Here is a 72089-nt window from a genome sequence, read left to right on the forward strand (position 1 = left end):
TAATGAACATACCCAATTAAATATTTCAAAATAAAAACACCCTTATCAAGATTTGAAATATTTATACATCCATTAATGGTTTTTAACCCAAAAAAACAAAGAACCCTAATCATGATACTATCATGTTATCAACAACTTTCAAGCACACAAAGCATGTTATTTCAAGCACGAAAACGCAGCAAACCAATAGCTCTGATACCAACATCAGAGTTTATATGCTTAAAGCGGAAGCGGGTACTGTTTCGTACCTTGAACTTGAGCTCCGATTAGCAAGAACAAGCAGTAGCTGTAGCAACAATAACGTTTCAACACGATGATCAGCATGTACTACAATCTCCAATGATGAGCACAAACTTGATTCACAGGATAATAACTTAAAACTTTTCTTCTTATTGTAACTCTCTTTGGGGTTAGAGTTACCATTTTTCTAATGGTAAAACTATGGTGTGATATCAGTGGGAATCACTTACTTTCTACACACATGTTAGAGATGTTTATATAGGTTCCAAACCCTAAGGAATATGGAATCCTAACGGACTTGCCACATACAATATGGGCGACCATATTTGGATCCAACCCGATATCTAACAACCTGATTATATTCAAGCTAATATCTTTCAACAGTTAGATCGAACTTAGCTTGTTATACACAAATGAAATGTAACTTCATTTAGGTTTGAGTAACCGTACCTAAACGTGTACACTTATTTGGTTCAACAATAGTTTACCAATTGTTAGCCATATGAGCACTTTCATATCAACCATATTCATCTTCACCATAACTAGTTCAAATGAACTAGTTAGAGAGTTGTTCATTGCTTAGATCTCATAGAAGTATACAAGACACAATCGAAGCAAAATCGATTTTGATTCACTCGAATCGATTCATGAACATTACAGCCACGGTTTGCAAAGACTACATTCCTTATTATATAAATGTTTTAGTTCATGAAAAACCGATTTTAGAAAGTAACCTACCTAAGTATGCGAACAGGTATGCGTACTTAAGTAACCGGATTGAGTTTGTTTTAACTTCCAAACTACATTAGAAATTAAAGGACGTGAACTCCCGGCAGTACGCGTACGGCTACAGATACTGTCCCGGATTTCCAACAACCGGCAGTACGCGTACGGGTATGCATACTTTGGGTTCCCGGTTTTGGACTTTTACACAAATGTGAGAACACACTATGTTTATATCCAAAGACTGTTACTTGTTCTAAACTCTCATTTCAATCATTGAAACTTTCTTAGAGGATGTTATATAGTTGTTATTCACAAACTATTTTTCATCAAAGCGATTTTCAAGTTATTGAAATAACAACATGACTTTCGTCACGAGTAAAGATGAACTTAGCCAAAGCGAAAGCTTACCAACACATATTTCGAGAAATAGATAAGCGAGATAAACTCGGCTCGAAATAGCAAATGTGCATAATCGAAGTCTATATAGAAATACGAATTTTGTCTCAAGATAGGAGATAAAATAGATAGACTTTTGAGTGATAGATAAGTTCAAGTCTCCACATAAATTTTTGTCGATGAAGTTCCACCAGTTGAGTAGTTCTTCGTCTTTGCATGAACGCCGTAGAGTCTAGAGCTCAACTACACTTACTATCCTAGTCCGAGACTTAGCTATAAGTAGACTAGAAATCAAGACTTATAGTTTTGGCAACTAAACTTGACAAACAAGCTTTAGATAGCAACGCTTGCGAGTTCGACCGAGCAGTGCTCTAACACTATATATTTCATTTAGGGTGCTTTAGATAATAATAATCTTAGGATAAAGGAATGGGAATTTATTTCTAACTTTAGCAACCTAAATAGTCCATAGGCTTTGATAGGTGACATGAATTTTATCTTACATAAAGATGAAAAAGAAGGAGGAAATGATACTACTTCTAGTAGTTTAGCTTTCGTTTATAGTTGTATTCAGAACTTAGGTCTAGTTGACTTAAATTTCACAGGTCTTCCTTTCACTTGGACAAATAAGAGGGTAGGTGATAAAAACATCCAGGAAAGAGTAGACAGAGTTCTAGTGATTCATAAATGTTTAGAAATGATGCCTAAGTCTAATACAAACCATCTTACTATAGTTTTGTCAGACCATGATCCTATGATGTTGGAAAATATTCCAAATAAAGAGAAAGGTAATAGACCTTACATGTACGTGAGATGTTAAAAATAATATTAGTCTTATAATAACCTAATTGATAACTTAATCGAAAAGAGTAAGAATACATAAATTAACTATATTCTTAAAAAATTTATAAAATGACCTTAGAATCTGGAATAAGAAAGATTTTGGTAACATGTTCTCCAACATATCCAATATCCTTAAGAAAATTGATCTGAAAACAAGAAACCTTATAGTACTGAAACAACATATAATCTAGAGATATTGCATGATGACCCAAGCTCGTGGTATTAATGAAAAAGATATATTGGGGTTAGCACGTCAAATAAAAATAGATAAATGAAAATGGTCATAACATTAAATGGTTTCACCAGAATGCTTCTGAGAGGAAATGAATTAATAACATTTACTCCCTTAGAGATGATAAAGGTCTCTGGATAGAAGGCCAGAAATATCTAAATAATCTAATTACTAAATAATTTAATAATCTATTTCTGTCTAATAATAACAGTAGAGATCCTATATTTAGTAATATCATCAAACCAAATGTTAATATAACTGGAAACAATAATATATAACATAGCCGAGGAAAAAGAAATCAAAGATGCTCTCTTTTTGATGATTTCTCCTGATGGATTTCCCCGGGGTTTTTATGAACAACACTGGGAAAAATTAAGCGCAGATATCATCTTACGGGTTCAATTTTTTTTTAAATAAAAGTTTTGACCAAAACATAAATCATACATTTATTTTTTTAATTCCAAAAATTCATAATCCTAAAACTCCTATTGACTTCAGACAACTTAAGTAATTCTCTTTATGAAATAGTGGCTAATATAGTAGCAAATAGAATTAAACCTTTTTTAAATAGTCTCATATCTCAAAATTGGTCATATTTCATTCTTAAAAGACAAATAACGGACAACATAGTTGTGGGATCCTTCATACAATGAAAACTTGTAAAAAAAATGGCTATATGGCCTTGAAACTGGACTTATCCAAACCTTTCGATAGGTTAGAGTGGAAATTCATTATCAAGGATTTTAAACAATTAGGATTCCCAACCGATTCCTGTGATCTAATATATGCTTGCATTTCTTCAGTTTCGTATGTTGTTCTCGTAAATGGCATTCCAAGTGACACTTTTTATCCCTCTGGAGGAATTAGGCAGGGTGATCCTTTATCACCAATTATTTTTATAATTTGTATGGAGGCTTTATCTAGGCTTATTTTTCATGATGAAAGTGTAGGTGATATTTCGGCTAGTGTAACTCAGGCTTGTAATTTGATTAATATACTTAAATTTTTTAGTGACTCGTCTGGACAACTCATAAATTATCAAAAATCTGGAATATACTTCAGTAAAAAAGTTTATAATAAGCACTGTAAACTCTTAGCTAGGATTATTAACGTGAACAAAATAACAAAAGATGATATCTATCTAGGTACCCCTTTATTTCTTAATAGAAACATAAGTTTTAATTATCAAAATATACTAGAGAAAGTCTACAATAGAGTGCAAGGTTGAAACAAATTTTTATCTCAAGCATGTAGAACAGTTCTTATTAGATCAGTTACTAGCGCCATGCCTATGTTCCAAATAGTGTGATTTTCTTTGCCTAAGAAAACGTTCAATAGATTAGATGCTTTACAAAGAGACTTTTGGTGGGGAAAAAAACAGAGAGTTGTTTTCTTAAAATTTTGGGATTCTGTTGGTACTAGTAAAGCAAGTGGTACGATCTAGGAATTAAAAATCCTCACAAGCTTAATTTAGCTCTTCTGACTAGGTTAGCCTGGAGATTGATTGAAAATCCAGATAAATTATGGTGCATTATACTTAAATATAAGTAGCTTCCCTAAATGTGACCCTTTAATGTATAATAAAAAGTCTCTCAGATCTTGGGCCTGTAACAATATTTACAAAGGTATTGACATTATAAAACAAAATCATGGTTAGGAAACTGGAAATGGTGAAAATATTAGTGTTTGGGAGGATAGATGGCTCCCATATGGTGAAACCCAAAAGCCAAAAAACAACTCTTCTTACACAGGAATTCAAAAAGTTTCTGATCTAATAAACCCCAGCGAAAAATGGGATTAAAACTTAATAATTGACTTATTGGATAATCAAATAATCAGAAAATCAAGTTTATTGAACCCTATAGTAACATTGAGAGAAAGGACTGTATAAAATGGTTAGGGACTATAGATGGTAGAATCTCAATCAAATCGGATTATAATTATTTATGTAATAGAAACTTTAAAACTAATAATGTTGATTGGTCTGATACCTGGAATCTTAAAATGATGCCTAGAGCCAAGATTTTTCTTTGGAGAACTCTAACCAACTGTCTACCAGTTAGAGAGAGGTTAATAAGATTCATACCAATTGATATTCAATTCTCTTTGCAAAAATGTGGTTAGTGAAGATTCAGATCATTTATTCACTAAGTGCCCCTTCTTAGAAACTGTTTGGAAGGGCATGTTTTTGACCATAATGTTCTATAATGCTTCGTCTCTTAATTTCAAAGACTGATGTGTTTTATGGTTGAAAGATAAAACCTAAGAGAAACATATGCTTATATTATTTGGTACATCTGGAAATACAAATGTGGATTAGTTTTCCATAAAACTAGGCCTAGTTCTGAGGACCTTATAAAAAAATTGAGAAAAAGATCTGCCACAGTTTCAAGTAAATCAAATCAAGGATAAGGAAAAGATTATGAAACCCACTGTGATTGTTATCATCTTAGTTGTATTTTTAAAAACAACTCTGTTAGAATTAATCATTATTAGTCTTACCGGAGCAAATATGAAAACTGGATACCACGTATCGGAAGTTTTTTAACAACCATGAAACTGGATGCAGCATATCAGAAGTTTTTTTTAACAATTATGAAATTGTATGCAGCAGATCAAAAGATACGAAACTACTATGAAAGTCTATCAAAAAAATCTGGAACCCTATCCAATTGGAAGTTCGATTGGGTGGATAAGGAGGTTGCAGTTCAACCCATTTGGATCAAATAAGGTTTTTTTTTTTTTTTTGTATTTATAAATCTCTACCCCTCAAATCTCAATCATCTTTTTTCTCTTTACAAACTCTGCAGTTGAGGTATTTTTAGGGTTTTAGGAAAAAAAAGATCTTCGTTGTTGGTAGGTTTTGTTTCTTATGGAAATGATGATCTTCAGAGCTACTAGAAGATTAGGCAACAAGTTCATTCCTATCTTACCCAAAAATGCACGTGCTTCCTTTTTAAAATCCTGGACATAAATTTTATACTTCAACAATGTTTTTGGTAGTTCTTCTTACTTCTATGCTAAATACATAAAAAAGTCTAAGTTAGCTCTAAGTTATGGAGTAGAATTAGGAAATTTACTTTTCTTAAAAATGTCTGTAATGTTATCTTTGTAAATCTTTCTCCTTAGTTTTAATGCATTGTTCTTTTATCAAAAAAAAAAAAAACTGAGAACAAGTAAGAGTTACTCCTGATAAACATCAGGATTATTACACCCAAAGGAAATAACACAAAATAAACACCCAAGAGAATAAGACTGATTAATATATCTAGGCATCATAATTTGTTAAAATGTCTTGATGTACTAAAGTTACTAATTGTGCAAGCTAGGATGTGAAGTGTAATTGGGTATTTGAAGATAATATATTAACCGATGTTTACATAAATATGAATATGTAATATCATTAATAATAAGAGGTTCAACTTGGTAGAAGAAGTACATGTTATGCATTTGGTTTCATCATGATGTAATATGGATTAGTATGGTGGAATACAAATATACTTCTTATAAATCAGTGGGTGTTATGAGGAAGTAATTTTCTAAAAATGGAGATTTGAGAACAACTAAAGACATTTAAGCTGAAGCTTAAAGAAGCAACTTGTTAAAAATTTGGTTCAATTGGTCGATGAGAAGAGTAAGGATCTGGAAGAAGTTAAGCTTCAATACAATGAGACTAGCTACTCTCTAAAGAACTTGGCGGCTCAACATGATACGCTAAATACTACACACTAACTATGCAAAATTTGAAGAAAAGATGAGATCATGAGGTCAAATGTGGAAGTAGTTCCATCAACACTTCAAAGTTAAGCACAAACATGCTATATTTATGTTTTTAATTAAAATTATGCCAAATTGGTGATGGCTTTGAGAATTATTAAAATGATTAAACATGTTAATCACAATAGAGATTTCTGAAGATTTACACGGTAGTCGTGACATGTGTTGGAGTATGATGTTGAAGCTAATTATTGCTTTATGGATTATAATTTAATATAATCTTCTCAAACTGGTTAGGTGGAGATATCAGTTATTCTACTGGATAGTTCTCTTAGTGACTCCTTAAAGATTCATTGCTGGTGTTTAAAGGTTTTTTTTCTCTCTTCTTTTGACACGAAAAATAGCAAAATTAGAGTAAAAGACAAATCCATCAAAATATGTGGTTTCTTTGGGAAATTGGGAAAAAACTATAAAGTAGTAGATGATCAAAATCTAAACATGATATCAGCAAACCAAAACATAAAAGAGAAAGGAAACTATGACAGAGAGAACTCATTACACCATCATAAGTGTAAAGAATCAAATAAATACAAATATGTCTAAAATATTTGTACTTGCAAAACAGTTTTAAAGTAAAAACTTAACATCGTCTATCAATTGGTTTGATAATTTGCATTTACCTTGAAATATTCTTTGTTTCGCTCTAGGCAAATTGTCCGCCATATATTCAAAGGAACCATGCTCCATAGCATGCTAACCTTGGACTTTCCTTCTTTCTATTCCATTCCGTTATGGACTTCACATCTTCTCCAAACACCCAAACTAGATTGAAGCTATGGAAGGAAAAAATTCTGTAGTTTTCTTGCTTCCTCATAAGGTATGACCACATGAGCACTATTTTCAACAAACTTTATACAACCATTCCCCATAATGGAATTTCTTAGAGAATCTATAAAAAAGAAGCATTATAACATAATTCTAAGTGAAGAAAGTTACTTTCTGCGGAACTCTTGGATTCCAAATGCATTCGTGAGGAAATCTTAAAGAGATTTCATTTGAACATCAAAATAACAAAAAGAAGCTGAGAAATAATTACCATCATTATATCTTAGAAAGTCAGTACTAGAATCAACCACCATTGGATTATTAATGAGATGAAGTAATTCAATTGCTAAACCCACTTTAGGCTCCTTAAGACCTGTAATGAAATTGAAATTTCAACCAGGAACATCATTTTAAATACAATTATTTTTTTTACGTGAAAGACTTATTCCTTGAGACCTCAAAAAAATCAAAAAATAAATAAAAGAAATTTGCCATCCAAAGTAAAACCACCGACCCACATACATTGCATATACACATAGTTCTATTACCACTCTGAACCTGTAGGGTATGATTTTGTTGGATAATCTCCTTAGATTTAAGAATTGTCAGTTGCTGATACATGAAAAATAACTATCCTTTGGTAGGGCCAAGAGGTCCCTGAAATAGATCAAGCCCAAGAAGTAAAATGGGGACTTGGGGACTAAAGCCCAAGCCCTATGGAGGATTCCGTAGATTGAAAAAGCATAAGGAAGGAACTAAAGGGAGGATTAGAGGTTATAATAGGGGAAATGGAAATTATGGTAAATAAAGAGGTGTTGGAGACATGTGGCAGGATGTCATGGAAATGAGAAGTTTTGGGGATATCTATAAATAAGGAAAGGAAATACAACAGAAGGGATCTTTTTCTCTCTCTTCTTCTAGGAAATTAAGTATGTTGTGGTTAGGACTAGGCTCTTGAGACGATTCTTATTTTCACCCCTCAACATCAGTTCATGTACTTTTCCCCACAGATCAATAGGAAGTAAAGTTCTAGTATTTCCACCAAACCTTTGATAAATAACTGTCATCCAAAGGACATTCTTTCCAATACCATATATTTAACTTCATTGTGAATGTAATGCCAATCTCAACTTATTTATACCCACTCATGCTCTTTGCTTTGGTAAACACAGTTTTTCCAGCCTACCCAACTTTTCATAGTTTTAAAATTAGATACATCCCAAAAAAATTATCTGATGATCCTATTTATTTGTTTCTCTACGGAAGCAGGATTGACTGCACAATTTTGATAAGAATGATTCTAGCTACCATCCTTGATCAGATATTTCATTTGCCAAGATCTTAAACTTTTCTGAAATTTCTGCAAAATGACATCCCAGATAGTGATTGACTTAGACTTACTTCCCAAAGGTATGCCAAAATAATTCAAAGAAAAACTAACTTTATAAAAACCAAAAATCCTAGCGCTAGAGTCAGCAAATTGGGTATTCTCGCCAACAACCAATGCACTTTTCTTGAAGTTCAATTTCAAACTAGAAATCATCTCAAAAATAATGGTGATATTATTTGAATTTTTAGTTTTCTCTTCACTGGCATCAATAAGAACTATCAAATCATCTAAAAATTGCAAATGATTGGTTGCATCCTATTAGCAGAAGAAAGAAAACTATAAACTAACTTTATCTCTACATCTCTTGTGATCATGAGGGAAAGAACTTCCGCCACATAATTAATAAAAAAGGTGAGATAATATCGCCTTGTATTTCCCATGTTCCAATTCTAAAAACTTCAGAATAACAGCCATCCAAAGCTATTGCAAACCTTACATTAAACACACGCCAATTTATCTATCTTTTCCACACATTTCCAAAACCAAATCTTGAAATTCTACAGTCCAGAAAACTCCAACTTATATTGTCAAAAACCTTTTGCAAGTCACCTTGACATCTAGGCCTAGAGAATTAAGTTTGTCTCCGAAATCAATGAGCTTAGAAACAATTAATATTCCGTCAACAAAAGTCCCTTAAAAAATTAAAATAATGGAAGGCATCATCTGATAGAAAACTAATATTACAACTCGATCTCCAGTTCAGAACGCCAGTTATTGAAACTCTCCAAAAATACCCATTAGCTCATGCTGGGTAATATCCCAAGTAGCTTCTAAAAATTATATTGTGTATCCATGGATCATGAAACTTATTTTTACTAAAATCATCAATAAACTTTCTTATTTTCTCTTCAATAATTGTTTTTCATCATAATTCTGTGTTGTACCCTTAAAGAAGGAAGAAACAAGTCATCAAATTTTGTTCTAATGAAAGTATCCTCAGTAAGTAAATAACAGTTAAATATCTTAGCTTTTAAATTAATTAGCTAGCTCTTTGGCATGACACATATCTCCATTGATACTCGGAGATCTAATGCAATTAAGCCTATACCTGCGAGAAACATTTTTGTGGAAAAATCTTCCCCACCAACATATCATTGACCTTTCGATCGAACGCATTATTTTCTAGCTAAATTGAGAGGAGCAATTTTATGTTTAATCCTAAATAACTCTCTTTCAACAAACTCATCTTGATATAAAGAGTTTATCTTTTCTAGACTATCCATGACACCAATGAGGTTCTCGAATCTATCTACTTCATCTTGTAAAGAGCCAAAATTTTCTCTACCCGATTTCTTTATGAAGAATTTTACACGATCATATACTATATTGTTTATGTAAAGATAATAAATTGTATTTGATTATTTTTTGCCATTATTATGTTGCTCACATATACTATATTGTGTTTAGTTTAAAACGTTTTTCATAAGCATTTATTCCGCCGTGATCGTGTACCAATTGGCCGACAAACACCAAGGATTATTTTTTAGCAACTTTTGAGATAAAATATCATGAATGTCTCTTATCTTCGCATCTAAAAGATTTGATACATTATGTAAAAGAGATTCTTTTGACTCATAATTATATGATTTTATTTATGAATTTGGAGTATGTATTGTGTTTCCTTAGTAACACTAAGAACATCCACAATAATGCACCAAAATAAGCTACAAAAAGCTAAACTATATCTAATCATGGTTTTGGCATTTTTCCACAAATCACAATGGTAAAATTAACTTATAAGAGAAAGTCTAGTAGGAGCAAGTAAACTTTTTCATTTTTCATGCCACGTGGTTGGGAAAACTTATTTTCTCACAGTGGAAAAAGAGTATATCGATGATGTTTGAGCCAATCGTCCATAGTTGAGATGGTCGTCCCAGGTATAGTCGTGCTCGGTTCAACACGAGCTGAATCTCAGATCATCTAGAGCTGACCGGCCTCTCAACTATGGACGACAATGGCTACATTATACAATTGATATATCTCCACCCTACTTATATAAATTTCCTTTCATCCACTAATATATAACACACACAATTTTTATCTATTTTCACAAATGTTCATTAAATTTCTTCGATATAATACTTGTTTTCAGTCGTTTCAATCAAGATTTATTTTTTCCTTATGAATTCTAATTTGGAAAATGAGGAAGTGCACCCAAATGCACTAATATTTCTCCAACAACAAAAAGCATGGATGCAGCAGTTGAATCAAATAGATGAAGATTTATACGACGAGAGAATGATGACCAACACCATGATACACTACTACATGGGGAAAATACAAGGAGCTCCATAACCAAGAGCAGTATTGACAAGAAGATATACATGGATATTTCGAGAGGAAGAACATCGATGTCTGATTATTTTATCAACAGATGTATATACTCTGATGAAGATTTTCAACATTGCCTTCATATGCCGCAACACTTGGTTATTAGGCTTATTGGAGAGCTTGGTTGGTTAAATCTTAAATTCAACCATCAATATGCTGCAACAATTATACGAGGACATATAACCGAAGAAAAAAATCCAACCATCAATATGCTGCATCCCTAAGGATCCTAGGCTATGGTGTGCCAACGGATGCCTGTAATGTGTACATTTGTATGGGAAAAAAACAACTACTAGTTGAAAATGCGAAGAAGGGATTTCTCCGGATGCTAGGTAGCCTTGATTGCATGTATTGGGCGTGGCATGAATGTCATTGTGCTTAAGGTCGGTAAAAGTGTGACTACTTAAAACAAATTATTATTCTGTAAGCGGAGGATTATTATTATGTTGGATATGACATGTTTTTTTTTGTTCTCTTAGGTTGCAACAACGACATCAGTATTTTGCATGAATCGCCTTTGTCTGAAGATTTGGAGTACCGAAACTTCTCCAACTTCAAATTTCACCGTCAACGGCAATAACTATAACATGGTGTATTTTCTGATAGACCAAATTTATCCATCGTTGTCAACTTTAGTTCAAAATTACACTGAGATACTCGAACACGAGAAGAACCGAGATGGATTGTATGTTAAAAATAAGCAGATAAGATGTTGAACGAGCATTTGGAATTTTGAAGAGGAAGTTTTATATAATTTTGTGGACCATCTCGCTCGTTTAAACCAATAGAAATGATTAGGTTTATGCTCACCTGCATCATTTTGCATAAAATGGTAATCGATGAGACCAGAAGGGATACCAGTCGGACAAGGTATCCAGATACGAACTCGAGGAAAGAAGTTCAACCCCTTTTGGTGTGCCTGGAAGAGAGTAAATGGTAAATGTGAAAATTCCAAATATAGGTTTATATCTAAGACTAAGGGAGAATCTCATTGTGCACAATTGGAACAAATTCATAATAAAAAACCATCACATGATTTAGTTTGTTGTTACTTTATAGTTACTATTCCAATCACTATAACTATATTAATGTAATTTTGTTTGTGTTATGCTGATTTGTGTAATTTGAATTAAACAAAAATTGAATTCGAAACTAAGGGTTCATTTAATTTAAAACGAATCATTACATTTAATCTAAAACTAATTATTACAAGTGGAATTTAAAACTAATAATTAAACAAGTGTAATTGAATTATTGTTATCCTCGTCTAAGGTGTCATCCTTGTATCTGAATCAATGTCAAGTGTTGTTTGGCGTACTCGTGCCTTTTGTGCTTGAATTTCTTCAAATTCATCTTATCAGAGTTGTAATTGTGCAGGAATCATCTTTGACGTTTCCACTCCCATGATTCCTCTCATATGCACATTAAATAAATTCTATTCAACCGCCTTACGACATTTCTTCATTTCTACGACCGTTTTCTTACGCTCTACTCCCTCCGTACCACATATATATGCGGATGGTTAAAATCTCTTAGATTAAGAATTGTTTCTTGATTTTATAAATATCCATATCTTTTTCTGTCTTACCCTTTGTTATATTCCCTATGTTAGAGACATAAACTCAATTGTGAGGATAACCAAGCAACATAAATAGAGGTAAAATGGTTAAAATCCATCTTGAAATTGTCACTCCGCCTATCTAATGGTACAAAGGAAATGCAATATTCCGCCTATATAAGAGGTACAGAGGGAGTACTATTTTATCAATATCGGTCTTTCTTGTTTTTCAAAAAATTTCTGGATAATTGAATTTTGTTGTTGATGTTGTGACATCTTAGGCTGCCTTTCTGTTTATTTTTTTCTCTTTTGACACCCGATCCATCATATATTTCTCCACTTATGATAACACTAAGGTTAGTATCACCATGTGGAATCCGCAGTGTTGGTCTGATGGTTCGGTTTTGAACTGGTGAAGAATAAGGAGACCCCTGAGAAGCATTAGTAGTCTCGTAATGTGTCTCCATTGGAACTTGATATCCATCCAACAAATCAAGGTTATATCGGTTCAACTTTCTGAAGATGTGGAAATAGGCTTCGTGCTTGGAGCTCAAAGTTCTTTTTCTTTGTCATTCTTCTCGAGTTTTTCGTTGCTGCGGTTTAAATATTTATAAATTAGTTACTACAACAAACACAAAAAGTTCTAAAAATCAAATAAATTTTTTGAAATGCGACTTATCACTCCAACTTTAGTATCACTACTCGCTCTGTAACGATTCATTTGCATCATCAAAGCTATCCAACTACTGTTCATGTATTTGCTAGTTGTATTAAAACGACCTGACAACACAACAACATCACGTTTTTTAATATTCCCAGTTTCCTGACTAAAATGCTTATGAATATTCCCCCAAAGCGTATTATTTTGTTGTTGAGCACTTGCACCATCGATATTATCAAGCGTAAAATGCTACGTAATTTCTCTGCAAAGAGATTTATCTACACCCAGAGTGCTACATAATCTCTCCACAAAGAGATTTATCTACATCCAGGCTATACTTTGGACTGCAGACTTTTGCTGATGAAATCTTTTCTGTTAAAGTATTTTGTGCTTGTGATGAACCTATCATTTTTTCGGATTGTTTGTTTTTCCTGGTTTTAGAGTTTGAGATTAAAAAATTGAGATTATAAAAAAAATTGGGTGGGGAAAGTGTGATTTCAGAGTTGAAAATGGTTGAGTTTTATAGGGAATCGCTTGATGTACTAGTCGTTATCTGCTCAGACAAGGCCTACTTGCTCAACCTGAGACGATGGTCGTCTCAACCAGAATCGAAGCTCAGCTTTCCCTAGGCCAATCGTCTCTAATTGATTTGGTTCATCTTGAGACAGGATAGGCAAACTCTCTTCATCCATACGTTTTAACCTATTCCACTGTCGGGTGTAAATGGGCAAATTTTCCCATTCGCCTACCCCACTAGAATTGCTCCACGATTAAAATTCACCATGTTGACATTTTTCAGAGGAAATTTAAAAATAAGTCGTCAGATTTATGAAAAATACTATTTTTGTTTCAGGAAAAGTGATACTTTTTTTCTTTCATTTTTACTTAAAATTGGCCAAACTGAAAGTAAATAATAAAAGTATCACTTTCTCTAAGACGGATCAAGGATAAGTAAAACCTGGATTTATGACATGCTCAATCTTAACTCGAGCCCGGTAGAATAATACATGCAAGGACTTCAAAACTCCCCCACCGAAATTTGGCAATTATCAAATCCTACTTGCCAAATCTCATACGTGTCTAACTATAAACAATGATGTTGCAATCCAACAATTAAAAACTGGGATTGCATAACATCATTCATGACAACCTTATCCTTTAAATCTCAGTTTTTGGTTGGCGCCTTCTACTGTCACGTGTAACCCCACATAACCTGTACATCTTTCTCTTGCATTTATATGATGTTTTTCCTTTTACAGTCTTCTTCCATTCTGCATCAATGGCTAAACAGTGACACAATCCCATGTATCAATGGCTAAACAGTGACACAATCCCATAATTTAAGTTCCTTGGTGATAATCAAGTTATTCACCCTCAAAAATTCAATTTTTTGTGATGTGGGTTGGTTGCCATTGTTACTTCTCCCAAATTAAGGGACCCCATTGAGGTACATTACAAACACAAAGTTAGGTGATTTTCTGTAACAGCTTTAAATGATAGTAACTCAATAAGAAGAAAAAAACAGTAACTAAAAAGATCTAAATTTGTACTGTTTTTTTATGTCTACTTATGTTCAGTCACAACAACAACAACTGTAAGTCAGAATAACACAACAACAACTGTAAGTTACTCCAGAAAATAATTGTGGGTACTCTTTGTTTTCTTGCATAGTGTAAGGAATTTATCACTACCAGACAGGGATCTCACTTCTCAAACCAGCATCTCCCATTCTCATTCCTCAACTTGATTGATTAGATTTTTCAAGAACACCCATGTCCTGATCTTGAAGAAGAACTAATGGTTGAACAAATGGCAGAAAGTTTTACAGATAATCAGTTTGAGGTAACCCCTTTTCTTTAATTTTGTTTTTCCATGAAGGGTTTGTGGAATTTCTTTGCTTGAAATTGTTTTTTTATTTTTATTTTTGAGTATGGCAAATTGTGTGTCTTACAAACAGAGAAATGAGAAAGTAATGGCGAGTGAGAATGATGTGTCGGTGTCGTTCGGTAAATTTGAGAATGATTTGTTATCATGGGATAAATGGTCATCATTCTCACAGAATAAGTACTTGGAGGAAGTTGAGAAGTGTGCAACTCCTGGATCAGTAGCAAGTAAAAAAGCCTACTTTGAAGCTCATTACAAGAAAATTGCTGCTCGGAAGGCCGCCGTCGAGCTGCTTGAACAGGAACAACAACTTGAAGGTGATTCCGCAAAATCGAATTGTCGAAGCAACAGTGGAAAACAAACTCAAGATGAGGATGACACTTTTGAGTTCGATTTGGGTCGTGGAAATCGAACCCAAGGTTTTAGAAAATGCAAGCTTAGCTTGATTCATGCCGCTGAACCGGATGCAGATGGTGTGAATTGCCAAGTCTCCGTCAGTCAGGTGGGAAAAGAAGAAATGCACAGCCAACAACATAATTTCACAGCAGAGGACTTAAAGGCATCTGTATCACGCAGTGGTGAAGCGCCTGACGAAAAATCAAAGACCGAAACCGAGGAGTTAGAGACGTCTACTTCGGTTCTAGGTGAAAACCAACAGTGTAGCCAAGAAATTAATGTGAGGAATACAGAAATGCACAGCCAAGAACATTACTTGAAAGCAGAAGGCTTAGAGGCATCTGTATCGCGTCGTGGTGAAACCACTGACGAAAAATCAAAGACTGAAACCAAGGAATTAGAGACGTCTACTTCGGCTCAAGTTGAAAGCCAACAATGCAGCCAAGAACATAATGCGAGGAATGCAGAAACGCTTAGCCAACAACATAATTTGAGAACAAAGGAATTAGAGGCTTCTGTTTCGGTTCCTCTTGAGAACCCTCTGGAAAGATCGAAGGCGCAAACAGTGGAAGAGGTGCAAGAGAACCAATCAGTATGCTCGACGCCTGCTTCGGTTCAAGAAGAGAAAAACATGTCCACCAAATCACAAGAACAAGTGGAAGTAGAGACGCAGTCTGCGAGAGCACAATCCGAGACTACTAGCATTGGTCATGTGGAGGAAATTGAGAGTACTACTAAATTGAAGCCGCGGAAAGAATCCCGAAAGGTGAAATTCTTTACTTCTCTACTAGTTACTGTTTTCATCTAGGAATGATATATAAGTCTAGCATTTGTCTTCAAATTTAGGTCCATCCAAGAATCCCAGCTACCAGGGAGAAGATTCCAGCAAACGCGAAAAAACTAGCAACACCAAAGACCAAAACAGCACAAAATTTGCTCTCAAAAGCATCAAAGCCTTCACCATCTTCACCTGCAATATCTACTATTTCTAGGACTCCTGCAAGGAAGGACGGCAGTCCATCCTTACTAAAGAACAAACAACTTTTTTCCCCGGATAAAAAGCGGTCAACTTCACTTCATATGTCACTGAATGCACCACCTGTAAAATCTGACTCATCTTTTCTAAACACAACAAGAAGATCACTCATAATGGAACAGATGGGAGACAAAGATATTGTCAAGAGAGCATTCAAGGCATTTAGAAATACTTACGGCACACCGTTATCCAATGGTGAGGGAACATCCTCCACCTTTCAACAGGTATAGTCATGTTTTTAAAGCTTAAGCCTATCTGTAATTTCACATTGGCAAGTAGCTTTTGGTGAGTTGGTATGGGTCTAAATTTCGCGGGGTATAATCTTTGTTGTTACAGTTGTCTGAACGTACTTCTTCTTCGACCACTCCACAGAAGGATAAAAAGGGGTAATGCCTGAAGCTTGTTTTTATATGAGTTTATTTAGGTATGTTTCTTATACATGCTGTCATTTTAAAATCTCTCTGGCAAACTAAATGCAGAAACGGAATGTTACTGGGGAAAGATAGTCCTCATACAAAGCAAGTGGCTGCAAGACCTACCACTATTGGCAGTCCTGTAAGACCTGCTGGCGTAAAGCAAACAACCACCAAGGCGTCGACAACATTGAGAAGTGAAGTAAAAGCAGAAAAACATAAAGAGGCATCTTCCTTATCTCCTTTTTATTGCGATTCTTGTCTAGAAATACGGATGCCGTAACTATGTCCTTTGGACTAACTTGTTTCAGGTTCTGAAGACAGGCGATGGGAAATTAAAGGCGACAGAGGTAGACAAGCCTTCACGTCTTCGGTCAAAAACAAAGGTACCATCACTTCTGGTAACCACACTCAATTCCATGAACTTTTACCATTTCTTACAATATAACTGATAAGTTAGCTTACAAGATTATCCCTTTGGGTAATATCGCAGGATGTTGCACATCTCAATATGTCATGGAGGTGAAGCTATATGTTTAGCATGAGTTCGAGAGCGGAAAGGACCATAAAGCAGTAGGAAAAATTAAAATGTAGCATGAAAACTAGTGTTAGTAGATAAAGATGGAGATTGAGATGTATCCTTAAGTTTTAGTTGTTAGTCTGAAGATATTGCGTCGATTAGCTAAACAACAACCAGTATTGATGAGTTGGATAATATGGACGCGCCGTTACAGAGAAACCATTTTGGTTGAAATGTCATGTCTAAGGCGCCTTATGTACTGTAATTTCTATTAAAATCAGAGATCTATCTGAGTTGCATCCAAAATTACAAAATTTTGTTTTTAGTAAAACTATGCTTCTGCATTTCAACTATTAATAACACAATGGCAGGAATAGGATCTGATAAACAAAGAACATTGAATAAACGACTAAAAAGAATTAGTACAAAAACACAGCTTCAGGCTCCAAAGGTGAAAAAGGGTGCCGGGATGCTAAGAGATTTGTCTTTTCAGGAGTACTCTTCTTGGAAAATCGCCTTTTAAAAGTTGAGGATAAATGTGATGCACTCGAGAATGGCTGGAGCTCATTAGAACTTGGACTAGATTCTACGCGTGATTCCTCTAGAAATAAATTGGGGCGTTTTCGGCTCATAAGAACTGGTAATGTGGCCTCTGGAATGTCGCAACACTCAGGATGGTTGCTGAAGAACTTTAACAGCCTCTGGTGGAAAATTTGAATAAGGGACGTAAATGGAGATTGGTCGAGATGAGTTTCAACAGTATCCAATAGCAGTGTTACTTTCATGTCTTGCCTCATACACATGGTTCTCTTTTCAAGAACAAGAATCTTCTCAACATGAATAGCTTCCGGAAGTATGTATTTTATCTGCGCAAGATGGCTGCATGACAACCGTTTTTTGGTAAATACTTCCACCTGTGTGCATATGTTCTGAAAAGTTGGCAGCTTTTTACAAAGACTGAGCAGCCTCACTGAACTTCCGATGCTCTCAAAAATCTCAGCCAAAATTTTGTATTTGTCAGGGAGATCGCATGCTATATCTCCAGCTTTCGTGAAATTCATTGGAGTAGAAACTGCAAGGTTACCTGAGGAATGGCTGCTCTTGACAAGTTCTGCACTTTTACCTTCCATTCTATAGGTTATGCGAGAGAAATCGAGACGAAGACACAGAGGATACCTCTACCAGATTTCGAGAAAGTGGACTGGCAAAATTTAAGCTTATGATAGAACTTGAAAAGCTTCAGGAAAAATTTGATGATTCACTTGTTTACAACAAGCTCTATTTGTACCCAACAGAATTTCCTAAACAGAGTAGAACTTGAAAGGCTCTACTTACACGGACTTGTAAATCAATTCCATTACTGATTTATTATTAAATTAGAACTTGAAAACCTTCCTGATTCAGGATTTGCACTGGTTTCTAATTCTAAACTTGAAATTTGAAAAGGGAACATTAATTAAAATATCTTAAGAGTGGTGCATCACAGTCAATGCGAACTGCACCCCCAGATAATGTTCACACTCTTAACTACTAGTACAGCTGGACTTTTTGCGCCCAAGTTAACCTACAATTCTAAGAGCATAAAAGGACGGACCTTATGCACTATATTGGCACATCCGCTAAAAAGAATTCTTGGCTATAGTGGCATTCAAGTTATTCTAAAAAGTATAAAGAAAATCAAGAACAGTAACCTAGCAACAAATGACCCAGATGGATGACTGTAAGAATATTTTTTCCTACTCGTCCTCTCAATCATTTTGCTATGTCGGTAACCTTCATTCATCAACTGATCGATTGTCATCTTCATAATAAAAAAGGCACACGACGAAATCTTATAACATCAGAACAGGCAGCTAGAGAGAATGCCATGGCCATTCTGTGATCATCATAAGTGTCAATTGCGGTAACATTCAATTTCTTTGTTGGTGTGATCACACAGTAATCTGGGCCTTCCTCCACTGTGGCGCCAAGCTGAAAATCACAACAGTAATGTAGAATATATTCAGAAATATGATCAACTAATCGGAACAAAACATTAATATAGTAGAGTCGGTGAAAGAAAACCAACCTTCCTCAATTCAGTGCAAATAGCAATCGTTCTTTCAGCCTCCTTTACTCTCCAGCTGGCCACTGACAAAAAAGGGATAGTAAATGTAAGATAGTGAAAAAAAAAAAATAAAAAAAAAAAAATCTAATCTCCTTCACTTGAGTGTGACTTAGTTCAAACACGTCCAAGTAAAGTTAGTTTCTACTTTTCAAGTAATTTCTCTAGGCTATCTGAATACCCATAACCTAAGACTTACCGTCTCTTATGGTTGTTGGGCCATCAGCAAAAATTGCAACCACAGCAACAGTCATGGCAACATCAGGCATTTTCTTCGTATTGACATCAACTGGGTGCAAGTGTTTCTTCCCAGAAGGATCTCTGGGTGGTCCTGTGACGCACTGTTTTCTGTCCAAGTAACTTTAGCTCCCATTTTCTCAAGAACCTCGGCAAATCTTACATCACCCTGAGTAGGAAAGAGATGCTAAAACAGTATAGTGAGACGCAGTGGTTTAAGAAAAAATAAATGGGTAGAAGAATCAGGGTTTGAAAACCAGATACGAAGATCACATATGACGTAGAAATGAAACCTGCAAACTGCTTGTTCCACAGCCTTCAACGGTGACAGTTCCACCAGTGACTGCCGCACCTGCAAGGAAGTAACTGGCACTCGATGCATCCCCTTCTACATAAGCCTTTCCTGGAGACATTTTGTTAAATGTATTTCATCAGTCTAAGCAAACTTGGGTTCTGGTGAAGTCTACATAATAGTAATAGTAAGAATTTTTTTGACAGAAAACTGAACAGAGGATTGTGAGTTCTTATTGGACAAACATACTTGTACTTTTGACCAGCTTTCACCAAGAATCTGTCCCAACTATCGTTGTGTTCCACACCAACTCCAAAACGCTCCATCAGTTTCAAGGTCATCTCAACATAGGGAACCGAAATAAGTTTATCAATAATCTCAATTTCCACATCTCCTAAAGCCAAGGGAGCTGCCATGAGCAAGGCAGTCAAGTACTGACTACTAATAGATCCAGAGAGTTTAACCTGAAACAAGAAGCACATATATCTGGAATCAACAGTTATAACACTTCAAGCAGAGCTATAAATGGTACGAAGCAGGTCATAGTCTGGATGAAGGATATCAGGTACCTACCCAGTGAACAATTCAGATCTATCCGACAAATTTAAGTTCTCTCAGATGTAAGCAAGAAAGTACATAAGCAATTATATCTATAAGATCAAAATTTGAAGCAAAACATGATAATTTCCTAATTCCTATGCCGCAAATGGCTCAAAATAAATCCATGTGAATCCAAAGCCTCCGTTGGAACAACACATAGATTGTAAAATTATGGCAAATAGCAGAAGTAACTACTGTTATCAGAAAGTTTTCTCGATCTAATGGAGGACACTTTGGAAGTTAACCCTTTCACTTCAATATCGACGTTCATTACCTTGTGACACAGGTTATTCAGAGTATATTGGTTTATACTTTATAGTTGGCTGAACCCAAGAGTCAAGTGCAAACTAACCCTTTCACTAAAAGATGATCACATCCTCTGGCTAGCTTACGCGTGAAATGAATATAAACATGATAAATTAGCACTTCCCCATCTCTAGTGCTTGATCTATGTTGGAACCAAATTAAATACAAGTACAAGTAAACCTCACTTTTCCTCCAGGAAGCCCTACATTTGCATTAATAAGTATAAGAAAGACTTCAGCTTGAAAAAAATTAAACATAAATTGAAAGTAGCACAAGGAGATTTCTCCTTTGGTTTGAGATGGGAATATCTTTTGCCAGGAATAACCTGTTTCCCAATCAATGTGCCAAGAAGAAACTGTCCCTACATGATTATGTTCACAAGTTATTTAGCAAAGCTAAAAGTAGTACCAGCCATTTCCACCAGCAACGGCAACTGCAGCAGTCAATGGGCGGATAGCAGTCCCAGGTACCAGCATTCCCCAAGAGCAGTTCAACATCCCCTTTTGCTACATTTCCAACAGGAAAATCCCCACCGCATCCTTCCACAGTTGCTCTTTGATGCAGGGGCATAGCCAAACCTCATCACTCTTTTATTCTCTTCGTCTTCTTTGACACCTAACCCAAGGGTTTCCAACGAACGAAGCAGATATCATCACTGTCTAACAAGTTGTCTACCACAGTAGTTCCCTGTTAATAATCACAAAACTAACTTAATATCTCCATATGATTATTTATGCTAAAAGCAAAAACTACATCAACAGAAAGTAACTGTAGAAAACCAGAATACAAGTATTGACCCAAAAACTATGGGAAGACATTGATCTGTAATAAAGGTAATGTACGAATCCACATAACCAAAGGTAATGCAGTATTATTTCGTTTCTCGCAATGGTAATGTACAAATACATATAACCCAAAGGTGGTGTACCAATCCATATGACCCAAAGGTAGTATGATACGATTCAATATACAGTATGATCTGTAATAAAGGTAATGTACGAGTTCATATGACCAGAAGGTAGTAAGATTGTCTTAGGAATCCATATGGATCTTAATTCTCTACATCAACATGGCCAGCCGAGTATTTATTATGAAAGCCAAGGGTTATACACTGCAATAGGACATTAGTCGACTACTTTCTTATTCATTGGCCGACGTAGGAGGCTCTCTTGTGCTGGCTAAAAGTGATTCATGTCAGTCACAAAAAGGTGTCCCTAAGCAAGATGTAACAATTTTATAGAATATCGTTCCATTTCACTGCGTGTCAGTTAGAATTAGGTCAAAACTTACACTTGCACGCACAGTGGCAGCAATTACTAGTTATATAACTTGTCCTTGCGATGCCCATTACTAGGGGGGTGGGGGATGGGCACACGACATTGCTTCATTTCCTATCAAATTCGGCATACCAAAGATATCAAACAGAAGACTCTCTACATAATTTGAATTGATCAACCAAAACTGGTAATCCACAAGATTAACTTACATTATTAGATTAAAACGAACAATATTATAGCCCAAACATTGATCTGCTCATACCAAACTAAACAAAATTCACAATCCTAAACCCAGATCAAGCACAAAATTCAAACCAATTGCCAATTCATCAATACAATTCCAAACAAATCAAATTTGAGAACAGAATTAATAACAATCTATTTACCTCACTAATAAAATCTCACTTGACGAAGATATCTCTTCAGTAGCAGCAGCAACTGCAGATACCTTAAATGGTGATGAAACCTTAATTGAATCAAATACATTTCTTTGATACTCTGATTTGCCAAAACCACCCAGTTTATTTAACTCTGATCCTAACTAAACTGAACATATGGTACTAGGTTTATGGGTTTTGGGAAGATCTCTAGTACAAAAACCTCCCTGTAAACCCCCCTTACTAATGTTGCTAACCTGCACCACTTTTTTGGGATTGGCTATCTTCTTCTTCTTTCAGAATAAAAAGAGGAGGAGAGGGCGCGATTAAACTCCATAGCAGCCATTTTTGTGTCTGCTCATGTCTCACCCAATGTAGTCAATATCGGCCGTATCAGCCGATGTATCAGGGATATTTCGGATATCGGACTCGAACGATACGATAAGAAGGATATCGGGGATACGATATTCTCCCGATAATATCGGCCGTATCGGTCAAATATCGGCCGTTTCGGTCAAATATCGACCGTTTCGGTCAAATATCGGCCGTATCGGTCGATACGAAATTTTCCTACATTTTCCGATATGAGACGGTATTGGTCGTTTTCTATAAAGTTTAAGGGTAATTTTGGCGAAGAAAGTCTTCCAGGTGGTAGTAGAGGTGCATGTAGCTCTCGAAGCAAGTTACTAAAGTTACTCTTTTGTTTTTTTGATAAAATTGATGCTATCTATTATATCTTATCCGAAAATGTGTGGAGAAAATGTTTAATATAAAATTATAGTCTCTAAATCTAGAACCGATATTATACCGATATTTCAACGATAATATCCCCGATATAAAATCGTACCAGTGTATCGGTCCCGGCCGAGATGAACCGATATCCGATATTAACTACACGAGACTCTCACCTTCCCCCGAAATCTTCCTGATTCTGGATATGCACTGGTTTCTAATTGTAACCTTTCCTTCAAGCACTGCAACATTTAACCCCATTTTCAATGTAATTCTTTTATTTACAACCTTGGTATAGGGGCGGCATGGTTTAGTAGAGGGAGACATTCTAATAAGACAAAAATGGTCATTACATGATCATTCAAGGTGTCCCTTATAAAAAATTTTTGGAAATGACAAATTAACCCGCATAATTGATAATCTAGGTTAGTGATGATAATCAAGTTTAATGTTAATGATTAAATTCACTTATATTAACTCAAAATCAAAACAAAATCAAATTTTAGAGTTTAGAAAAAAAAAAAAAGTTTGGAGATGGTAGAGAAGTTTTAACCCAAAGTGAAGGTCAATCTCAATCAATTGAAGAAATTAACCAACAAAGTGAAAACCCAATGCCTAAAAATGACCAGGTATACTTCTAAATTAGTTCCAACTAGCTTTTTGTTGCTCAAATACGTAAAAAAAAAATCAATTTCTTACATTTTCAGAGCTAATTACGGTTGGCATTTCGCTCGTAACCAACCGTAATTCATAGTTAGGGTTCGTAAAAAATGAACTACCAACCGTAACTGGTTAAATTTGGGGAAAAACCCAATTGTAAAACCAGTTACGGTTGGTATCTCGATACCAACCGTAACTGAAGAAAATTTTCAGATATAAGAACATACGGTTGGTAATTGAACTATTATCAACCGTAACAACATCAAATTCTCCAGTTACGGTTCGTAATAGAGTTAAAATCAACCGTAGCTCACATAAACCCAGAAATTTGAATTTCAATTTTCACATAAAACCCTAATTTCTGATAGAAATTAAACTTAAATCGAACAAAATAAACTAAACCCTAACTGGGTTTTTCATAATATACCTCATATAAGTCATTACACTTGATTAATTTTCGAATCGCTGATTAATCGAAGACGATGAAATTTCCAGTTTTAATGGAGGTTACAGTTGATGGAGGAGAAGAGAAGATGAAGAAGAAGATGAAAAAAAAACTGATTTGATTTTTTCTGATTCATTAGGTTTAAAAAAAAATTGATTTGATTTTGATTGATTTAAGGTGAAAAGAGTAATCTAGTCAATCTACATCCCCTTTAATACATCTCCTAAACAACTAAAGGGATGTTACTATCACAGTGCCACCCCTCTATGCCGCCCTATACTATGGTTGTTTATTTATTTTTATCAGAAAAAATTTCCAATATAATTCTACTTTTCCCTGATTATCACTTGCAAAAGTCAAATCAAATTTGACTTCAACTAATTTGTGTTCTCCACTAACGTCCGTTTTCATTGAAAAACCCATTACAAGATGTTAACACCAGTTAAATTTCTATTAAAATTAGGAGCGAACCTCACTAAAATTTGATATTCTGTGGAAAAGCTCACTTTTTGTACAACTCTACAAAAACCTAACAACTATGTGAGAGTTGGACTCAGCTGAACGTGTCTAATGATTTGAGCCGATGTATACCAACACTGCCCTTCCTGGTTCGGTTAGTTTGAGTATTCTGGTTAAGTTAGATTGTAACGGGTTTGGTCGGTACACCCGGATAGGAAATTGTGTTTCCGTCATGGCGTTAAAGCTTGTGTTTTTATGGATGATTATGGTGATACTGAAGAGGAGGAAGAAGAAGAAGAATCAAGTTTGCTTGTGAGGCAGAGTAACAAGGTAATATTATAATTTAGCTCTGCTTATAGTTTGATGCTTGAGTCTTCCATTTTTCTTGGATTTTCATAAGTAATATTATTCCCCTCCATTACTATTTTGATCGTCTCTGCCAAAAGAAAAGGAAACAGTTGCTCACTGCTGTTTGATAAAATGCCTCAATGAAATAATTGTCATGTGCCTTAAATTTGATTTAGTTTTGGATGTTTAGAGGTTTTGATCAAATGGTTTTGTTTATTTAAAGTTTTTGAGTAATGTGTATTCATACTGATAGTCCATACCTGCCCATTTTTATGCATTTTGTTTTATTGATGTATAGTTCAAATGTGCTATCTCTAATTTTATAGTTGTGATTCCTTGTGCCCTACACTCAATTGATAGGTTAAGGATGGTGAGTGAGTCTGCTACTCTATCAAGTTACATCACCTTTTCATAATACTACAAGGCTAGTGTCCAAGCAAGGCATGTTGGCATAACACGCGAAAATCAGCCCTCACAACAAATACAGGGAAAAATTCTGCATGAAGCTCAGAAAAGGAAATAGAGGTAAGAACTCTCAGTGTGGTGGTAAGGTCATGTTTCTTCCTATCATGTAGAAATTCATATTCTAATGCGGTTGTCATGTTGTGAAAGAAATTCCAGCTAAGTTGTTGAAAATACAAGAAGCTGCAGCCAAGCGTGTGAGAGCAATTGCACAGGCCCTATCTCTTCAGGTAATTTATGATGTATAAAAACATATGTCATCGTCATATATGAAGTTGTTTCTTATATAAATTCTCTTGGCCTTAAACCAGCGCATGACAGTGGGGAGTCGTGTTTTTTTCTTTTTTGTCGTACCAGGAAGTAATGTTAAATTAGTTAGGAACAATTGATCGGCATACAAACATGCATGATGGATACAACTGAAGTAACCAAACTATCAAAGTCTTCGATTTAGATTTAAATTCCGCTAGTTCAGCTAAATTTCCTTAGTCATGCAAGATTTGATCAATTTTTAAAGCAAAATGTTGGCTGTCTTCTGTTGGTCTTAAAGGAAGTTGAGCTATTAATGCTTTCGATCTTAGCACCCTTTGTTATATGCATTAACTGCACAAAAACAGTAGCATCATGTTGTTAGGTACCTGTACCTAATAACATATGGATTTTCAATATGTTAATGTGCTTTGTAACCATGCATTGGAAGGCTCCTGGTCTTGAATAAAAAGGCGCATGTGTGAAATTGTAATAGCTATTTTTTCTTCAGTGGCCTGTAAGTATTTTGTTCTTATTACTTAACCGCTGTACATCTTATCTCCCGCTTTTCCAACCATCCTTGGTTTTTTTTTGCTTCTCTGTTACAGCGGGCCGAATCAAATGGGCTGGAACCATCAATTGTAACTTGTACAGAAGTTATACAAGCTTTCTTAGGTTTTTTGCTTATCACCCACTGCCTTTATCAGATATCGATTGTACTTGTTCTGTCATCAGAACCTCATAACCAATTATTTAATGTCCCCGTGTTACTGTTGTACCCAATTTATTATATACGACATTCTGTGTTTCTACCCGGTTTATTTTATACGACATTCTGCGTTCCTCCCCAATTTATTTTATACCACATTCTTAGTTTCGTACCCGATTATTTTATATGGCATTCTTTGATTTGCACCAGATTAATTTTCATACGACTTTCTTTGTTATTTACCCAATCTACTACTGCCCGAAGATCAAATCTTTCATTAAAAATCACATAAGTAGCTTGGCGATTCTCCGGTAATACAAACTTTACCAGCAATCGAGCGTATATTTTCAGGATACCATATCTTATTATTCACTTGCACATGCTTAAATAAGGGGGAAGATTTATTACATATTGTTTCACTTTTATTTGCATGCTAAGAAGAGTATTGAGCTAAAAAGCACCATTTTTACGCAGTCCAAATTAATAGATAGATTTAAGAGGTTGTGAAATTGTGTTTGCGCTACGTGAGCCACAATCAATAGTCCGTATGTAAATAAGGTTCTTAATCAACTCAAAGGCTTCAACAGTGGTAAAACATCCTTAAACATCTTTAACAAATGATTAACTTTTTGCATTTGGACATTCATCTGTCCGGGCAGAAATTGTATTGAAGTGTGATTATATGAAGTGCGACTGCGTATTTAACAATTACCATACCGAAAGTAAAACATTTCTAATATTTACTGCCGACTAACGACCTACACCAGTATTCTAATCCCCATTTCCTGTATCTGTAGACGTTAGTATATATACGACTGACATCATTTAAGCTAACATCTAGTTGAGGTTCCTTTTATAGGTTCTTGAACCGCAACTTTACTCTTTGCCGTTCTGGTTGTACCTTACGCATGATTGAAAAAGATCCTTTCAATCAAAGATCCTTTTGTAGTGTTACTAAATGATGTACATCAATTATAAAAAGTTGAGTTTCGGTGCCCTACCTGTTGTAAGTGCATGTTTTTTTGTTGGCCTTAATCCTTCCACCTCTGAAACGTCCACTTGTTCTGCATCTATGCCTATTAAATAGGGTCAGACTAGTAAGGCACCTATGTAAACCACTTGTTTCTGTAATGTATTTACTTGAGGTTAATATGTACCTGTAGAGGTGCTTTTCCCCCTTTCCTTGATTCTACGCTTTTTTTTTTTTCCAGTTCCACCTTCTGCTCATCCGTAGCATACGAGGCCCGTATTTTGTCCAGTTGCTCTTTAATTTTTTGGTCCACAGCCTTGTCTTTGCCACCTGCGCAATTCACCTTATCAGCAAATGGGTTAAGCAATTAACCAACAAAATAAGGTGCACAATTGAATACACACTTTGCAGCTCCCCAGATTTTTGTTTATGGAAGGCTGTATCTGAACGGAGGTTTAAACGAGTCCCCAGTCCAGACTTCACCGGTAGATGCATTTTCCTCGGGGGGACAGACCGAAGTATCCTTCTTCGGCGCCGTTGGCCCTAAACGATTGATGAATACATTGATGTCGAAATTAATAATAACAATTACAAGTGAAGCCCTAATTAGTATTAAGGGTACACGGTTATATCCATTTGTTGTCAGGACTCACATTAATGTAAAACATCAAAATCCTACAATACTTGTACCTGTTTCTCTAGGACCCTGTTGGGTTACAAAGCCTGCAGTCTCTGGTGTGGTTGCTATGTTTGATTCATCCACCCCTGAAATGATACAACACTAGTAAATCGTAAATACACCCTAAACGAATAATCGTTTTTAAAGAAATTAACACAACTGAAATTTCGATCATTAATATACATTTGACCCTCTTTTCCTTGGCATTTGGTCTAAGTGCTAGATTCTTAAACATCTGCATTTTTTCAACCAAAGTAGTCTCAGTACTGAGGTCGTTATCATCGGCGAGTTGATCTCCTTGGTCTTGGGGTTGTCCAATGGGTATGGATGTGTTTTCCTGAATGCACACCCTATCCTGAATCCCGGCATCTGTTTGTATGCTTGATATGTCTTTGCTTGAGGGCGTACTGGACATGATACTACGGCCAGAGACAATATTTGTTCGGGGTGACTGTTGGGATATTTCAAGATCCGCACTTGTATCATTAAAGATCCCAGTGAACGAAGATCAAATAAACAAAGCATATGAATTAATTTTTATCGCGAGTAGTGTTTATGGTTTGCTGCCGACCCTTACCAGCAGCAGGCGGACCATTCTTTTCAACAATGACCCCCTCTGCTATCTCCATTGTCTGTTTTGGTTGACCTATATTAGGCTCCGGCGACTTCTGTTCATTCTCATGTACATACATAATATCCCACTCTGCCATCTCCATTGTCTGTTCTGGTTGACCCATATTAGGCTCCGGTGACTTCTGTTCATTGTCATCTACATACATAATATCCGCACTTGTATCACTAAAGATCCCTATGAACAAAGATCAAATAAACAAAGCATATGAATTAATTTTTATCGCGAGTGATGTTTATGGTTTGCTGGCGACAATTACCAGCAGCAGGTGTCTCATTTTTGTCAACATTAACCCCCTGTGACGTCTCCGTAGTCTGTTCTGGTTGACCCATATCAGGCTCCGGCGACTCCGTATCATTATCATCTAAAAAATGCCAAATGTGTTAGATGATGCATACCGGGGAACAGTAAATGAGCTGGCACACACTTTTTAAATTTAAGTTACCGTCAAAACAAGATAGTTTTTTGAGTTCGAGGGTATTACTATACCAGTATCGGTGTTGTTTAGGTCGACACTTTCCGCATCCCCTCGCCAAGCAATCTCAAGAACCTCCTCACCAGTAAATAAGTTTCAAATTACTCAGTGAAAGATAAACTGAACCAAATTCGAGTACTACGTGCATTTCTAGTTCACTCTTCATAATGACAAGTTAAAATCTAATTTCTTGTACCTGCTACCCAAGTTATATTATATGTGTAATCCTTAAAATCAAGACTCACTTCTAAATTAATGGTAATACCCCTTGCTTTAAACCCGAATCAGATAACCAACTAAATACAAATCCGATATGATTCCATTCAATTCCTTAACCTTCAACTATTATGAGGATATGAACCTAAAGAAATCTAAAGGAGAAGCTCGAGGATTAGAGATTTACACAGTAACATGTTAGGGTTTCAAAAAGGAAAAAATTCCTATTACAATCACTCTGATGTAATTGAAAAATTAAATAGATCTACATACCCATACCATCTGGATTTGATGAATTCATATCCATCGGTCTCTGACTAAGCAAACTTGCATATGAAGAAGGTGAAGCAGAAGATGAAGATGGTGAAACAGAAATTGAAGACATAATTTGGAGAAGAGATGGGATATATAACCTAACCTAACCCATCTAAACACCCGACCCGTATAACCTAACCTAACCGGGGATAATGAAATAACCCGACTAGGGAGGGTAGGTTAGACAAAAAACGGGATTTGTTAACTCACCTGGTCGAGCGAGTCTAAAACACAAATTGTTGTTAGCTTTTTAAAGAGTTGGACTCTGGCTGCACCTTTCCATAAAATATCCAATTTTCATGAGGTTCGCTCTAAAATTTGTGCATCAGGGCAATCCATATGGCAATGTTTAAACTCAAATTTTTGTTGAGCCAGATGATGGTCAAATGGGGTTTTGCACTGTGGGAAATAAGTGGGGGCTGACCGTCAAGCGCGAGATCGAAGTGCAGACGCCGGCGTTTGAAGGACAAACGCTGGCGCTCGCTGTACAATCGCTGGTATTTGAACCAAGATCGCCAACGACTACTTTTAAATGGTCACTGGAACAACTAGTTTCTACCGGATAGTTTCTACCTCCATAAATACGGCTCGAGTTTGATCTCACAAATTCACAACAATCTTTCATCCGATCAATCTTTTCTTAATTTCAATTGCTTTCGATTTTCAACCATGAATCCTGATTTTGATTCTTTTGAGGAAGAAATGGAGATGGATGAAATGTTTTACGAAGAAGAGAAAGAAATATGTGTGGAGTTTTTGCGTCAAATGGATGAAGATGCAATTCAAGATAGAAGAAGGAAAATTTTTATGTTGCAATTACAAACCGGGATCACACCAAAGCCTTCAGAGCCATATGAAGTTTTTTTTTTTGATGCAAAAGATAACTAATATTACTAAGAAAATATTACAAGATAACTTCATGTGGCAGATATTAGATCCTTCCTGAATTCCTTCAATTTATTAGAAAAGTTACAGTTATAATCAAAAGATATTCTGCCAATTCTAGCATCATTAGCTATTGCATGCGCTACATTGTTTGCTTGCCTTTTAACATATCTTACATCATACCAAGAAAAGAAAGAAAGAAGTTTCCTTATTTCATTTACAATGCCTTCATTCGTCCAGTGAACTGAAGATTTGGCTTGCTTTACCGAGTTGATCATATTCACACAGTCTCCTTCAAAAATTACTTTCTGCAGTCCTTTTTCTCTAGCCCAGTAAACTGCTTGTTGAAAGGCTAGACATTCTGCATTTTCTGGATCTATTCCTCCATAGAAGAATCTGCCTCTGATGCCTTCGCATGTTCCTGTAGAGTTACAAATTATTAAACCAAATCCCATATGAGAATTATTATGATCAAAAGAAGCATCTATGTTTATTTTTATAGCTTCAGATTCAGGTGGAGTCCAATGTACATTTTGTTGTATCGCTATCTGATTATAATTTTGTGTACATTGGCTCCACATATTTTTGATGGAATGAACTATTGTATTGAGATTCTGATTTTTACTCTCAAATTATTTAATACATCTATTCTTCCATATGTACCAAGTAGTAATCATTGCCATGGCCACCCAGTTTGAGGAGTCATAAACATTATCTGACTTGGAATGAGCAAACCAAGAGATTATCCAGTCCTTTATATTAACATGCTGACCTTGCAGGAAAAAACATTAATATTCATACTAAACCACACAGATCTTGAATAATCACAGTCTAACAAAAGATGATTTAGTGATTCCTCAGCTTGTAAACACCTAGCACAGATTGGATTAATATCTTTTTTGTACCTATGTAGTTTTTCCTTAGTGGGAACTATCTCCTTGAGACATTTCCAGATGAACATCTTAACTCTATGAGGTACTTGAATTTTCCACATACTTTTCCATGCAGTTTTAGGGACATTATCATCTCTATGTGGAACAGCAGTATGGGACCGTTTAACCAGTTCATTATAAGTATATTTAACAGTGAATCCCATGTCCTACTCAGCTCCCATATTATTTTGTCACTTCCATATTGTACTAGATGCATACTAAGTATAAGATCTGATGTTTCTTTTGGGAACACAGTTTGAATTAACTGAGTATTCCACCTTTTTGGATTATATAACATAAGGTCAGACACATACACAATTCTAATCCAGTCTAAATAGTTTTCTTTAGGTATTGGAGGAGTATCTAGCCCTTTAACCCACTTATCATCCCATACTAGAACTTTGGTACCACATCTAACATCCTATCTGTGAAACTGTCTAACATAACTGAGTCCTAATTCCAAACCTTTCCAAATCCAAGAGGAATTGTTATGCTCTTCCTGTAGATGTAGAAAATGGCAGTGAGGAGAATAATTAGCTTTCACTAGTTGAGTCCAAGGCTTATCTTCTTTTGTACACAATTTCCAAGCCAATTTGATAACCAGAGCTTTGTTATAGAGCTCTAAATTTCTAAAAGCCAATCCTCCTTCATTCTTGGGAAAGCAAAGTGCATTCCAAGAGATAGGACTGTAACCTTTATTTTTCTTGCGTCCCCACCAGAGTTTTCTCTGAATTAAGTCTAGACTGGTAATCACATTCTTTGGAAGTTTAAAGTTGCTCATATAATGAGCTGGTATAGAATTCAGGATCGACTTTATTAATGTTGTTCTAGCTGCCAAATTCAACGTTTTTGAACACCAATCTTGAAGCATGTGTTCGTAAGAATATTTAATAGCAGAGAAGGAATTATTTTTTGATTTTCCAAGAAGAAGTGGGAGACCCAAGTATTTATCTGAAGATTCTAATTGCTTGACGCCTAACTTGTGTCTAATACTATCCTTTTGATCCGATGAAATCTTACCCATAATGAAAGCCTAAGATTTACTAAAGTTGATCATTTCACCTGAGAGAAGACTGAAATTTTGTTAATATATGTTTGACCTGATTAATACCTGCCTCATCTGCATGAAAAAATAACATACAATCATCTGCAAAAAGCAAATGATTGATAGTTATTGGACTTTTCCTTATGTGAATGCCTTTCAGAAAACCTTCTGCTTCAGCTTGCATTAAGGATATAGTGAGATATTCCATTGACATGATGAAGAGATAGGGAGACAATGGGTCTCCATGTCTAATTCCTCTAGTGAGCTGATATGATTTGCACATGCAGCCATTAAGACGAACTGACACTGTAACTGTTGAAATGCACTGTTGGATAATCCTTCTCCAATCATCACTGAAACCGAAAGATAACATCATTTGGTCTATGAATGACCATTCCAATCTATCTAATGCTTTCAACATATCCAATTTTAGAGCCACCAAAGGCCGATTCTTTTTGGATTTTTCATGGAATGAACCAGTTCATGTGCCACCACAATATTGTCATTTATGTATCTCTTGGGTACATAAGCTGCCTGTGTGGGTGAGATAATCTTCTCCATGAGTAGTTTCAATCTAGTAACAAGTAATTTTGAAATAACTTTATAAATGATGTTACACAACCCTATTGGCCTATAATCACTAGGTGTTGAAGGATGATGAGTTTTTGGGATCAAGCAGGTTGTACTTTGATTTATATTTGGAGGTAACTTCTTTGTAATGAAGAAGTTTTGAACTAATTTGATAATATCTGGACCAACTACTGACCATTGAGTTTGAAAGAAACCTGCTGGAAAGCCATCCGGTCTCGGAGCATTCCAACTAGGAATAGATTTTAAGACTGTATGAATTTCTTCTTCAGTTGGGACAGAGATTAAAGCCTGATTCTATTCCCCAGTGATAGTTGGTTTGATTATTGTAAAAGAGTCTGGCTTAAAATGTGGGTTTGTAGTGGTGGCGATTTCTGAGAAATGAGAAGTGAGAAGATTTTCTAACTCAGATTGGGTATGGCACCACCTTCCATTCTTATCTTTCAAGGCAGATATCTGATTTCTAGCTCTTCTTCTATTAGCTCTAGTATGAAATTAAGCTGTGTTGTTGTCTATATCTTTAATCCAGTGATCACCAGATTTTTGGTTCCAAAAGTCAGCTTCAATTTTTTTTCAGTAATCAAGATTTAGAATAGTGCAAGCTATCTCTTCAGATATATTATCACTATATGGAGAAGATTGTAAGTGAGAAAGATGTTGGTGAAGCTATTTGTTGATGAATACTACCAAAATGTTGTCGATTCCATTTTGATAAATCCTTCCTTATTAATGTCAACTTATTACTAATTTCCATGTTCGACAAAGAAGACTCCCATGTGTTTGAAATTAATTCAGAACATGATGCATCTCTTAGCCAACATCTGTAAAATTTCCACACTTTACCTGTTTTAAAAGGAGTTCTTTACGTACTGAGAAGAATATGACAGTGATCTGATCCTAAAAATGGCAGATGCAAAACTTTCGAATCAGGATAGTCGTTAGCCCAGTTTGAGTTATGTAAAGCAAACTCTATTCTAGCTCTTTTGTATCCCTTCCCATTAGTTCTATATGTCCATGTATGTTTGGATCCAGTATATCCCATATCCATTAAGCCAGCACTGTCTATTATTCTACAAGCCCAACTATCCATAGAAGTGTTGATGGTGGATTTTCATTTGAGGCTAAAATTATAAAAGCCAAAATTATGCACTGACATCCTGCAAAGGTTAAAGCAACTAATAAAATGATGAATACTTCTTCACTTCGCTAATTCATCCAGGTTGGAGCATGTAGCAACAATCTCTTATACCCTGTGAATTTATAGTGTTATCAATTGATACATGACTAGCCTTGTATTTTCTGTTACGCTGAACTCTCATTATTAGTGCGGCATGACGACTGAGTGTTGCTCTCAGCAGAGTAACATGAATCTCCAAACGTTGATAATGAGGCATGCACGATATACTCGTACATGCTACATCTATCGGTGTGTTATACTAACCCGATTAAACATATTTGAATATGGACTGTCCATATCAGTCTCAGAAACAATCACGGACACACAAGACGGCCGCACGATTTAACCAGCCTAGACGATCCTCAGCAGGAGCAGGCTACTACATTAATGACCACCAGCAGGCCCACTTATGCCATGGTCGGTCGAATACCTACCATGCCTCCCAAACTACCACCGAACACCAGCCTGAAGTTGGATGTCCAGACTGGTATGGAGCATCTTGGAGGAATCGTACAAACAAAGGCCGCCTATGGCAGTCTCAAGTTCATCACGTCCGTCCAACTTCACCGGCGTGGTTGGACGGCGTGGATCAGCCCAAAGTCGGTCGAACAAGCGCCGTGGTGTACACCGGTGAACCTTCTTCCTACCTGCATGACCAACTCTTCCTTAACCTGACCAGATTGCAATATACATTTGTCCGAAGTTGTGTCAGCGTGAAGAATTGAGGGTCGCAGGAAATTCCACTAAAGTTCCCAAATTGATCACGACCATCCAATTTCACCGACATGATTGGATGGCTTAGATCGGACACATAGCCACCAGGCAGGTATTGGCGCATTCACCATCGGCCCAACGTGGGCCCCACATGGTCGGCCTCCCCAAAAGAGAAGCGTGGCTTGACAATTCGTCCAGCAAAAGCACCGTGGACGTGAAACCCTAATTAGGGTTTGCGGCACATCACATGTGTCGCAAATCAGTCTCAACCATCCATCTTCGCAGGCATAGATGGAGGGTGTAGATGTAGATTCAAAGGGACCAGAGCATGTCAACACAATCACCATGGTCCCGCCTACATACATGACGAATCGGTCAAGACCAACTATGGTTGGTCGTCTCGATTCGTGCGCCCAAACTAGGCATGGCCACGCGTTTTCAACTGTAAATCGATCTCGACCACTCAACTTTGTCGGACAAATTGAGTGGCCTAGATCACATCTTCACGGGACAGTAAGGTACAGATGTGTACACTGGCTTGCCGACTGCACGCCTGACTGATCGGCCAAGACCGACCATGGTAGGTCGTCTCGAAACGCGCGCCCAAAGTAGGCACGACGTGCGTTCTTCAATTCCTTTGCGGCATGGGATTTCTGTCGCAAATCAATCTCAGCCGCTCCTCTTTGCCAGACAAATTGAGTGGCTTAGATCGCATCTCCATGGGACAGTGAGGTACAAACACCTACACCAGCATGTCGTCTACACGCATGCCCAGTCGTCCCTGTCAAAAACGTGTCCCGTGCTTGGATTCGACCAAGCTAAAGGTTGGTGTTCGAGCACCTCCTAAACCCTAATCCGACGGTCGCAGATGTGGGTCGGAAGCCATCTCGTCCGTCCAACTTCACCAGCTTGGACGGACAGCCTAAGACAGGAGTTAGGCGACCAGTGAGGCATCACCACGATCACCGTCCACCACTCTTCCACATAAAGTGATCGTCCAAGTCAGGAATTACCTGAACAACCTCCAAACGATCACTCGAAGATGGATGGACGTGATGTTATTTTAAGATGCTTAATCCGCGACTTACTCCGTTAAGCCTTAAAACAGCGATGCTTCACACATGCTGAATATATTCGATGCATTACCTGCATAAAATACACACGATACTTCACAAGTATCGACTTCCTAAATAACATATTTATTTAATCTAGCATCACATGCTACTTTTTGTGGGTCCCACGATCCACACATTCGAGACATCAAACATGTCACAAACTGGGGGATACTTACTGGGGTATTGGTCTGGCGGTTTACAACGTGCAGCACACAACGCGCCATCACAAGAACGTGTCATGAAGACATGGACGGTTAGTGATGATGGGATAAATGGGTAAGACTGATCGTGTGACACTAACACACGCAACTCCACTACTCCATCACTCCACTTTCTCCACTTCCCATGAGAGACGTGGGTTAGGCTCAATGACTTGTATAAATAGGTTCTCCTCCCTATTTTGAAGACATAACGAGACAACAGAAACCAAGTGTTGATACAACCGTATCCAAACACCAAAACTGATAGCTTACATTATGCAAGCCAGATCAGCTTTCTGATACAAGTCATACACAGCCAACACCTTCACAATCTCAACACCTTCTTCGCTTCCCTCCCTAAGATCAACCCCATCTCCTTCACTTTGTGACCGAAGCAAGTCTGGAACGACCATTTCTTGGTTTAAGCCAGAGTTGTACAAATTTATTTCTCGAATCAAAAGCACTCCCGTCCAGTGCATTTGTTTAGGGTTTAGATTCGTTTCTCATCCACACACCCACATTTATCAAAAACCGCAGAAACAATTTTCACCCATAAACAAGAAGACATACTTGAAGAAACTTCCTGATTATTAAGGTGTATGTTGAGATCACCGATAATAACCCAAGGATGGAAAACATTGTCACTCAAATCTCCATGGAATTCAGAAAAAAATGATAAGATGAATCATGTTATCATTACTACAAGCCACATCACAAGGAAATCCGCTTTTCCAAGAAATGTTGAATCCTTATCTAAAAGTCATGCCTTTACCAGTGGAGATACAGAGAGAGCGCGCAGCCACAGGGGACTCAAGAAAGACGGACAACATGGTCCAGCTGATGACAGAGACTCGAGACAACTCCATAGAAGAAAAGACTTGTCCGGGATGCCGCAACGTCTGCCGGATAAAGAAAAGGAGCATTTAGCTTACGGATCCTTGCTGGAAGATTTGTATCTCAAGACTCTTGCCGAAGCTCAGAAGACTGCCTAATCCACAGCGACCTTTCAACCAAGTGAAGAAATGCTCGAGGAAGGAGAGATCAATCAAGGAACACGTGAGTACAAAGGATGGGAGTGTTCAATTCATTCACCCAGTAGTGATATTACGATGCCTTCCGCATTCCGTCACCCGGTCAAGCGATCCGCGAATATGATGACACACACTGGTCTTCCAACTCCGTCTCCGAAACGTGCTTCAAATCAAAGCCACATAGAGATGTCACGACGTCCACTAGTGCAAGAACAACTAGACTCAAGGTACCTGCATTTCCCGTTCCCAATGAAAAAGATTTTGGAGATGTTGGAGGCGTGGGTACGAAACGGAGAGGTGGAGCTGCCACCTGTATGGCGTCCACCGACCGATCAAGAAATAATGGATCCGAGATATTGTCATTATCACCGGTTCCTTCACTACCCTACCAGTGAATGCAACGCCTTGAAACGCATTGTTCAGAAGAAGCTTAATTCAGGAGAGTATCTTTCCCTCTCTGAAAATTAGTTCGGACGATTTGCTTGGAGAGGTTGCTCGGGAATATTCAGTTTCGTGCAAATGAGGCTCCAAAGAACAAGTAAGTTCTATCAAACAATTTTACGAAAAATATAGTTTTAGAATTTACTGGGGACTTGACATCCCACACACAGAGAAAGAGATTCGATGATCAAACATCATGTTTGATCCCTTTTCACACGATGTTTACAATTTCATGTGACATGTATAATCATTCGTAACCAAGATGCAAATTCTATTTAGAATAATCTCTTTCAGAAAATCAATTATTCACAAAACTATCTCAAAAACCAATTCAAAATTCAACCACCTATTAGTTCAAAACCTGAAATCAAATTGTGAAAGGAAATCCTCACAATCACTCAAAAGCATCTAAAGAAAGAACACAAGTAGGCGGAACGAATCCTTCAAGGAAAGTCCTTCAGCAGCAACTCATCCTTCTGAGCAAGAGCATATTTCATCCTTTGGAGTGCGGATTGTTTCAGCTTCAACTCCTTAGACAACTTTTCAACCTCTTCTTCCTGGCGAGCAATACAGTCTGCAGAAGGAGCTTCGTCTTGCAATTTCTGAAGCTTCTGGATTTCAGAGAAACCTTTAAAGAACCAAGGAGTGTTGAAGTCGTAATGCACAAACACGTCCTGATAGCACTTCCAGTCTTCAATCACCTCCTCAGAAACACTGCGACCGGTCGTGACGCTCATCCCTTGAATGGAGAATAAAGCTTATTGGACGCGATTGACCAATGCAAGGCGACTTTTGAGCTTCGTAGTGGTAGCAATGTGGTATTGCTTCTTCCATATCACCGTGTATAACTCCTCGAACTGAGCCGGCACACTGAATCCCCCAACCAACACATGACCTGCATGAGGGGTATCAAAGGGAGAATCGAAGATAGCCCCAGGAGTAACAGGTTGCCTTGCCAATACTTCATCAGGAACCTTGTCAGCTGCAAGAGGCCTTTCAGAAGAAGTCACCATGACTGCCTTATCAATGGTAACCTGCTCAGGAAAATCTTTAAGGGGATCCGCCTCAGCATTAGCAGATGTTGCCTCTCCTGCATTCCTCCGGATGTCCACTTCACTCTGAATATTTATTTCCGTCACGACCTCGTCTACAAGCTCACTAAGGTTCCCACTTGGGGAGGCATTCCGTTCAATCGAGCTTGCACCATCTTTATCATTATCTTGAAGAGGATCAATATCACCATACCTCTCCTTAAAAGCATCGCCAGACTTCTCATGAAGACCAGTATTGACAGACCTCTCGTTATGACTACGAGCCAGTCTTGCGAAATCATTTTCTTTCGAGATTCCCTGATCGCCAACAAAGGATTACCTTTAGTGAAAGTTGCCCAGGAAGAACAAAACCAAGGGATCAAACAGAAATAAATTTAAAATACCTGCATATTGGAGAAATTGAGGATCACCGAACCACATGCCTGCTTCTTAGACCTCACTCCTGCTTGGGGACTGCAGTCGTCAGCTCTGGTTCGTTTACTTGGGAGTGGTTTCAACCGAAAATGCTCCTTCAAAACGTCAGAAGATGGTTCGCCGCGGGAATCTGTCACAACCTCCTCCGAGAATTTTTGAAAGGTTAAAAATTGCTCCCTCCAAAGTTCCTTATACCTGTCGGTTATCACTGGGTTTCTTCCGATAGGCCAGAAAGGAAGATTCTACACTCACGAAAATGTATCAGCATTAAGAATGTCCGGGAAAAGTTCTTTTGGAGCCTTTAAAGGACGAAGAAATGGAACACCCTGGTCAAATCCCATTTACCGGGCAGCCCTGTCAATATTGTACGGAGTAACGGTGAATGCTTCGTCAAATAAAGATGGGATATATCCCGGAATGTAGCTTCGCAAGTAAATAAGTTCCCTAAGACTCGCGGTTTCGGCATCAGTACGCAACACAACATCAGGAACAGTAGCAAAAGTCTTTGGTTGAACAATAGAAGGGTGGATCGGTCCCCATGGACGGAAATCTATGGATTGCACATTGTCGAAGACATCCACGAGCTTCACACCGGCCCTGGGACGTCTTTTCTGCCAACGAAGTATTCTCGAACCACCATACAAATTGTTGAGTGAAGTTGCAGCAACAGGAGCATAGCTTTTGAAATGCTCCAACAAACACTCCTGAAGAAAAACGATGTGGATATGCGACTCCACCTACTTATACCCGTTGGAAACATGCATGTCCACTGCTAAGGCGTCCAGATGAGAATACAGTGATCCAAGGAACAAGTCACCTAGAGGAAGGACCTCACCTTTTTCCAACCTGATAGCAAACCTAACAAGCATCTTATGGTCTTCCTTCAAGAGCCGTAATCAAATATGTCCCTGGATAGCCACAAAGACAGAAATGCAATCACGATGAGCTCATCTTCCAACTCCTGATCTGGTTTCGGGTCTGCAAGAGACCACTCCGATACCCACCAAGTGTAAAAGCATTTCGTATCTTTCTTCTCCTTCTCCAGGTCATAAAATTCTCCCGCCTTTCTAAGTATAACATTATAATCGCGACGTTCTGCATCAGAAAGTTTATAAAAGAAGCTTCCGGCAACAGGCAGGTTTATCAATGCAGCAACGCTTTCCAGAGTAATGGTCATCTCTCCCCATCTACATATGGTTGTATGAGTATATGAGGGCCACCGAGAAATGAAAGTGATCAAGCCTGCAGCATCCTTCTTAATCTGAAGAGTGGCGGATGCCATGACCGCATCGAGGAATTGCGCTTTAATCAAATTGGCTTTAATGCTCTTATTATTCAGCATGCGTCTCATCCATCCTTCGTAAGGACCCAGCGGGGTATGACAAATCTTAAAGTCAATAGGTGAAGGTGGATACTCATTTCTCCGAAGACAGAATCTCATCACAAGTGCTGAAGAAGAGGATGGATCAGCTTCCATATTTTCTGAACCAGAGAGCAGGACTATCTTGTGAGAAGGATGCTTTCTAATGTTCGGAAAAGGCACGGTGAACAACTCATCATCTATGTTCGGCATATCTTTGAAGCTGTCAACTCCCTGACTTGGCATCAACATTATCCCCAGAAGACATCTTAGCAGGAGCCCTTTTGTTCATTCTACAATAAAGAAGAAGCAGGGGAGTCAGTACTTATACGAAAACGCGTATCATGAAATGTATAGTCCCGGCCGATCAAGACACACATTCACGTTAAAGTACACCAAGCTGGAAAAAGCAGGCAGGGCTGGTATTGGGTCCAAACAAGGCCGGTATTGGGCCACGTCACCAAACGAGGCAGGTGTTGGTTAAGTCCTCGAAGCTTGTGTTGGTCGAGATCGCAAGGCTAATATCCCATCACGCAAGCTAGACTATCACGTCACGCAAGTAGGCGGGTATTGGGTCACATCAGGCCGGTATTAGTCAAGGCCAATCAAGGTCACAAGGCTGGTATTGGGCCATGTTAACACCCAAGGTTGGTATTAGGCCACGTCAACAAACAAGTTCGGTCGAGGTCACGAAGCCGTGTTGGTCGAGGTCACAAGGATGGTATAGGGTCGACGTTTAACCAAGAATATATGGTGAGGCCCGCATTCATTTGCACGTATCATAACACGGTTTTCTTTATTCATGGGAGTCGTTTCTACGAAATTCAAGCCAAGGGTTTTTCAAGATATAACCTAAAAGCTAGGTTTTGCATGCAATAATGGAAAAATAAGCAAAAAAAACATATTCATGGATTCACGGCTTGTTTACTAAGCAATCCTAGCAATATCGGCAGTTTTGCTATCAACTTCGGTGAGGAACTAATCATGATATGTCTTGCAAAAGGAGTTTCTTAAACAATTAGGGTTTGCAAAAAAAATAAAAAAAATAAAACGACGAAGCACCTACCTGACGGACGAATAGAGGCGGCGGCGATGAAATCCAGCGACGTGCGGAAGCGTCAGCAACACGTCCAGCGGCAACGTCAGCAACACGTCCGACAACGACGAGGATCGTGAATGGGAGGAGCTAGGCGAGCGAAGGAAAAATAAAAAAAAGAGGGGTCGGTCCCCTTTTATACAAGATCAATTAAAGAATCCCAATAGAAGCATGATTCCTTTACCAGCTCGAACACCCAAGGGAGGAAGCCGGTCCCACCAAGACTCCGCGGTCACACCCGGCACGGGCGGTCAAGGATTCTCCAGGTAAAAATTCTTTTGTCTCGACCTCTTATGTTGTATACGTCACCGTCTCATGCCTACCCCACAATAGTGTAACCATTATATGCTAGGCAGGGGACTTAATGTTGATAGTGGATTTTCATTTGAGGCTAAAATTGTAAAAGCCAAAATTACGCGCTGACATCCTGCAAAGTATAAATCCACTAATAAATGATGAACACTTCTTCACTTTGCTAATTCATCCAGGTTGGAGCATGTAGCAACAGTCTCTTATACCCTGTGAATTTATAGCGTTATCAATTAATACATGACTAGCCTTGTATTTCCTGTTCCGCTGAATTCTCATTATTAGTGCGGCATGACGACTGAGTGTTGCTCTCAGCAGAGTAACATGAATCTCCAAGCGTTGATAATGAGGCATGCACGAAATACTCGTACATGCTACATCTCTCGGTGTGTTATACTAGCCCGATTAAACATATTTGAATCTGGACTGTCCATATCAGTCTTAGAAACAATCACGGCCACACAAGACGGCCGCACGATTTAACCAGCCTAGACGATCCTCAGCAGGAGCAGGCTACTAAATTAATGACCACCAGCAGGCCCACTTATGCCTTGGTCGGTCGAATACCTACCATGCCTCCCAAACTACCACCGAACACCAGCCTGAAGTTGGATGTCCAGACTGGTATGGAGCATCTTGGAGGAATCGTACAAACAAAGGCCGCCTATGGCAGTCTCAAGTTCATCACGTCCATCCAACTTCACCGGCGTGGTTGGACGGCGTGGATCAGCCCAAAGTCGGTCGAACAAGCGTCTTGGTGTACACCGGCGGACCTTCTTCCTACCTGCATGACCAACTCTTCCTTAACCTGACCAGATTGCAATATACGTTTGTCCGAAGTTGTGTCAGCGTGAAGAATTGAGGGTCGCAGGAAATTCCACTAAAAGTCCCAAATTGATCACGACCATCCAATTTCACCGGCATGATTGGATGGCTTAGATCGGACCCATAGCCACCAAGCAGGTATTGGCGCGTTCACCACCGGCCCAACGTGGGCCCCACATGGTCGGCCTCCCCAAAAGAGAAGCGTGGCTTGCCAATTTGTCCAGCCAAAGCAGCATGGACGTGAAACCCTAATTAGGGTTTGCGGCACATCACATGTGTTGCAAATCAGTCTCAACCATCCATCTTCGCAGGCATAGATGGAGGGTGTAGATGTAGATTCAAAGGGCCCAGAGCATGTCAACACAATCACCGTGGGCCCGTCTACATACATGACTAATCGGTCAAGACCAACTATGGTTGGTCGTCTCGATTCGTGCGCCCAAACTAGGCATGGCTGGTGGGCCCGGAGATGTGTGAAAATTAAGCGCAATAAAAACGGGCCTACAGTAATACCGCAAGTGCACGGTCGTCAGTTGTAGCTCGTGCAAGTACGGGTCGATCCACAGAGACTGGGAGTGTTTTGGAGTTTTCTAGCTATTCTGGGCTCCTAAATTGTTGTTGGTTAACTATGAAGCCTTTTGGGCTTTGGGCTTAGGGTACCTTTGGATTATAGGTTTGTTTGACAATGAAGTGAACTGAGCTTGGGCTCAGTTGGTCTTGAAGTGCACTAGGCTTGGCCTTTGAAGTGCATTGGGCTTTGAGTGTCAATGGGCTTCTAGATTAACCCAAGACTGAACTGGGCTTTGTAATGAATCTGGGCTTTTAGCCTTTGGTTCTAAGCTAACTGTTTGGAGCAGCAACAGACAAGGTAAAGCAGGCTCTAGGCAGACAGGGCACTAAGTCACACAGGGCCAAGGATGGCATTTACAATGACATGTACAAAGAAAAAGTGACAATGGTATATACATGGAAGCAACACAGGGCAAAAGGATGCAAATTTACAATGGCATAGCAGTGATAAATCAAAGGCAATGGCCAAGGGCCAAAGGCAAAGGAAGAACAGGGCACAAAACAGTTATAAAAACAGCTATAAAAACAGTGATAAGAAGCCACAAAAACAGATAGATAACAAAGAAGAACAGGAAAGATGCTAGGCAGTGGCTGTTTTTGGTTAAATCCTTGTCCCTAATGAAGCTAGGTGGAGGTTCTAGCCTGCCTATGTTCCAGGGCATACATAAATGGAATGGAAGGAGAAGAAGCTTGTCCAACTGTTTTACTCCTAGCATTGACTGTCTTTTAACAGCACAATCAATCACAAGCAACAGTGGACACTAAATTCCTCCATTTCTCAATCAGCTCAATTTACATGAATTCTAACCTAAACTTCCACCACTAACAGTGAACAAACTTAACATTTGAGGAACTAAACATAACAGTAAACTAACAGTGAACTATTGAGAAAACAGCAATGAAGGGAGACAGTAAACAAGAGTGATGAAAGAACACTAGGATGTTGAATCCACCATTAACCTAAGGGATATTCTACTCACAGCTAAGATAATTACCAAAGTGCTAATTGTCTGATTAAAGCACAACTAGTCTAAGGTCTTAGCAACACTGAACATGAGCTGCACATGATGAAGACTATCTCAGCTGGTTCATAATTTCATCTAGTCCTAGCATTTGGGATTCAGAACGTACATAACAGAAACAGTACAGAACATGATACAAATATAACAGAAACATAACATAACAGGAGACATGAAACATAACATGGATAGCAACAGCACATTACATCAAATGGAGAAACTGAACAATACACAGAACATGGAAAAACATGGATAGCAAAACAGTGAAGAACAAAGGATAAAAACAGAGCATAAAATGGAATTTTTTACAGAACTCACAGTTCTGGACACACTGGCTAATCCAGGCATGCCTTACAAACATCACACAACATCTATTTATACATATAAGAAAAATCCCACAAATCAGTGAAATTAGGGTTTACCCAAAAATCCAAAATTCACTCACCTAACACACTGATAACAACCCTAATACGTGACCCATGCTTCTAATTAGACGTATAATCAATTTCCCCCAAAAATCCCCAATTTATGGAATTAGGGTTCTTATAAAAATTTCTATTAAAATTTACCTAATCACTGATGACACTAGTAGATGTCGACCCATGCCTCCAATTCTTCTCCTGATGCTCTAGCTACGTCCAATTGTCCATCTAACTCAACCTAATTTACCAATTTTCACACGTTAGGGTTTTGGAAGAAAAACGTGTATAAAAAATGGGAAATTAGGTGGCTAGATAGGTGGTAATGATGGTAGTGGAGATGGGTTTTGGTGTTTGGTTGATTTGAGAGGAGATGGTGGTGGTTGAGGTGGTGGTTATGGTGATGGCGGACATGGGTTTTCTCTGCAGCGGAGTGGAGGAGAAGATGGATTCGATGGAGAATAGGAGAAGGGGTTGTTTGGTGCGGGGTATAGGTGTTAGGTGCTTGGGTGTGTGGCGGGGATAGCAAGCTTGATGATTCGCGAAGCTCAGCCGTGGGATGCGGAAATGATAGATTGATCTAATGGCTACAAGTGAAGAGGCTGGTATCGACCGTCGGATGCCTGATACAACGAAACTGACGGCTCAAGATGGAGTTAGGTGCTATAGTGTTTGACAGGAGCTTCAGATTTCGATGCACGAAGATGATGCGACCGTTGGATGCTGAGATAATCCAATCTGATGGCTGATGATGAAGGCGGGTATGGATATTGGAAATGAGTTTGGGTGAGGGTTTTGGGTCTTGGGTATGCCAAGCCCATATCTTCTTTAAGAACAATTCTTCCTCTTCAAGCCCACTTCTAGCCTTTTGGTCTTGTGCACAACATTCTTCGCGGCTTCCTTGCGTGATTCCTCCCGGCTTTTTCACCACTTTTCTGCTCTTTTCTCTCCGCGATTCATCCAAGCTTTATTTATTACCTAAAAATGCAAAATTAATTAAGAAAAATATTTATTCTTGAAAACAAAGAAAATACAGAATATGGGATAAAATGTATAATTAATGCACAAAAGATGAGTTAAATGCCAAGAAAAATATATAGAAATATGCACTTTTTAGCACTCATCAAATACCCCCAAACCTGAATTTTACTTGTCCTCAAGTAAAACAAAACTAAGGAAATCCTACCTATACCACTGTCGCTGGTCTCTCGAATGCATTTAGCATATGCACTAAGCCTTTTAAACCACTAAGTGTCCCTAGTGCACGAGTGAAGTCTCGTGAAGGTTTGCTTAGAACGTACCTACAAAGTTCTAGGTCAAAATATAAGCTCAGATTCCATCAAATGTGACATGTGCAAGTCAGTTTAAGCTCACAGCAAAATGGAGATGTCAATCTAGCTATCAAAGGCACAATCCTAGCACTGATAACAAATAAAGACATGTGATAAGAGTGTAAAGTGTATCACACAGTTTCTAGAATGACCTGAAGTTATGACACTAATCACCAAGAGATAGTTTTTAGGCTAAGAACCGAATTCTAAGCCAAACTAGCTGTCCGACTTTACGAGAATTGTGAATGTTCACCCAATGAGTTGGTGATTTTTCAGTTTACCCGTGTTATACATCGATGGTTGCACCCTCCTTGCTTATTACAAGACTATTTACAACAAAAGATGACTCTTTACATGACTCTTATTTACATTGACTACTCTCTTTTATTTTTGGAACAAGAGAGGATGGAATTGATAAATACTTGATTTTTTTTTTTTTTTTTTTTTTCTTTTTTTACATAGGACACTTTTGATACATAACAAAAGAAAAAATTACATGACACTTTGCAAGAGGTAGCCCTTTTTGATGCACCCAGTTAAATTCGATGGTTGTTTTCTTAATGTAACCTCCACCTTCTATCCCAACCAACCAAAGAACAAGCTAGTCAAGTTTCGTTCATTCTAAAGTGATTGGCAATCGTAACTTCCTATCAAACACCTTGAAGATCGAGGCTATACATGTATTGGTAGATCGTGCGCGTGCAAGTTTCTTATCACTATGTGAATTGTGCTAGAATCAGGGTGCCTAAATATCTAGACTAAGAATCCTTATACATATGCACAAAGTCAACATTTCAAGGTAATGAGCTCCATTTTTATGATTTTTTTTTTTTTTATTTTTTTTTTAATTTTTTTTTAATTTTTATTTTTTCAAAAGAAAGAAGGAGTTCTTGTTTTCAATTATGGCATATTATCAAAGTATCATTCTATACCCCCAAACCTAAACTAAACATTGTCCTCAATGTTTCAAAATATGAACAAAATTATAATACAACATATGAAGAGGATCATGTTGAGTAGAGAAAAGGAAAGAGAATACCCGATTTCGGCGAAAGCAAGATTAGAACTCCGTTATTCAAGGAAATCCAACATATTTCAGCCGAGATCATATTGGATTAGCAAAATATATACAAAAGGAACAAAAGTTTTAAAATTTTATCTACTGGATTATATACAAAAATTCACCATACACTAACAATCTAAAGAGTTGAGGATCAACCCAAAAGACAAAGTGTAGAGGTTTCAACAGCTTCACACATAAAGAAAAGCACGTGAAGCTGTGAAACCAAATGAGCTACCCCCAAACCTGGATTTTCAAAGATAAATTTTGAAAACAAAATCGCAGTTTTGGGGGTTCCTCATGCACAAGATCTAACTCAAAGTGTACTTTGCTATGGACGGGCAAACATGCCATTTCCAACTGTGGTTCCTCAAAGATATTATATTTAGATGCAAAATGGTCCAAGAGGACTTGGGAAGCACACAGTTCCAAACCTAGATTAGGCATTCTCAGAAAAATTGGTTTTACAATATTGGTACAAACCAAATCTAGGTTGGGTGGAAGGCCATCAGATTGTGACTCATGTAGGAGAATAGGCACGTCATTATCAATCAAATCAAAATCTCCTAAATCATCTACACATGTCACATCATGCTCACAATCATCAATCAAATTAGCAAGTTCACAATCATCAATCATCAACAGATTTGTCCTCATGCATCGGCAATTCAATGGAAACATCATATGGAATACTAGAAGAGATATCATTCATTAAGGTCTGGGCAGAGAAGCCTAATGTATTTGAACCCAAAGGTTCCATAACATCATCAGTATAGACATGTTCTTCTAATATAACATCATAATTATTATCATCCTCAACAAAAGAGTGTCCTTCCCTAAAAACTATAGTGTTTCTATTCCACTCATTTACCTCTAGATTAGGTTCATGTTCAATATGACTATCATGAGTAGGGTTAAAAACACTATTTTGATAATTAATTTCATTAGGGATAACAATGCTGCTATGATCATTCAATGTATGCATTTCTAAACTAGCAGTGTTTTGTTTGAGGAGATTGATGTTTTCCATTATAGATTGCATACAAGGGCTCATGTGAAATTGTTCGTCCTCCCCTTGTGGTGATTGATACATGGGTGCATGGTCGTTAGGGTCTATAAATGGTTGATCGCAACCTTGAAAAGGTTGATTATGGTCCCAATAACCACCATCATAATAATCTGTAGGTTCTACAAACCTTGGAATTTCTCCAGTCCGCCTAAATTCATGGAAAATATAGCAATTCGCAATAGTGTGGTCTAAGCCATCACATGCGGGACAAGGATAGATTTCAGGTTGCCTAGGAAAGTTAGATGTGACAGATTCCTCATGTGCTTGCTTTTCTAAAGCTGCGACTCGAGCTTCTAATTGATCCATAAGTGATGATTGTGTGAGTGAGGCTCTAGCAGAATGTTCATTTTCACGTTGCGATGAATGATGCATGTATGAATAGTCATTAGGGTTCATGTATTGCGGCTCGGGACTTTGAAAATGTCCATAATAATTCCTATGACTATTGACATCATGGTCCGTGGAAGGTTCATAACGTGAAGTTTGTCCATATGCAAGTTCTCTAAGGGATTTGTTGTACTCCCCAACTGTAGAAAAAGATCTATTCATGATTGGCTCAAAAGCTAAGTAAAGAATGTACAAAGCTCAGAATTTGGTTTTTAAAGGGTTTGGATTTTTGGGAAAAATTTGGTTTTGGTGGGATAAAAGAAAAAAAAAATTTGGTTGTTAATGTGGGAGCAAAATAAAATTTGGTTTTAAAATTTGGGAGCAAGTAAAAATTTTGGTTTTTGAATGGGAGAGAAAATATTTATTTATTTATTTATTTATTTTAAAAGAAAATAAAATTTGGTTTTTGAATGGGAGCAAGCCCACTGTTGGTTTTGTGTTTGCTTTGGCTCAGCTGGTTTGAAAACGTTTGGTGAAACTGAGTCCAAAATCTCGGCCTAGAATTTGGGTACTCGGCCCACTAACGAGTTAACCTAGCGTGATCGGTTACAAGCTCAGCTGGGTTTAAAAACCCAGAATACAAAATACCAGTCCAAATTAAACAAGCTCACAAAAATTAAATACAAGCCCACAAATTAAACAAACAAGCCCACAAAAATTAATTACAAACCCAACAGAAAATAAAAAGCCCAAAAATTGGCTTTAATATTACAAGCCCACAATTAAAAATTGGAAGCCCACAATTCGGGTTCTCTGAATGGTTTACCTTTTTAGCACAGCCCAGCTGCTCTGATATTGTTGCAAAAACCCAGTTGGGCTTTGGTTCTTTTCCTTGGTGGCGTCCCAGCAGAGGAAAAACTGGTTCAGAACAGCAGGTCCAACAGCAAATGAAGTGAAGCAGATGCAGATGCAAATGCTATGCAGTGAAATGCAAAAATAGCTAATAAAACTACTAGAGAAACAAACCCGAGTCCCCGGCAACGGCGCCAAAAACTTGGTGGGCCCGGAGATGTGAAAATTAAGCGCAATAAAAACGGGCCTACAGTAATACCGCAAGTGCACGGTCGTCAGTTGTAGCTCGTGCAAGTACGGGTCGATCCACAGAGACTGGGAGTGTTTTGGAGTTTTCTAGCTATTTTGGGCTCCTAAATTGTTGTTGGTTAACTATGAAGCCTTTTGGGCTTTGGGCTTAGGGTACCTTTGGATTATAGGTTGTTTGACAATGAAGTGAACTGAGCTTGGGCTCAGTTGGTCTTGAAGTGCACTAGGCTTGGCCTTTGAAGTGCATTGGGCTTTGAGTGTCAATGGGCTTCTAGATTAACCCAAGACTGAACTGGGCTTTGTAATGAATCTGGGCTTTTAGCCTTTGGTTCTAAGCTAACTGTTTGGAGCAGCAGCAGACAAGGTAAAGCAGGCTCTAGGCAGACAGGGCACTAAGTCACACAGGGCCAAGGATGGCATTTACAATGACATGTACAAAGAAAAAGTGACAATGGTATATACATGGAAGCAACACAGGGCAAAAGGATGCAAATTTACAATGGCATAGCAGTGATAAATCAAAGGCAATGGCCAAGGGCCAAAGGCAAAGGAAGAACAGGGCACAAAACAGTTATAAAAACAGCTATAAAAACAGTGATAAGAAGCCACAAAAACAGATAGATAACAAAGAAGAACAGGAAAGATGCTAGGCAGTGACTGTTTTTTTTTTGGTTAAATCCTTGTCCCTAATTGAGTTAGGTGGAGGTTCTAGCCTGCCTATGTTCCAGCGCATACATAAATGGAATGGAAGGAGAAGAAGCTTGTCCAACTGTTTTACTCCTAGCATTGACTGTCTTTTAACAGCACAATCAATCACAAGCAACAGTGGACACTAAATTCCTCCATTTCTCAATCAGCTCAATTTACATGAATTCTAACCTAAACTTCCACCACTAACAGTGAACAAACTTAACATTTGAGGAACTAAACATAACAGTAAACTAACAGTGAACTATTGAGAAAACAGCAATGAAGGGAGACAGTAAACAAGAGTGATGAAAGAACACTAGGATGTTGAATCCACCATTAACCTAAGGGATATTCTACTCACAGCTAAGATAATTACCAAAGTGCTAATTGTCTGATTAAAGCACAACTAGTCTAAGGTCTTAGCAACACTGAACATGAGCTGCACATGATGAAGACTATCTCAGCTGGTTCATAATTTCATCTAGTCCTAGCATTTGGGATTCAGAACGTACATAACAGAAACAGTACAGAACATGATACAAATATAACAGAAACATAACATAACAGGAGACATGAAACATAACATGGATAGCAACAGCACATTACATCAAATGGAGAAACTGAACAATACACAGAACATGGAAAAACATGGATAGCAAAACAGTGAAGAACAAAGGATAAAAACAGAGCATAAAATGGAATTTTTTACAGAACTCACAGTTCTGGACACACTGGCTAATCCAGGCATGCCTTACAAACATCACACAACATCTATTTATACATATAAGAAAAATCCCACAAATCAGTGAAATTAGGGTTTACCCAAAAATCCAAAATTCACTCACCTAACACACTGATAACAACCCTAATACGTGACCCATGCTTCTAATTAGACGTATAATCAATTTCCCCCAAAAATCCCCAATTTATGGAATTAGGGTTCTTATAAAAATTTCTATTAAAATTTACCTAATCACTGATGACACTAGTAGATGTCGACCCATGCCTCCAATTCTTCTCCTGATGCTCTAGCTACGTCCAATTGTCCATCTAACTCAACCTAATTTACCAATTTTCACACGTTAGGGTTTTGGAAGAAAAACGTGTATAAAAAATAGGAAATTAGGTGGCTAGATAGGTGGTAATGATGGTAGTGGAGATGGGTTTTGGTGTTTGGTTGATTTGAGAGGAGATGGTGGTTGTTGAGGTGGTGGTTATGGTGATGGCGGACATGGGTTTTCTCTGCAGCGGAGTGGAGGAGAAGATGGATTCGATGGAGAATAGGAGAAGGGGTTGTTTGGTGTGGGGTATAGGTGTTAGGTGCTTGGGTGTGTGGCGGGGATAACAAGCTTGATGATTCGCGAAGCTCATCCGTGGGATGCGGAAATGATAGATTGATCTAATGGCTACAAGTGAAGAGGCTGGTATCGACCGTCGGATGCCTGATACAACAAAACTGACGGCTCAAGATGGAGTTAGGTGCTATAGTGTTTGACAGGAGCTTCAGATTTCGATGCACGAAGATGATGCGACCGTTGGATGCTGAGATGATCCAATCTGATGGCTGAAGATGAAGGCGGGTATGGATATTGGAAATGGGTTTGGGTGAGGGTTTTGGGTCTTGGGTATGCCAAGCACATATCTTCTTTAAGAACAATTCTTCCTCTTCAAGCCCACTTCTAGCCTTTTGGTCTTGTGCACAACATTCTTCGCGGCTTCTTGCGTGATTCCTCCCGGCTTTTTCACCACTTTTCTGCTCTTTTCTCTCCGCGATTCATCCAAGCTTTATTTATTACCTAAAAATGCAAAATTAATTAAGAAAAATATTTATTCTTGAAAACAAAGAAAATACAGAATATGGGATAAAATGTAGAATTAATGCACAAAAGATGAGTTAAATGCCAAGAAAAATATATAGAAATATGCACTTTTTAGCACTCATCAATGGCCACGCGTTTTCAACTGCAAATCGATCTCGACCACTCAATTTTGCCGGAAAAATTGAGTGGCCTAGATCACATCTTCATGGGACAGTAAGGTACGGACATGTACACTGTCCTGCCGACTGCACGCCTGACTGATCGGCCAAGACCGACCATGGTTGGTTGTCTCAAAACGCGCGCCCGAAGTAGGCACGACGTGCGGTCTTCAATTCCTTTGCGGCATAGGATTTCTGTCGCAAATCAATCTCAACCGCTCCTCTTTGCCGGACAAATTGAGTGGCTTAGATCGCATCTCCATGGGAGGTACAAACACCTACACCAGCATGCCGTCTACACGCATGCCCAATCGGCCCATGCTTGGATTCGACCAAGCTAAAGGTTGGTGTTCGAGCACCTCCTAAACCCTAATCCGACGGTCGCAGATGTGGGTCGGAAGCCATCTCATCCGTCCAACTTCACCAGCTTGGACGGACAGCCTAAGACAGGAGTTAGGCGACCAGTGAGGCATCACCACGATCACCGTACACCACTCTTCCACATAAAGTGATCGGCCAAGTCAGGAGTTACCTGTACAACCTCCAAACGATCACTCGAAGATGGCTGGACGTGATGCTATTTTAAGATGCTTAATCCGCGACTTACTCCGTTAATCCTTAAAACAACGATGCTTCACACATGCTGAATATATTCGATGCATTACCTGCATAAAATACACATGATACTTCACAAGTATCGACTTCCTAAATAACTTAGTTATTTAATCTAGCATCACATGCTACTTTTTGTGGGTCCCACGATCCACACATTGGAGACATCAAACATGTCACAAACTGGGGATACTTACTGGGGTATTGGTCTGGCGGTTTACAGCGTGCAGCGCACAACGCGCCATCACAAGAACGTGTCAGGAAGACATGGACGGTTAGTGATGATGGGAGAAGTGGGCAAGACTGATCGTGACACTAACACACGCAACTCCACTACTCCATCACTCCACTTTCTCCACTTCCCATGAGATACGTGGGTTAGGCTCAATGACTTGTATAAATAGGTTCTCCTCCCTATTTCCAAGACAGAACGAGACAACAGAAACCAAGTGTTGATACAACCGTATCCAAATACCAGAACTGATAGCTTACATTCTGCAAGCCAGTTCAGCTTTCTGATACAAGTCATACACAACCAATACCTTCACAATCTCAACACCTTCTTCGCTTCCCTTCCTAAGATCAACCCCATCTCCTTCACTTTGTGACCGAAGCAAGTCTGGAACGACCATTTCTTGGTTTAGGCCAGAGTTGTACAGATTTATTTCTCGAACCAAAAGCACTCTCGTGCAGTGCATTTGTTTAGGGTTTAGATTCGTTTCTCATCCACACACCCACATTTACCAAAAACCGCAGAAACAATTTTCACCCATAAACAAGAAGACATACTTGAAGAAACTTCCTGATTATTAAGGTGTATGTTGAGATCACCGATAATAACCCAAGGATGGAAAACATTGTCACTCAAATCTCCATGGAATTCAGAAAAAAATGATAAGATGAATCATGTTATCATTACAACAAGCCACATCACAAGGAAATCCGCTTTTCCAAAGCAAAACTAGGCCTCCAGAGAGACCAATAGAACTCACAAATAAAGAATTTGGATAACCAAATTGCTCAGTTAAATTTTTTACCTTAGACTCTGAAAATTTAGCTTCCATTAAGAAAACTATATCTGGGTTGTGCTTCTGTATAATAAAAGATAGATGATCTCTAGTATCTTTTGAAGCTAAACCTTGAATATTCCATGATAAGACCTTCATTGTATTATGTACACAGAAGTATGGACTAGGATAACACCAATAATTATATTCAAAAACCAACAAAAATTTAATTATAGAAATAGTAGTATTAGATTGTAGGGTAAATGTAACTAAGATGAAAGCTAAATTATGACTAGAAAAAGGAAAATTATAGAGAATTACCTGGATATCAACGCTTGCAGTGGTTGCTTTGAGTCTCTTGGAGTGGTTTTGCTTAGAAACTGTTCCATGAAATGATGTGTAAGAATTTGTAGAGGGAGAATGTTCATCTAAACTTACCCGCTTATTTCCTGATAGATCTATATTATAATCAGTAGGGTTAAAGCTTGATAAATTATCCTCTACTTGATTAACTAGTTCTCTCAGGGGATCTTTGAGAACTTGGTCAAAATCTGCATTATAATCCTTAACAGATAAATCCAACTCTCCTAAAGCAATGTAAGATCTTAGAAGTGCCATATTTGACTCATAACCACCTTGTTGACCCACAAACATATTAAAAGCCTTCAACTGCTGGTCCACATTTCCCTCTGACATATATCCTACCATATTAGTACATTCCAGATTATTTATTTCTTTGCTACTTATATTTTTGGAATTACTAGGACCACCATCTTCAAAGCGAAGTCTCTTTCCTTGCCTATGGATTATCATATCAGACATTTTGCAACTGAGTTTTCTTCCGATTCAGAGGAGAGAAAAGAGCGTAGAAAACTCTAGAGCTCATGACTTTTTCCAGATCCATATGAAGTTGTGACCAGAAGATGGACGTGGCGATATCGACATTTTTACCATGAAAAGATGATGCATGATTATTTTAATCATGATTGTGTTTATTCCGATGAGGATTTTCAGCGACGATTCCGCATGGGCCGCAACTTGACGCAAAGGATTATTGCCGAGCTATGTCAGGTACAACCTTTATTTAATTATTAGTATGATGCACGACATGTATGAGTTTTAGTCCCGAACAAAAGGTCATTGAGGCCTTTTGTATATTATGTTACGGGGTACCAGCGGATTCCACGGATGATTACAGCTGTATTGGGAAAACAACCACCTTTAGGTATCTCAAATTGTTTTGCGAAACAATAGTCGAGCATTTTGGTCCAACCTTTTTAAGAAAGCCTACTCAAGAAGATGTTCAAAGAATAACTGCAGAAAACACCGAGAGGGGTTTTCCAGGAATGCTAGGTAGTCTTGACTGCATGCACTGGACGTGGAATGCGTGTTCGGTTGAATGGGCAGGCGAATATAAGGGTCATTATCCAAAACCAATTGTAATTTTGGAAGCTTCAGCTACTTATGATTGTTGGTTTTGACATGCTTTTTTTGGACTCTCGGGTTCAAATAACGATCTCAACCTTTTAATACAAGTCACAATTGTTTGAAGATCTTAAGAATGGGATTGCACCGCACTGTAATTTCATCATCAACGGTCATCAGTACACTTAGGGTTATTATCTCGCAGACGGAATCTATCCAGAATGGTCAACTATGGTTCAAGCTTATAGTCAAGTAGGTTTTGGACCGACGACTTCGAAGGATATGAAGTACTTTAACACCCAACAAATGAAATGCTGAAAGGATGTTGAACGCGCTTTTGGTATACTGAAAAGAAAGTTTTCCATAATAAATGGGTCAGCTGATAGGTGTCATAAACACCCTGATATTTATCTATTGTTTATGCTTTCTTTGTGAGTTTTTTTGTAAATTATGTATTTTATGTTTACTTTGGAGTTATTAGGTGCAATGGAGTCATTTGAAGCGGAAGAAGGAAAAATTAGCCATTTGGTGAGAAAAGCGCAGAAAGGATAGTTCACAGGAGATATTTGGAGCAGGTTAAGTCGTGCAATTGGTCAGAAAAGAGAATAGACATGTCAGTTCTATGTAGGGGTGTAAATTGGGCCGGGCCGGGCAGCCCGGCCTATTTATTAAGCGGGACGGGATAGGACGGGAAAGTGCATCTCGTACCCAACAAACTAAAAGGTCGGGCGGGCAGGGTTGTTTGTATACATAAATTACCCGTGGCTTGCCCACGCCTGTTATGTTATTTGGGCTCGGGCGGCTAGGAATGAACAGACCTCGAATATTACAAATACATATATTTTAAAAATAAAAGGAAAGTAATAATACACAAGTCATGAGCAATTCAATGAGGTTTAGTCACCATCAACACGTTCCAATCAAATTAGTTCATTCAAATAACTAATACTTTAAAGGAAAAAAGAACTCCTTTAGTGATTCAAAAAAAGTTACTATGAAACACAAAGAAATACACTGTAGATAGGAAAATGCCTTATACTCCCTCCGTCCCTAATTAGATGACCTATACCATAAATAAGTGGAGTGATAGATTAGTATTATTATAACAAATATGTAAAATTTGATAGCCATATTTATATTCATTAGATATGTGTTTTAAAATGCTTTCCGATGATACAAATTTTACGAAAATCCGTTGTATAGTTTGAGAGATAAATCATTTCTAAATTTACTAGTAAATTTAACTAGGTCATCTAATTAGGGATGGAGGTAGTATTTTTCTAAGAATTTCTCAATATGGTTAGCGTATCTAAATACTATGAAATAAAAGTTGAAAAATGCAGATTAGAACAATGGGGATTGACAATATCAAGTGTCTACACCGAGTGTATTCTAGGATGAGAAAATGAAAACAACCATCTAGGCTAGGTAAATGGGTAATATTGACGGGCTAACACGATGAGTAATAATGACGGGCTAATAGGGAGGGTATTAGGTCGGGCAAGGAAATTTTAATTATGGCATGCGCCCGCCCTCATATTTAAATGGGCTAGGTCGGGCAAGCCCGTAAAGGGCAACGGCTACCCATGGGCTGCCATGGGACAGGGCCCTGGGCTGTCGGGAAAAATTTACACCCCTAATTCTCTGGGACCGACAAGCCATATACGAAGTAGTTAGCCCTTATCCAGGAGTGCAGGGTGTCAATATCATTTTTCATCATTACCACCCGGCACCCCCTAACTTCAAGAGTAGTTCTTCTCTTTACTGATATCTGAAACCGAGAGAGAGAGGCATGGCGGCTCAGAGAGGAGAAGCAGCTGTTGTCGGAGACAGATTGCTGCAGAAGAAATCTAGATGGAGAAATGAATTTGATGTTGCTATTAAGGAAAGTATGATTGTTGCTTCTAGGATTCGGATTGCAGGCAGATGTGATGAATTTCTGAAGCTGAGAATACCCAGAGAAAGGAGGAATTGATGTTGTTGACTGTTAGATCTAGGTTTTACCATGGCTAGATTGAAGATTCATGGTCTAAGGATGAACGGGTTTTCTTTTTAATTGAAGGGTTTGAAGAGAGTGTTTCGAATTGAATATGGAAGATTGGGTTGGATTCAAGTTGAAATCGGCAGGGAGAAGGAATCTGATATGGGTTAGGAGAGAATTAGGCGAAGCTGCTTCCAATTGGAGTAATGGAGGATTTGATGCTGAAATCAAGACAGAGAACGACGAAGATTGATGGTGATTCAGGTGGAATTGCTAAGAGTTTTGAGGAGTATGTCATGGTTGATTCCAGAGAGAAGATTAAATGGGTCTGTTCAAGAAATTGGACAATAAGATGAATGTTCGGTTGAACTGAAGAAAGGAGGAAGCCGAGATGGATGCTGGTATGAATGCGTTTGAGCTGGATTTGTTTTTGAGCTGTAGAAAGTGGCAGTAAGGTTGATGGTTAGAGTTAGAGTTGCAGCTCAACTGGTGTAGGTGGTCACAGCTCAGGTTTGAGCTCATCAAGGAGTTGCAAGGTGATACTGCAATGTAAGGATGGAAGGGTGTTATCTTTCAGGACTGGGTAACAGATGAGAATTGAGAGGATTTTGGTGATCGAGAATGACTGACTTTTAGTTCTGTCATAATATAGTCATGTACAACATAATATTTTAGTGCAGTAAAAAAATCGTTACTCGCACGCAAGTCATCTAGATCACTCTTTCTGATACGGGTAATAAAACCCCAAGGAATGTGCATTCCGGGAAGGAAATCCATGGTCTTGTCTCTTACTAGTTTTAGCTTCTGTAAAAAATAGTAGAAACCCAAGGTCCTTTCAAGAATAAGCATCTTACTTTCCTATAAAGAAAGAGAAAAATATTTTGGGTTAATAGACATTTAAAAGAAAGATTTTTTAATTCAAGGAAAGCTTTTTTACCGAAAAAGAAAGATTTTTTTGCTGGAGATTCTATATAAAAATGAAAACTAGAAGAACATGGAAAAGCTCAAGAGAGAAAGCAATGGCTAGCCGTCAACATCTCACGTTTATGCTCTCCTTGATGTTATTCCTTGTAACTATATCGTTCCCGGAATCTTTTTCAGTTAGTTTTGCTGATGATAAGAAGAGTAATAACAGTATTCATGGTGCTGCTTTGATCGAGAAAACTTGTAAGAACACGGATTTTTATGATATATGCATGTCTTCATTTAAATCTGATCCCGAGAGCTTGAAAGCAGATGTTTTAGGTTTGCTTAAGATTTCTATTGATCTTGCTAATTTGAATGCTACTGGAGTTTTGAATTACATCGATAACTTGATCAAAACCAGTAAAGACGTGAGTGCTAGTGTTAAATGGTGTCTAAAAGATTATCAGAGTTCCATAGATGATGTGATAGGGGTGTCGAAGCACTTAGTCGTGTCGACTACTTTTCAGTCAACGAGTTCGTAGGGGCTGCTTACGGTGACATAGATGATTGCAAACTCGAATTTACAATGGCATTATCATCAATTGGGTTAGAAGAACTTCCACAAGAATTAACACAAATGAACGAAATTATGCTTACATTGGATCATATTTCATTGCAGATTCTTTGTCGTAATTTGATGACGTGCAATGGCCCTTTCCCGCCACCGCCTCCATCAGCGCCAACACCAAGTTTGTGATTGATGGGTTTATAACAGATGAAGAAAACGTAGTTATTTCCCTTTCTAGATATTCGTATGTTTCTGAAGAAAAGCTGATAAAATGTGTTCGAAAAGCAACAACATTTTTTTTTTCTTTTGTTTTGCTTTAAACTTTTAATAGACCATGGTATGATTCTACATCTATCCTTTTCTGTCTGTTGTTAGAAATGGAGATCTCTGATTTTTTAAAAATGTATAGACACCTCCATCCAAATTAAAAATGTATTTGAAGAAACAACGCATCCATAGTTTCACAGTGCTCGCAGTTCCCCAATACTATCATTACTATGGGAAACACTGCAGGAGCCGTCTTATGTTTTTATTTTTTTCTTCACTGTGAACGATTCATTATATTCTCTCATTAAGTAACATTTTTTTTCTATTATACGTACTAGTGTCTTGCCCATGCGTTGCACGGGAATAAATTAATTGAATTATTATTTGTGTTGAAAGTATTAGCAAATCGGAGCTGTCTCTGTACTATTGCGTCAAAATGTAGTATCTACTTGGATAGGAATTGCAGAGTTTTAACAACTCGAATAGTTGCAGCCGTAATGCAAACAACTGGGATGAAATTTAGTCCCAGATAACTGGATTATTATTTTAGTTGAAACTGTAGAGATCTTAGAGTATCAGCACACCAGCCTTCCTTTTTGGGACGATTGACACATAGTTTACAGCGTTGTCCAGAGATTAATCACTAATCTAGTGATCTTAGTAGTTAGTAGGATAAATTTTACATCTATGTACAAAACCCTCATTGTCTAACTGATGTATTAAATATCTTATGGAAACTGATACAATGATACTCATACTTTGCTCTTTTGGTATACATTAACAATGTCTCTCTGTCCGTATGAGTTGTGGTCAAAAAATAGCATCCTTGTTCCTTACATAGTCCTAAGAAATATATGCCCTGCAAAACCAAATTATACTTACAACATCTCTCTCCTTATAAGTCATGATATTAGAAAAGTGTACAAAATAAATAGGTTATTACGAAAGTTACATGTTATCACCCATAGTATCTACAAAAATATCGTAGCTCTACCAAGATGATTTAGGGTACAATTACAATTACTTTAAGTCTTTAATTAACAGTCAAATGAGGACCAAACAAAAAAGATATAATTAATCTTTCTCAACTATACATTATGAAAAATAGCTCAAATGAAATCAGGTGCTTATAGGATACAAACTGTTTACCTACATCAGAACGAAAAAACAGAAAATATGGTGCAATGACAATTGGTTGGAATGAGTACCTACCTGTGAAATCGATAACAAATTGGAGCATACATGACAGTACCATAGGGAAGGGTAATAGAAGAGTTACCATACTATTCATATTGGTAACGTCTTGGTGGTCATAAAATGCAATTTCGATATTCATTCTTCTGTGACCCCTCTTTTACGTCGCTGGAAAACTACGAAAAATGTTAACCACAAAACATACTCAATACTCAATATGAGAGAAGAAAATAAAATCGGACAATGATCTTTTAGTGTAGCACAGATAATAGTAACAGGGATAATAAAATTGATAATAATAATATTGATAAAAGAGATGTATTCTAAACAAAGAGACCTATCCTTTATATAGGTTTTGTAGAACCGACTAAAAGAAACTAAAAAAGAATTCTACCTAAATTAGGAAAGTAAACTGAACAGACGTAAGGGATCAATAATGATTGTTGATACAGATGCAAGGGATCAACAATCGTTGTTGATATAGACGCAGATGTCCTACATCATCTTTAGTATCACCAACTAAGTCCCACACCTCTCTTCTTGTTTCACAATGTAAAGCACTAATAGCACCAGTGTCTCTGAGTACACGCATAGTGAAATGGGTTTTCTGCCCACCATTTGACAGTTCTAGACTTCAGCGAGAAATTGTACCCATTGATGTTCTCATTTGTAGCTGAAAAGCACAACGCACCAATAACATAATCCAGGGTTTCGAAGAGGTTCATTTGCTTTTCATAGAAATTATGCTCGTAACTTTTAAGTTTTTTTTGATCGATAAAAAATTTAGTGCTGGCGAGTTTTGCGTCACCGGTATCTTCACCCAGTAATTTTAGCATTGTACTACAATGACACCGGCCTCGTAACTTTTAGGGCAAAGCGTATTTATATGGTTGTTGCAACAGTTCCTATTAGTAAGCACACGAACCGCCATTATTGTACTTACTTGTACTTGCTCAATAGTCAGCAAATGAGGAAAATATTAAGGAGGAAAATATTTGTTAAAAATATTCAACCATGATACATAGGAATAGATGGTTTTGTAGTTCTTACAATGGCATGTTTGAGAAATTTTGAGAAAATACATGATTATAATCCTTTCGTTGTTTATCAACAGAATATCATGAGCATTCACATGATATAGACATTTACCTGCTCAATCCGCTCCCAACGTATCATTCTTTGGCAATTTTGCTATTTGATAATTTATTCAAAAGTTCATTGATCAAACTCCGGCTGTAAGAATTAAGCAAAACCATAATTAGCACCAAAACAAAAAAACAAAGACATCAATCATTTTCAACTTCTAACCGCTATTGAGAGTCCCGGTTCTTAAAATCTTAAAAAAATAGAACGGCACAACACCAATTTAACCCGGTTCTTATAAGTTATATGGATACAATAATCGGAGACCAATTAGTATATATTTACTACCGATTATTGGATAACTACCGATTGTTGTGTTTGCTACCGATTATATAAGGACATATCGGCCATTTCAAAAAATCGAAGATAAGGGGTAGCTTAGATTTACGCTTGGATGACCATTTTTGTCTTTTTGTGTCGCCCCTAATTCTTTTGGGGTCGCCCCTAAAAATGCCAGGCAATTTAATTCTTCTTCAAATAATAACACCGACATTTTAGTCAAAATCCCGTGTCAACAAACATTGTCCAGACACTGCTGAAAACCTAAGGTCCTAAGCTTATTTTTGAAAGAATTTTTTTTTTCCGATAGAGTTTTAATTTTGTTGCCAATTTTTCATTAATTAACCATACATATATGATCACCAGATGAAGCGTGGGGATTTTGATAGTATAATAAATTGGATGTTGTATCCCAATCCCCCACTTCTAATTTCATACCAATGTCATTTTTTTACTAAAAGAAGACGACGACAGCAAAAAGGGACACTATACATTGAAGGAGAAGAAGAAGACAAACCTCAAATGGTATATGTCCAGGCAGCATTGCTAATCCACAACCCTTAGTCAAATGCTCCACGATGATATGTTCAAACTTCCACAGCTCAAGCCTGCAACTTACAACCATAAGGCTTTTACCATTAGCTAAATCAACTGCATCGAAATTGGGTCTTTTGGCTGCTTGAAAAGAAGTTTGGTTTCCACACCTCGGCGGAGACACATCACATTAGCATAAATGCTGCTCTTTGTTTAAGCGTCTCACAAAAACACATATTTATTTCATCCTTGTAAATTAATAAATTACAAACCTCCAAAAACTCTTGAGCAGGAAAAAATAAAAACATGAAGATTATTACAAAAATTCCGACGACAGCATCTCGAACAAAATAAAAATAGTGCAATTAAATTGAAAAAGATCATTTCAATTTCTTCACATATTAATAATAGAGTAGTAGTTTGGTTTTGGTTTGGTTCAGCACAGTGCAGTGCATCTCATTCTTCAAATACGACCTTACCTTGATTAAGAAATTTTGCCAGCTGCTTGATGCCACCAACCACATATAGTACTGTGATATGTACAATTTCACTGTCTTCAGTTACACAAATATACATAAGCAATTTACCAGGGAAAATATTTGACTGAACTTATAGAAACTTAGCTCAACTGAAGTGTTTGTACTTTGGAGTCAGAATTCCATCTCTAAAAAAAAAAGAGACCGGAATACCTGTATTGTTATGCAGTGTCTTTTTCTTTTGAGCTCTCCTCGACCGGCTTAATGGCGTGTCTCGAAACTGCTGCATCTAAAATATTTGAAAAGCCAAATGAAGAGAGTAAACTAACAACCCATTTACATTCCTGTAAGGCAGTTCCGAAATCATTTATTTTGCACATAAACAGTCCTGTAGTCAGAACTTTTTTCCGCAACAATCTGGTTTTCAGATATGTATGTGCGCCCGACCAATAATATTATGTCAATTACATCTTCTACCAAGATTCTTTGAAATCTTTTATTAATTTTTTTTCAATTTGGTGCTAGCAAAATATGTTATGTATTGTCATTGGTTGGTATATATACCTTCCCCATCAGCGCATTAATTCGCATAAACGTTGAGACCCTTTCATTATCATCGGATAGAACGTCAGTAACCGATCCTATGATAACAAATGTTCCCGTTTGATAGACGCATTTATGTGTCTATTTTGTTCTCAATATTCTGTATTGTTAGACTCGATTAAGTACTTATTGTGTTATTTTGTGTTTTTGTAGATGTTTTTAGAGAAATAAGCCTTTGCGGCGAAATGAGCTCAAAAAAGTGATGATTTACACCCCGGAGAAAAGTACTAAAGGCACCCCAGAAATGCACCGGAAGCGTCCCAGAAATGTACCGGAGGAACCCAGAAAAATTACTATTTCCACCCCAAAATTACTATTTCCACCCCAATTGCTAAAGGGACACCCGTACAGGATTAGGGGGAGGACACTTTTCTTCTCATAATTCAAATTTCATTTTTGGCGGGAAAATATATTCTCTCTCTGGCAGATTTTCAATCAACAAAATGAAGGTGTTGTGGTGCGATTCAATGGCTAAAAATTGGTAGTAAGATGTGATATAGCTTAAGGAATACAGTATGTGTGTCAGAATCGATCGAATTTGGCTAGAATCGGCTAAACAAGTCATCATCAGAGAACATGGCAGTCACGGGTTTGAGAGGATTTTTTGAGGGATTCGGACGTGTTATGATGATGCATGGAGGACTCTAGCACACTTTTGGACCGTGTAGAAGCTAAATAAGGGAGTATCAGAGGTTGTTTACGCGTGGAGAATCATTTCAGGGAAGAAAATATTCGGAAAATATTTTCTTTAAACACCGAGTAATGAAGATTATATGGAGTAATTGAGGGAGATTCAACGAGCTGTAGGTGTATAAATATGTTCCCTGGGAGTACTAGAGAGGCTGTCGAGAGTTTGGGGAGGTTTGGAGGCGAGCAGAGAGGCGCATGAGGAGTTGCAGAGAAGTTACCTGCTGCTGCTGCTGCCATTAACACGCCTGAAGAACACGAAGAACGGACTCTCAGAAGCAGTCGTTCTTCAACAGAAACATCGACTGTCCTTTGTGGGTCGTAGTTCTTCAACGACAACAGCACCTCAGCTCTGTCGTTGATTCTGGACGCCTACTGTGGGTCGCAGAGTTCTGTTTTACATCAATTTCTTGTATTTCTCTTCATTGTAAAACACTTTTGAGCATCAATGAAATATTTTGAGAGCATTTTTACTATGATGAGTTAAACCCCAACACTGGGGCGACGGAGGAGGCCGAGCTTCATAAATGGGTAATTTTATTAATTCTTTTTAAGACTTTTGCATTAAAAATTAAGTGAAATATGATTTGATTAAATTGGGTGTTATTTGATTAGATGGGTCATGCTTAGCTTAGGTGATTTGATGTTCCATGCTTAACATTTACAACCAATGTTTTGAGAATCGACTTTGGCAAAATAAGAGTCCATATATGTTTTGAGCTATTATTGTTGAGAATAAATCATTAAGCCTTATGTTATGAAGATTGGCCGAATCATTAGTCCCAGTACCTCTCTACCAATTTGTCTATATTTGTATATAATTTTTATAAATCTAAAAATCCTTCACCTTCACAAATCTTAGAGTTCGAACCTTTATTACTACAAACACGAAAAATATTTAAATCACCGTTACAGTTCCAGACTCATCTTGTATTCGCAATTCTAGCTTATACCTGCATAAGTATTTCTCCAGTTAGTTTTTTTGATAGTTTAATGCAATTTGATTTTAAAAACATTTCTTTGATTGGTTTTTGTTGTTTCCTCTCTCCAGCATCTCCCCAGAGCGTAACTCTAGCCGAGGAGATTCCAGTTAGAGTTAAATTAATACACGAGTAGCAGTATTCCATCACATCTATATACACGAAATAGCAGTGAATAGCATTACAGGTGACGAAAGAGATTATAGTACAGTACTACTTCAGTCGACGACAAAAGAGATTAATTAAATGGATATATGACTAATGATAAATCACCTGTGTAATGAGTTATGTCTCCGTTTCTAAAACTATGCAAATCCTTATATGTTTGATTGTGCCAATCCTTCAATGTCAAATAATGATTCCAAAAACAATCACGAATAGCTAGATCTCGGTTGCGTTATCAGTAGTACCTTCACCAAACAATAAAAAAAAATCAGAATCACGAAAAACCCCACTGAGTTGACTACATATTGTCATGATTGTTATCGTAAACCGTTGAGATTTAAGTTTTCTTGCTTTAAGAGAACTTGCTAGAATAAGGATTCCGCTGGCTGTGTAGGATTTCATGAGAAAGAAAGAAAGTAACGGAGAATTGGGAGAGGAAAAGTGGCGGATGAAGATTAGGGTTTTGTATGATTTCGTAAAGGTACTTATAACTCGTGTGCGGTAGAAAATGACCGAAAATTTCTCAAAATCCTTAATTCTTATTGGTCGGGGGTCAGAGCTCTAGAATTCAAGCTTTTGGCCTAACTTTCAATGTGAGGCCAATAATTTGTACTCAATTTATATATACAATACGATATATCCCATCTGTTATCATGAGGAAAACTTTCACACCTTTGTGAAACTTTCATCCTATACCACACGGTTATATCTATACGCCAACTAAATGAAATCAAGTTTAAATATGTACATATAACCCACGTATACCCAACTCCCACCCTATGATACATGAGATCATTATATAATTTTTGAAAATCTAACCGGAATCTCTACCAAAACCACATTGCAAAAATAACATTGACTCCTTACGAAGAGAAGCTACATATAGCTTAAAAGTGACTTGGTGAACAAACTAATAGCGATCACGATGACATGTTTTCATTGTTTGAATTAGATATGGGAAAGAACGATGAAAAGATGGTAGCTTAGGAGAAGGTTTCCGCACCTAAGAAATTGGGAGGAAGGGGGAATTAGAAGTCTAAATTAACGAACAAGTCTCTTTTAGCAAAATGGATTTGGAGATATACTCACGAGAAGAACCAGTTCTGGAGAAAAGTAGTGTAAAAAAAATGAATGGAAGTATGACAAAGTGGTGTAAAATAGATATCATATACAACTTAGGGTGGAGGGAAAATAACAATCCAAACAATGATCTCTATCGAAAATGTTTAACACTTTATCTGTAGTTTGACAAAAGGGTGTAGAATAGAGATCATATGTGAATAAAGTGTAGAATTATAGTTCTTCGAATATATATATTTGACACTTTAGCTCAAACTTAGGTCATCGACCGAGCAGCAGAACGTAAAAATATTATACCTTTTGTGTGTATATATATATATATTGTGCTGCAATATATCATCAAATAACTTTATCTGTAACTGCCCACCCAAAAAGTATAGTATAAACAGAGTCTCCAGAAGGAACAGATGCACAAGCAGACTCATAAGTGGATAAAAACAAAAGAGTAATTATCAAATTTTGTACATAGCAGTTTCCGAACTAGTAGACCAAGGTGCTGGGTTTTCGCTACCTACTAGTAGTCGTTGCTCCAGCCGTAAAGAAAATTCAGTCATTTTTGCACTTTCACATCCTTCTCGATTAATCGTAGGTAATGTCGCTAATTACTTGCTTTGGAAGAGAAAGAAGCTTCCAATTCGAGGACTTTCATCGTAGTATAATACAAGCTTCCATTTCCCAGAGCAGAAGAAAGCCGAATCAAAAGAGAAAGAATATTTCCCATATCTTTCTTGGTTGGAAAAATATAACCGGTCATTTCTTATAAGTCTTTATTAAAAGAGTAAGAAGCGGTAGATAAAATGTAAAGTCTGAATGGTACATAACCCACTTGAGCAATTTGCCATTGTTCCACCCATTCCTATGAAGATAGGGAACTTGTACTTCTCATTCACAAATCCATCTTTGTCTATGTTGCTCACTCTCAGTTTGGTCCAACTTTTAGTTCATTTTGTAACAAAAAACGGATGAGGCAATTTAGTGCCAAATTCCTGGCAATCTTTGGTCCCTGGTAAACGAGCTGTCTGGCAGTGTGAAACAAAAGTTTTTCCCTCGCATCTTGGTCACTTTTACTTTTTCCTTATTTCGTAATCTACAGGGTATGATACCTTATAGCTTCACAGTGACAAGTCATTTTCTCGTCACTTTGGGTCTCTCATTTTCGATCTCAATCGGGATCACAATCGTGAGATTTCTGAGGAACGAGCTTCATTTCTTAAGCTTCTTGCTACCTGCAGGAGTCCCTGTCGCATTATCCCCCCTTCTTAGTACTCCTTGAACTAATCTCTTATTGTTTTCGAGCATTAAGCTTGGGAATCCGATTATTTGCTAATATGATGGCCGGTCATAGCCTTGTTAAGATCTTAAGTGGCTTTGCTTGGACAATGTTATGTATGAACGATCTCTTGTTCTTCATAGGTGATCTAGGCCCATTATGCATAGTTCTCGAATTGACATGAATTATGATTAGCTATTTCACAAGCTTATGTTTCTACGATCTTGATATGTATCTACTTGAATGATGTTATATATTGTAGTGATATACACTACAATTGGTGCTCAGAAACAGGATAAATCTCTAAGGATAGAGATAATTGAAGAAGGGGAAAGGAATTAGAAGGTTAGAAGAAGAATTAGGCGAATTAGAGGAGGGGAAGAGAAGACAAACGGTATTTGGGAGAGAAGAACATTTCATTTGATTAATTCATTGGTACCGATTCCTTACAACAAACAGAAATACCTAAGGTACCCCTCAGCCAAAAAGAAACTACTATAATAACCAGTTGGTCTGATTTTCATGAGACTAAGGTTCATGACAAATTCCACCTCTTCAAATCATCCTTATCCTCAAGGATATATAAAATGAGCTTGACCGGTGAAGCACACGGCTATGATAAACAAGCAGTGATAACTCGAATTCAGTAGGAGATGCGAATTTAATAAACTTTAATACCAAGGCCCATAAGAACTGAAATCCTTCATCTGAACTGAAGGTATCAACTTGGTCCAACTCCTCTTTCAAAATAATCAGCACTCAAACTTCAAAATTTGGCCCTTGAGTATCATGATATCTCACCGCTTGGTAAATACTAGTAAAAGCACTACCAACATCCATGAATATCAACTTGAGAATAACATCGCAAGTGACTGTAGAGTATCAACAATGTAAGAGATCTTACCTCACCACCATTGGAAGCCTGAACATGCAGTTCTAATTTAATAAACAATTTCTCACTCCTAGCACAGAAATTTGCACATCCAATCTTTCCTAGGGAAGATAACTTCTTCATGGTTGACCAGTAGCTCCAATTTTTCACCTTTCTCAGCCGTCACTTGACTGCAGTCCTTCCTCAACTTTGAGTCAATTAGTATGATGTTAATTCTAGGTACACCCTTTTGCATAATGGCAGTGACATAAATTAATGTATCAAGAATGTGATAAAAGATACTTCTACAGTCAACTGTGTAAACTGAAGCTGGGTGACTGAACAACAAAAAAGGGCAACGCTGGCTGTTTGTAATAGGATATACCCCAGCAGTATTACAGATCTCAACACCAACCACTTCCATACACATTAGACTGAGCAACACGTACCATTTGCTTTCCACTCCTCTTTTTCGAATTAACAAACCTAATAACTGACTGTGGACAAGTTTGCATTTCCGCGCATCAACCCAGGTGAGAATACCTACTAGAGCATAGTTTATAATTACCTTAACTATCATGAAGGCACATCTCAGAACTGTAACTTCCAGCTGAGTACAAACACCAACCAGTACGCTACTGAGTACTTCCAACAGTTGTTGTGTTACGCTCTCACTACCAGTAACCAATACAAGTACTATACTGATTCCCACCAGTCTATAACCCTTCTTGAACTTCAAGATCTTAAAATAAATGTCAACAACTAAGAAAAACACCATAACATGACTTACATGGATCCAAGACACACCATCTTCTAGTTTATACACTATAATCACCTGCGAATACCACGCTGGATGATAGACCTGCTTAAGAAAATTATCTAGCCTACCTTCATGAATGGAAACAAACTTAGAATTGTAATGCAAGAGATATGTAGGTTCTTCATGTATCTATCCTTGTGGAAGAATCATAAGGTCATCATCTCCCTTAATCACACCCAGCTCCACCTTGATTTCTACCACTCTCACAAAGGATTTCCTCTAGCCTGAACACCACATGTGCCTACTACAACCCATACAACAAGGTGCAACAAGTTGTAACTCAACGACCATCAATAATACTAATACATAATCACTGTCATTTTCCATACCCCATGAGCACCAGGTGGATTCAAATAAGAAAAACCAAATGTTAGACTCCCTTTGCCTTGACCCCATGAGTACTAACTTTCCAGGTATAAGATTATTCAAGAAGAAATTAGAATTAGTCGATTCTATAAACTTTCCACGATCGATTACTCTTCTCGCAAAAACCAGGACATCATAGGAACAATACTCACTACTTGAATACATAAGAACCGACTGTAAACCCATCATTCCAGTGTACTTATGGAAAATATGAATGAAGATCAAACATGAAGCATCAAAACCTGTTGAATGAGAACTTCACAGTATGGTTGCACCCACTTTTCCTCTATCAAACAACATAAGACTGTTTATGGGTGAAAACTATTTCTGCTGGTTTTGGTGATTTGGGGTGTGTGGATGAGAAATGAATCTAAACCCTAAACAAATGCACTGCACGGGAGTGCTTTTGATTCGAGAGATCAATCTGTACAATTCTGGCCTAAACCAAGAAATGGTCGTTCCAGACTTGCTTCGGTCACAAAGTGAAGGAGATGGGGTTGATCTTAGGAGGGAAGCGAAGAAGGTGGTGAGATCGTGAAGGTGTTGGTTGTTTATGACTTGTATCAGAATACCGAACTGGCTTGCAATAATGTAAGCAAAGATCTATGTGTTTGAATACGTTGTATCAACACTTGGTTTCTGTCTTGTCTGTTTTTTAGAAATAGAGAGGAGACCCTATTTATACAAGTCATAAAGCACAACCCTCATCTCTCGTGGGAAGTGGAGGAAGTGGAGTGATGGAATAGTGGATCCGTGTTAGTATCACACGATCAGTCTTTGCCCACTTCTCCCATCATTACCGTCCATGTCTTCCTGACACGTTCTTGTGATGGCGCGTTGCACGCTTCACGCTGTAAACCTCCATACCAATACCCCAGTATGTATCCCCCAGTTTGTGACATGCTTGATGTCTCGATTGTGTGGATCGTGGGACCCACAGAAGGTAGCATACGGTGCTAGGTTAAATAACTAAGTTATTTAGGAAATCGATATTTATGAAATATCGTGTGTATTCTATACATATAATGCATCGAATATATTCAGCATGTATGAAGCATCGTTATTTTAAGGCTTAATGGAGTAAGTCACGATCAAGTGTCTTAAAATAGCATCACGTCCAACCGTATTCAAGTGATCGTTTGGAGGCTGCATGGACGAGCCTTGCTTTGGCCGATCACTCTATGTGGAAGAGTGGCGGACGGTAATCATGGTGACGCTTCTTTGGTCGACTAACTCCTAGCCTGGGATGCCTAACCAAGCTGGTAGACTTGGACGGAAGAGATGATATATGACGCTCATCTGCGACCGGTGATGAAGTTTTAGGGTTTTGAAGAGGTGCACAAGCATCACTCTTCAGCTTGGTCGAATCCAAGCATGAGAGATGTTTTTGGCAGGACTGACCGGGCATGCGTGTAGACGGATTGCCGGTGTACACGTCTGTTCCTCACTGTCCCATGAAGATGTGATTTAAGCCACTCAATTTTTCCGGCAAAGTTGAGTGGTTGAGATCGGTTTGCAACAGAAATCCCATGTCGCAAAAGAGTTGGAAACCGCGCGACATGCCTATTTCGGGCGCGCGTTTCGAGACGTCCGGCCATGCTTGGCCTTGGTCGATCGGTCATGCGTGTAGATGGGTCCACGGTGATCATGTTGACATGCTCGGTACCTTTTAAGTCTACATATACACCCTCCGTCCAAGCTTGCGAAGATGGACGCTCGTGATCAATTAGCGACAAATGTGACATGACGCAAACCCTAATTAGGGTTTTGGATCGGTCGTGTGTACACGACTTCAACCTAACGGTTTGGAAAGCTATGCTCCTCCTTTGGGGAGGCCGACCATGTGGGTCCCACATTGAGCCGGTGGTGAGCATGTGTGTACCTGTCCCACGGTCATAGGCTTGATCTAAGTCATCCAATCATGCAGGTGAAGTTGGATGGTCGTGATAAATTTAAGACACTAGTGGACTTTCCTGTGACCCTTAAAGCATCACGCCGGCCGAACTTCGAGCAAGTGTTTGCTCCTCCCTGGCTAGGTCGTGAGAAGGTCGTTCAAGTAAGTAGAAAAGGGGCCCACCGGTGTGCAGGACAACGCTTGTACAACCGGTCATGGGACGATCTATGCCGTCCAACCATGCGGGCGAAGTTGGACGGCCGCGATCTGTTTTGAGACCGACATTGGAAGTCTTGTGCATACAAGCTTTTCCAAGCTGCTCTACACCAGCCCAACCATCCTACTTTAGGTTGGCGTTCGGTGGTTGTTTGGGAGGCATGGTATGTATTCGACCGACCAGTGCAAAAACGGGCCCGCTGGTGGTCATTAAGGTGGTAGCCTTCTCCTGCTGAGGATCGTCTAGGATGGTTAAAACATGCGGCCAACTTGCGTGGTCGTGATT

At 38.0% G+C, this 72089-nt stretch overlaps 3 protein-coding genes, 1 long non-coding RNA gene and 1 pseudogene across 11 annotated transcripts; 2 read left to right on the forward strand and 3 right to left on the reverse strand.

Annotated features, from left to right (window-relative positions):
* The first annotated feature begins 14146 nt into the window (after nucleotides 1-14146).
* Nucleotides 14147-17474, forward strand: LOC113334125 (protein WVD2-like 7). Of its 4 annotated transcripts, XM_026580477.1 has the most exons (8): nucleotides 14147-14366; nucleotides 14591-14761; nucleotides 14877-15965; nucleotides 16046-16459; nucleotides 16572-16621; nucleotides 16715-16874; nucleotides 16960-17049; nucleotides 17142-17474. In XM_026580477.1, the coding sequence occupies exons 2-8, from the start codon at nucleotides 14717-14719 to the stop codon at nucleotides 17172-17174; spliced, it is 1881 nt and encodes a 626-aa protein (XP_026436262.1). In that variant the 5' UTR covers nucleotides 14147-14366; nucleotides 14591-14716; the 3' UTR covers nucleotides 17175-17474. The 4 variants fall into 4 exon arrangements, with proteins under 4 accessions (XP_026436262.1, XP_026436264.1, XP_026436265.1 ...); XM_026580479.1 differs by lacking the exon at nucleotides 14147-14366 and having other exon boundaries at nucleotides 14381-14761; nucleotides 16715-16850; XM_026580480.1 differs by lacking the exon at nucleotides 14147-14366 and having other exon boundaries at nucleotides 14382-14761; nucleotides 16715-16850; nucleotides 16960-17034.
* Nucleotides 17475-17550: 76 nt separating this feature from the next.
* Nucleotides 17551-18498, reverse strand: LOC113334126 (CDT1-like protein a, chloroplastic). Its single transcript, XM_026580481.1, has one exon. It carries the CDS (start codon nucleotides 18296-18298, stop codon nucleotides 17588-17590), a length of 711 nt encoding a protein of 236 aa, XP_026436266.1. The 5' UTR covers nucleotides 18299-18498; the 3' UTR covers nucleotides 17551-17587.
* A 94-nt stretch (nucleotides 18499-18592) lies between these two features.
* On the reverse strand, nucleotides 18593-21277 carry LOC113334252 (annotated as a pseudogene).
* A 3428-nt stretch (nucleotides 21278-24705) lies between these two features.
* Nucleotides 24706-26527, forward strand: LOC113334232. Of its 2 annotated transcripts, XR_003352664.1 has the most exons (4): nucleotides 24706-24987; nucleotides 25366-25530; nucleotides 25627-25697; nucleotides 26325-26527. It is a non-coding gene; the product is annotated as an uncharacterized LOC113334232 (long non-coding RNA). The 2 variants fall into 2 exon arrangements; XR_003352663.1 differs by having other exon boundaries at nucleotides 25627-26527.
* Nucleotides 26528-27449: 922 nt separating this feature from the next.
* LOC113334230 lies at nucleotides 27450-29352 on the reverse strand. Of its 4 annotated transcripts, none has more exons than XM_026580561.1 (6): nucleotides 29195-29352; nucleotides 28965-29069; nucleotides 28652-28843; nucleotides 28086-28160; nucleotides 27583-27725; nucleotides 27450-27501 (listed from the first exon to the last, which is right to left on the reverse strand). In XM_026580561.1, the coding sequence occupies exons 2-6, from the start codon at nucleotides 29035-29037 to the stop codon at nucleotides 27496-27498; spliced, it is 489 nt and encodes a 162-aa protein (XP_026436346.1). In that variant the 5' UTR covers nucleotides 29038-29069; nucleotides 29195-29352; the 3' UTR covers nucleotides 27450-27495. The 4 variants fall into 4 exon arrangements, with proteins under 4 accessions (XP_026436346.1, XP_026436347.1, XP_026436348.1 ...); XM_026580563.1 differs by lacking the exon at nucleotides 27450-27501 and adding an exon at nucleotides 27800-27938 and having other exon boundaries at nucleotides 27631-27725; XM_026580562.1 differs by lacking the exons at nucleotides 28652-28843; nucleotides 28965-29069; nucleotides 29195-29352 and adding an exon at nucleotides 28258-28538.
* Nucleotides 29353-72089: the final 42737 nt, after the last annotated feature.

This window comes from Papaver somniferum, unplaced genomic scaffold, assembly GCF_003573695.1.
Source record: "Papaver somniferum cultivar HN1 unplaced genomic scaffold, ASM357369v1 unplaced-scaffold_135, whole genome shotgun sequence".
NCBI classification, from domain to species: Eukaryota; Viridiplantae; Streptophyta; class Magnoliopsida; order Ranunculales; family Papaveraceae; genus Papaver; species Papaver somniferum.

What these genes read in the sequence shown, in the direction of transcription:
- LOC113334125 (XM_026580477.1), top strand. Translation starts at nt 14,717, where the DNA reads ATGGTTGAACAAATGGCAGAAAGTTTTACAGATAATCAGTTTGAG. An exon ending in TTACAGATAATCAGTTTGAG is followed by an intron (nt 14,762 to 14,876) that starts GTAACCCCTTTT and finishes TCTTACAAACAG; the next exon opens with AGAAATGAGAAAGTAATGGC. An exon ending in AAGCAGAAAAACATAAAGAG is followed by an intron (nt 16,875 to 16,959) that starts GCATCTTCCTTA and finishes AACTTGTTTCAG; the next exon opens with GTTCTGAAGACAGGCGATGG.
- LOC113334126 (XM_026580481.1), bottom strand. Translation starts at nt 18,298, where the DNA reads ATGGAAGGTAAAAGTGCAGAACTTGTCAAGAGCAGCCATTCCTCAGGT.
- LOC113334230 (XM_026580561.1), bottom strand. Translation starts at nt 29,037, where the DNA reads ATGGGTCAACCAGAACAGACTACGGAGACGTCACAGGGGGTTAATGTT. An exon ending in GAATGGTCCGCCTGCTGCTG is followed by an intron (nt 28,161 to 28,651) that starts GTAAGGGTCGGC and finishes GTATCATTTCAG; the next exon opens with GGGTGGATGAATCAAACATA. An exon ending in ACAGGGTCCTAGAGAAACAG is followed by an intron (nt 27,726 to 28,085) that starts GTACAAGTATTG and finishes TGAATTGCGCAG; the next exon opens with GTGGCAAAGACAAGGCTGTG.